The 72,089-nt window shown below is 41.0% G+C and overlaps 4 protein-coding genes across 20 annotated transcripts in view; 2 read left to right on the forward strand and 2 right to left on the reverse strand.

Moving 5' to 3' along the window:
• The window catches only part of slc22a6l (solute carrier family 22 member 6, like), a 14,033-nt gene extending 1,511 nt beyond the window's left edge, over positions 1-12,522 (reverse strand). The window contains exons 1-8 of the mRNA XM_042092737.1: positions 12,086-12,522; positions 8,892-9,359; positions 8,594-8,697; positions 8,193-8,347; positions 1,056-1,224; positions 801-924; positions 496-611; positions 67-281 (exon numbers count right to left, since the gene is read on the reverse strand). Coding sequence (XP_041948671.1) covers positions 67-281; positions 496-611; positions 801-924; positions 1,056-1,224; positions 8,193-8,347; positions 8,594-8,697; positions 8,892-9,293 — 1,285 coding nt within the window. The 5' untranslated portion in view covers positions 9,294-9,359; positions 12,086-12,522. The remainder of the gene's footprint in view (positions 1-66; positions 282-495; positions 612-800; positions 925-1,055; positions 1,225-8,192; positions 8,348-8,593; positions 8,698-8,891; positions 9,360-12,085) is intronic.
• A 4,030-nt stretch (positions 12,523-16,552) lies between these two features.
• On the reverse strand, positions 16,553-31,776 carry pygma (phosphorylase, glycogen, muscle A). The gene is made up of 20 exons (XM_042092736.1): positions 31,435-31,776; positions 28,890-28,991; positions 28,711-28,789; positions 28,463-28,566; positions 28,246-28,377; positions 28,006-28,117; positions 26,790-26,872; positions 26,504-26,647; positions 24,453-24,545; positions 24,124-24,270; positions 23,766-23,929; positions 23,449-23,563; positions 23,265-23,366; positions 23,004-23,151; positions 22,787-22,845; positions 21,207-21,348; positions 20,630-20,837; positions 18,203-18,337; positions 17,451-17,517; positions 16,553-17,329 (listed from the first exon to the last, which is right to left on the reverse strand). Exons 1-20 carry the CDS (start codon positions 31,675-31,677, stop codon positions 17,180-17,182), a joined length of 2,529 nt encoding a protein of 842 aa, XP_041948670.1. The 5' UTR covers positions 31,678-31,776; the 3' UTR covers positions 16,553-17,179.
• Positions 31,777-35,212: 3,436 nt separating this feature from the next.
• Positions 35,213-49,390, forward strand: rasgrp2 (RAS guanyl releasing protein 2 (calcium and DAG-regulated)). 8 transcript variants are annotated; one of them, XR_006031989.1, is made up of 17 exons: positions 35,213-35,434; positions 35,952-36,044; positions 36,171-36,273; positions 36,608-36,664; positions 36,840-36,971; positions 37,260-37,410; positions 37,732-37,905; positions 38,245-38,361; positions 38,631-38,912; positions 39,212-39,292; positions 39,794-39,904; positions 40,067-40,182; positions 40,370-40,511; positions 41,047-41,083; positions 41,196-41,354; positions 41,509-42,008; positions 49,370-49,390. XR_006031989.1 is itself a non-coding variant. In XM_042093053.1 (17 exons), the coding sequence occupies exons 2-16, from the start codon at positions 35,975-35,977 to the stop codon at positions 41,556-41,558; spliced, it is 1,782 nt and encodes a 593-aa protein (XP_041948987.1). In that variant the 5' UTR covers positions 35,213-35,434; positions 35,952-35,974; the 3' UTR covers positions 41,559-41,607; positions 41,753-42,078. The 8 variants fall into 8 exon arrangements, 7 of the variants coding, with proteins under 7 accessions (XP_041948987.1, XP_041948988.1, XP_041948989.1 ...); XM_042093053.1 differs by lacking the exon at positions 49,370-49,390 and having other exon boundaries at positions 41,509-41,607; positions 41,753-42,078; XM_042093054.1 differs by lacking the exon at positions 49,370-49,390 and having other exon boundaries at positions 41,509-41,607; positions 41,774-42,078.
• Positions 49,391-65,101: 15,711 nt separating this feature from the next.
• The window catches only part of nrxn2a (neurexin 2a), a 207,242-nt gene continuing 200,254 nt past the window's right edge, over positions 65,102-72,089 (forward strand). For all 10 annotated transcript variants that reach the window (XM_042092085.1, XM_042092094.1, XM_042092095.1 and 7 more), the window contains exon 1: positions 65,102-65,281. The gene's annotated coding sequence lies outside the window, so the exon portion shown is untranslated. The remainder of the gene's footprint in view (positions 65,282-72,089) is intronic.

A 72,089-nucleotide genomic window follows, 5' to 3' on the forward strand; every position in this document is an offset into this window, starting at 1 on the left:
CAGTACTAATTCCATCACCAAGCATTGTGTATTTATACTGGTCAATGTAAACAAGGGAAGTTGTACCATAGGGCACCAGCAGGTTGGCAAGAATGGCAATGCCAGCCAAGATAAGTGCTCCACACTGGGAGGGCCGGCGACCAACCACACTCATGGCCACCGTAACGATTACTTTTGCAGGGATGTCCACAGCTCCAAAGATGACCTGAATCAGGTAAATGTCCACTCCAAATTTCTGCAGGTCCATGGAAAGTCCATAGTAGCCAAAGCTTGTGGAGAACCTTTGAAGATGGGGGTCATTTTTGTCATTGCAGTCCTGAGCAGTTAGGCTATAAAGTCCTAGGAGCTGTATTTTGTTAAATAATGAATTAAATATATATTTTGACAAAGACAACATATGACCAAGTGTATTATTATAAGGGGTTTAAAGACTTTGTTTAAAGATACATTTTAACCATGTGCTCTAAGCATTGTAAGCAGTGACTATGCACAAACCAGACTGCACTGAGGCAGATAGTAATGGTTCTCATCACAGGGGTGCGGACCAAGTCCAGAGCCGAATATGATCCTCCAACACATGAGATCTCTTTCTTCATGGACTCTTGGAGGACCTGGTGACACATGCATAACCTTTAGTAGGGCTCTCTTCATGACTGCAGTATTTCTGTTGGATATAAATGTATGAGTGGCTTAAAAACATGGATTCAAGTCTGCATCAGGCCTATAGAACAATTTGCAATAAATACACAAATGCACTGTAGCATCAAAGACCTGTGGCAGTGGCGCTGACGTATAAGTACCTCGAGAGTAATTTTCTCTCCCTCTGCACGGCGGCCATTGATTCGACCAACAGCTTGGAGGTTTTTGACTGCTTGTTCGGACTTCCCATTTAAAACCAGCCACCTGGCAGATTCCAAAAACCACCTACCGAAAAGAAAAAACAAATCTTCCTCATTCTTCAGACCATTTGTTTTTTGGCCTATGCAAACTTTGCACAGACATTCCAAACGTCTCAGATATCAGAAAAAATGGGTATGGATTTGACCCTGTCATACCAGGAGTAAATGAAGAAGAAGTAAAACGGTATCGACACAGCCAAAGTGAGCCAGCGCCAGTCACGGATATAATATGCCAGTAGTGCCAGCACCAGCTGCCCGATGGTGTAACTGTAACCGGTCCCTGTGCCTACGACTGTCCGCACTCGTGTGGGGATCCACTCCACAACTTGATGGAAATTGACAGATGACAGACAGAGAAAAACAGTTGGGTTTAAACATGAGTGATTTTAATATGGTGCTTAAGTTCTGCCCTTTTGCTCTCGGTTCATGGGACCTTACTTCGGAAAAAATATGACCAGCTGTCAATAGACAAATTCAAATAATGTTTTGGTCCCGTTTGAACTGCATATGATGATATGCACAATTTAGCCCAAGAGCATTAGCATTTAATTTTTCAGGATATGTTCAGAATACCCTTAGGAATAACATACTAAAAGTCCCCGTGAATCCCCCTTGTGCTTTCTGAGATATTCAAGATGGCGTCCAAAATTGCCGCTATTTGGAGATTTTTCCATATCTCAGGCTTGAAACATAATACAAATGCAATAAAAATGTTTAAATATAAGTTTACTCATACAAGGAATCCAAATTCACCATCGACACACTGCTAAAATTAAAGTTAACCAATATTACATTCATTAATGTGACACGAAATTCACATAGTGTAGCCATTAAGCCCAAGCACCATTTAAGCCCATTTGTAACTTTGAAGTCATTTTTTAGAAAAAAAGGGGCCTGTCTGATGCTATTCATTATTTTGTGTAATCGGACAATGTCTTTATTATATGTTAGTTTTTATTTGGCACCAATCACATTTGTCAATATTGAATAAGGCTCGCTTACATCTGTGCAGTCTCAAGGAGGCTCAGATAAAGTCGCTTCAAAACTTTGGTGTTTTCGAACCCCTCAGATAGAGCCTCTTTTCAATTATTTTCATCCACTGACTTAGTATGTAGATTCATATTATGTGAATTTGGAGATTATTGTTTATTGTTTTGTGTGTACAAACAGGTAGTTCATTGTCATTTTTTACCATTTGGCTTTATGTAGAAAGATGAGTTATGCTAGTTAACGCAGTGAGCAAACCATCGTCAATAGTCGATATGTAACGGGAGTATTTTGCTCTCCATAAATATCCTCTGCGTTGTGTTTTTAAAAGAAAAGTTGAAATAATGCACACAGGCTATTACTTTCAGGTGCTCCTGTTGCGTGAAATCTGACAAGCCCGCCTGGGGTAGTGGGACACTTAGTTAAAAGTTAATTTTCGGGGAGCATAGCCCCACGTCACACCTACACCACACCCCCTTACCCTTAGATTCCCGTGGGAAAATAAAGAAAATACAAAAACTACAAAAAAGAAAATACAAAAAACTCGTGGGGAAATTCATGGAAACAACATTAACCCTGCTACAGATACACTGCTTAAGGATTAAAAATGTTGAGTATACAAACTATATGTTTTTTTATTCATTTTACAAAAAAAAAATAAGGATTCGGTTGGGTGAAATATGTTCAAAAAATGCCTTTTTCCAAGGTGGGCTAAAATGGTACAGTGACCCAAAAAAACAGTTAACGTAAGCTAACTTAAAATAAGAATTCCTTGTTAATTCAGAGAGTTTGGCAAAAGAGGAATAACTATGATAGCAAGTTTTAAAGCATATTTAGGCTACAGGCATTTCTGTATACATTTGATCATGTTTATAAACCATTTTAGTGTCTATGAAAAATATGTGAACTTAGAAGGTTCAAACCTCTCATGTCGTGAGCGACTTGCGCGACAAAAACGACAGATTTATTATTTAGCAGTTGCATTTTACCAGTGACAAAAGTGATTTTGCAACTTTGGTAGCTCTTGGTCTGAACGCATAGTACAATCAGACAGCAATTTTCCCTCTATAACCTTTATCATGTAATAGCACATAATATTATATATAATGCTGACTTCATATAATGCAGCACCAATGCCAGCTTTACTAGGTGATGAGGGAGAAACTGAAGAATCAACACCAATTTCTGATGATGAGGATGATGACTGAAGTGATTTATTGTTATGAAATGTCTCCATTCAAGAAACTAATGATGAACTTGACTTACTTAACCTAAAAAACATATATTTTGACCTTTTAATTACATTTGTATTAGGTTTTAAGCCTGAGATACGGAAAAATCTCCAAATGGCGGCCATTTTGGACGCCATCTTAAATATCTCAGAGAGCACAAGGGGGATTCACAGGACTTTTAGTATGTCATTCCTAAAGGTATTCTGAACATATCCTGAAAAATTCAGCTTGTTACTAATTTGTTCCGGGTATAACCCTATTACTAGTGGACTAATTACTAGCCTCGTTGACACCATACCCTTCTTAATAGAGTGGGTCTGGAAAAGGTTCATTGACTTAGACTTCCAGCAGGGGCGTAACTAGCAGTGAAATTAAACTTAAATTGGTGCATTAAACTCATACCAAATTGTGTAGTAAAAACCAAGGTTTTAAATGCAGTTGTTTACTCAATTCCAAAGAAATGCACGTTCATGCCAGCTTAGTGATATATTTGCGTGGCCGTGTTTTAAGGCATTGGAACTGGGCTTCAATGGACCTGCAGAGCAAATCCTAAATGTGCCGAAAGTTCATATGGTTACTCCCAGTCATTTACGAGAGCCAGGCAAATTTCCAAAATTAAAACAAGAAACAAATTAAGTGGACATCGGAGGAGCTTCCTGAGATGGCGACGTCTTCATCAAACGAAGAATATCAAGTCTGACACAGAGCTGCCCATATTTCTCCACAACATAGCCTAGGCTAAACTTCATCTGCATCGCTAACTTCAGCTAAATATGTTACGTTGGTTAGAGAGGTATTTTTTGTTTTCACTGTTTCCGTAATGTGTAGCTGGGTCATGGTTGGAGAATCGTTAAAGCAGGTGCAGGTCAACTAACGTTAGCTAAGTCTTCATTACATCTGGCAACCCAGAAGAGGCTCGCGCCTGGTAGTCTTGAGAACGTTCACCAGTGTTTTGATTTTGGCCTACAGAACGTTCGGTAACAATCCTACAAATCGCTCCCGTTGTAAAAGCAATAGTGTCCAACCTCTATCTGTCCCTACAGTATGCTGCTACAATGTTTGTTTGTAAAATACTGCATATTACATTGCTACAAACTGGTATTGCTTCATCTTGTAACAGTTGCTAACAACAAATGATTGCTACTGTAACAATCTAGTGCTTGCGACTTGTTTCAAGTGAAATGCAGTCAACTGCAGTGAACTGGATGTGACATAATGGGGTGATCAAGTTGACTCGTCCGAGTTGGAAAGTGTGAAATTTCCCAGTTGTCTCACCAGTGTTTTGATTTTGGCCTACAGAACGTTCGGTAACAATCCTACAAATCGCTCCTTTAAAACAGTCGTAAAAGCTATAGTGTCCAACCTCTATCTGTCCCTACAGTATGCTGCTACAATGTTTGTTTGTAAAATACTGCATATTACATTGCTACAAACTGGTATTGCTACATCTTGTAACAGTTGCTAACAACAAATGATTGCTACTGTAACAATCTAGTGCTTGCGACTTGTTTCAAGTGAAATGCAGTCAACTGCAGTGAACTGGATGTGACATAATGGGGTGATCAAGTTGACTCGTCCGAGTTGGAAAGTGTGAAATTTCCCAGTTGTCTCGCGTCATTTCACCGAGACGCCCCCCTTTAGGTCGGAATATCAGCTGTCCGACTCGAGGCTCTTGATAGTGCACCGAGCTGAACGTGCGAGTTGAAAACAAATAATTGCTGAAGTTGAGATGTATTTTCTTTGTATTTGTACTACGTTGGTCGATTTAAAGGAAAATTCCGGTATTTAGCACTTTGAGTCCCTTTTCTGGTTTGTTTTGGATGAACTATGGTGGTGGACACCGAAATTTTGACGATTGGTCCTGTCTCGACTTTTCTGACTCGTTTTGAATCGCCTTTACTGCTTCAGAATGGCTGCCTACAGGCATGCACAAACATGTCCTTAAAACAACCCTTAATATAACGTTCATTTTCAAAACTGTGCAACTCACCGAGTGGTTAGTGGTGTTTAAATGCTCTTACACACTTGATTACAATAGTGCTTTAATCCGGTCACCAATTGCTCAGTATTGCTGTGCGTGCAATACAATATAAAGTTTTTTTGTTTTCGAGCTAGTTTGCTAAAGAGGCTAATGTAGCTAACAATAACAATAGCTACTGCCCCCCTCGTGGCTCGAGAAAAACACACCGCATTTTTTTAAATTAAAATTGTAAGTGTGATGAAGCTGGAATATGAATGCAAGTGTAAATCATCCCGTAGCTTGTTTAGATGAGCCACAAGCTTGCTCTCGTGTTCTAGGCAAGCGCCCAGCACTACTGAGACACAGCTGCTGGCCTGTTGGCGTCCATGTTCTTTCCCACAAAGACAAACTCGAACGCTAAAGTGCTACAAGCCAGGCAATTACGTCACGTTCGTGTGTACAACTTGGGCAGTCCGAGCAAAATGGATAGCAGCATAATGGGTCTATCCATTTGTCTTGTAAGTCCCCCGCCGAGTTGGAAAGTGTAAATTACCCAGTTTTCTTGCGGCATTTCACGGAGGCACGCCCCCTTTAACTCGGAGCTCTAGGGTACCCTGAGGTGGCCGTACGACCTTAGGTCACCAATTAATGCATTGCACGTAGGGTTGCAAAATTCCGGGAATTTTCAAAGTTGGAATTTTTCTATGGGAATGGACGGGAATATAGTGGAATAAACGGGAATTAATGGGAATAAACTGGGAATTTTTAATATGGCAAGTTAGTCTATAACAGGGAACTTAAATGTAGTGGACAAAACCCCATCTTGCAGCATAATATGTGACCCTGCAAGGTGAAACCAGTTCTTTTGCTCATAGTGCTATTTTGAGAAAATCCACGATAAACAAACGTACGGGTTAAAATGTCGAATTTCACGTTTTCGCATAATTTGACAGTATACAGTCTACTACATTATACGTTTTGACTGTTAAACCCTGACTTTATTTAGGCGAAGATTACACATTCCATTTGTCCACACTGCTATACGGTAGAGCTCAAATTTACTCATTAGGCTACTTGTTACTTAATGTGTCAGCTCTCTATCGTTCTTGGCAGATGTAACCGAATATGAATGTGAAAGACTTGCCTTTCAGGGCACAAACGGTCAAAAGCACAAACTTTTAGAAATATCCTGGCGTCATTTTACGGACCAGGAGAAGTTTTCCATTGACGTAGCGCATTTTAAAAGTAGGCCTATACATGGGCCTATAGCCTACACAATCTGTGTACACAGAACTAGTGATGGGCAAATGAAGCTTTGGTCAAGCACTGAACCACTTTGAACAATTGATTAAAAAATGGGTTCATTACTCGAAGCTTCAGTAACAGCGACCTCTCCTGGTGAAAAGCCAAGACTGCATCTAAAGTATCCGGGCTAGATAGTGGACAGGAAGCTTTACTAGTGAAATAAATCTAGTGCACGCACCTAACCACCCCACCCCCACACATACGTAGTGCACATGAATAAGAATGGGATATCATTATTTATACAAATAAAGATTGATCAGGAGCCATCAGAATAAAGTTTTCCCACGTATCTCTTACATTGTAATAAAAATAAATCGATATGAACAACTATGCTTGTCACAGTAGAGGCTATGAACCAAACGCAATGTTTTGCATTAGCCTAAAGTGTTTATGCTTTGAGCGCGCTACAATTCAGAATAGAAACAAGGCCGTGCCAGTTGCAGTGGCAGCACGATTGGTTCACGAGGCGGTGGCGCTGCGAACAACTCAGGTGATTCTTTCAGAGAATGAAGCAGTTTCTGCTTCGGACGTCATATGTCACGTGATTTTTTTGTAGCAAAGCAACCTTCGGAGCAGTGGTTCAAATGGAATTGTAGTTACTGGTTTGAAGCACGTATCGAAGCTTCAGTGTCAGACTGCCATCACTACACAGAACTTCTTCTCCCCTTACTTCCCCCAAAATACATCAATTATGACCGTCCCAGGTTTGACACCTTATGACCGTCCCAGGTATTAACTAGGGGGCAGAAAAAGACACTCACTCGGTTGATGAAACTGGACATAGTCAGTCATCCGCTTCAAAGTCACGCTACCGTAAGGCTAATAATAGCTGTGTCCTCACACTATCACACGTGACAATTTACTTAAAAAGGTGATTTTCTCCTCTTCTGGCATATCGTGACCGGAAAACCATGCCAACTTTGGATGCGGTTATCTTAGCAATATTTTTTGCAATACCCTCGATATACATATTGTTGGAAAGCTTAGTTAATGGTCGTTCATGTGAGCACAATAACTTAATTTTGTAAATTTTACCAAAGCGACTGGTTTCGCCTTGCAGGGTCACATATTCGTTAAAACAACCTGATTTAATGCAATTTCAGTTAAATTTCTACCATGCACATACGTCAATCACATGCACACAGCAATGAGCATAGGTTAATACTGCCCTACAAAGGCAAAAGGCAGTAACTACATTTTTGGTCAAAAATGAGTTATTGTCATTTTTGGGATATTAAAGACTTCCTTTATCATGTGGATAAATATCTATACTCAATGTGACTGTTTTTTAGAAAAAATAGAGGGTTGTGTTTACAGTAACTCCCAAAACCATACTGCTCTACAAAGGCAAAAGGCAGTAACTGACCAGAGTGTCAAACTGAGAAAAATGACTTCAAAGTTTTTTGTTATGTCTACACAAATGTATTATAGGTAGAGCAATGAAAATCTGGTGACTTGTTGCCCTGATGAAGAAATGTGTGTATATAAAATATCTTGTGCTTAAAGTTGACCTTTTAAAGTTGCACTATCAAGAGCACCGAGTCGGAAAGCTGATATTCCGACCAAAAGGGGGCGTGTCTCAGTGAAATGACGCGAGACAACTAGGAAATTTCACACTTTCCAACTCAGACGAGTCAAATGGATCACCCCATTAGGCACTTTATGGAGCTCAGCAGTTTTTTGCAAAATATGTGGCTAGGTTTTGAAGGTTGCACCCCAATGGCTGTATCCGGTCATCATTTCAATACCAGAGTTTATCAACCTCTGTCTATTATCCCATTGCTCAAACCTGACACACTCCAAACTTACTCAGAGAAAGGGTGTTGAGCACCAGTCCAGAGAGGGCCATTCCGCAGCCAAAACGGAAGAGACAGAAGAGGGAGAAGGAGGTAGCAAAGGCAGCACATGTTCCTGACACTGCCATCATGAGATAGGAGAATAGCAGCAAGTAACGCCTTCCAAATCTGTGGTCCAAAATTAAAATTTAGAAGAAGCATAAACAATATCCTATGCTTTGTACTGTCATGGGGAGAATAAAATTAGTTTCGTGTTAAATTATTTAGGCTATCAGATATAACCTGATGCACTTTTGCACAGTTCATTTTATAAATAATTAAAATGATTATTTAAAATCATTTAAATGATGCCATGTTTTTTCAAACAATTATTATCTGAAAATGCAATGAAATTTTGATGATAAATTGTTATACTTGTCTGAGAGTCCCCCAAATATAAGAGCACCGATGAGCACCCCTCCCATGTAAATGGTCTGCCCCATCTGTTTTAATGAGCGCAGGTCACAAACCAGATTCCACTGCAGACAAAGACAAGCCAAGTTTACAAGCCACATCAAGGTTAGTAAGCAAGTAACTTAAGTTCTTCCGTGCTCAAAAATTAAGATCTAAAGCAATACTCAGAATTACTGCATGGAAAAAGCTGAAAGTGTTAAACAAACTTTTATTAAACTTAAACACGTTAATAAATATATCACTGTGACCATAATGTTACCTCTGAAATAATTGTAGAGCTTCTCTCTGTAAAGTCATATTCCCATCCATCCTGGCATCCCTGCACCTCCGCGTCAGGAGTGTCTGCATAGGCGTCTTCCTCCTCAGCCTCCTCATCCGTCGCGTTCAAGAGGTCCCACTGCGGGGTGGCAAAGCGCTGGCATCGTGCTGGCTTGCCCTTATCATCCAGGGGTACGGTGACACGCAGCACCTCTTCCCTGGTGAGCGTGCGAAGCGACAGGTTGGCCTGCGCGGTGCAGTGGTGTAACGGCACGGAGGCCACAAAGTTCTGCAGCAGGTTGTGGCTGGCCATCATCAGCACGGGCATGCAGAGGAGGCTAACGTGCATCACCTGGAAGCGGCCGGTGCTGCCCACCTGCTCTAGGAGTTCTCCGAACGCCATGCTTGGGCGGAGTGTCTGGCCTCAGTCACTTCTTTAGTCCGACAGCACACAGCAAAGCAGCAAGAACTGAGAAAACATAAACACAATGTTTCTTCCTGTACTTCTTCTCTGTCAGGATAATTTCTTTAGTCCGACAGCACACAGCAAAGCAGCAAGAACTGAGAAAACATAAACACAATGTTTGTCCTTCGTCACATGTTTCTTCCTATGCTTCTTCTCTGTCCGGATAATTTGTCCCTTTCAAGCTCATGCAGTTCTAATGAACTGTGCGGTATGTACGTCCCTGCTACATATTACAAATAATGTATAAGGACATCAAAGGAAATAAAAATGAAGTTGAGCTGGTGAATGGTCAATGAAATTGAGTTGAAATTGAGCTGGCCAATGAAGTTAAGTTTTTCCTCAGTCGCTTTGGTGCATTAAGGTCATTATTAAGCACAACAGTAAGTGCATTTCTATAAACAATTTGAGGAAACTACACCACACAGTTTTTATGACCAAGATCATCAAAGTGCCTATAACCATGTTGAAAATAACATTCTCAACAATGCTGTTGTTACTGTTTGGAATATATCAATTTCAACACTAAAAAAGTTACACAATGTGGGAGATTGTAAGACATTAGACAGAATTCAAATTTACTGTATACTTTTAAAGTACTGTTTATATGCAGTTTGTTGTCAGACCATGTCACTCATCCATATGCATGTTATACAGTATAGCAGATCTGTCCAAAGAAGTGTAAAAGAAAAGGAAGAATTATGCTTGACAGATTGTAAAGACAACTGGTTCAATACTTTTGAACATATTTGCACATTTACATTTATTTAGCAGACTTTTGTATCCGAAGTGATTTACAGAAATAAAAAATATAATTTAAACTACAGTGTAGAGCAGACCTTCTGTATGAATTACTAGTGTTATATACTGTATCAGAGCTATTAGTCCAGTAGATAACTGGTCCGGGAAGTAGGGTACAAATGCAATTTTTGCCGAAAATGACGCTGCGACTTATTATTTTGTTATCTATTTTGGTCTTTGGTTGTTTGTCTCATCACCCAGTCAATGGCAATACTGAAGAGCAGTGCTGGTATTACACATCCTTGTCTTACACCTGTTTTAACTTAGAATTCCAACACTACATGTGAAGTTTTTGTAGAAACTTTGATCATGCCACAGGTGCGCAGGGACCAGATAACGAACCCCCCACCCCCCAAATCACGTGCGTTGTCTTATCTCTCTCTTGCGCAAACAAAATGTGTGCATTCCAAATAGCCTCATGCGTAATTCTGCTTCATAAAGTTGAACAAATGCATGTGGTTATTTTACAGAAAAATATAAATAGTCATGCATTTTGGATTCCCAAGAGTCAAAGCTTTAAAATGGTGTATAACATTACTATGCTACATAGCAATATGGTGTACAATTGCTTTATTTTAGAATGTTGGGGGGAGGGGGGTAACCGTCCGATTATGTGGTAGACTAGCTAGCTAGACATTTTCTGTTTGCAATTAAAAGTGATATATGAGCCTGATAGCCACCTATCTGAGTGGAATGTGTTTCAATCGGCATATAGGCCTACTGTGTTTCATGTAAAATTCTTAGTTTAAGGGAAACGAATTATTGAAGACTTCAAGACTCACCTGTCCCATTACACAAAGGCAAAGACAACATTATATGTTTATCCATTTTCCAAATCACAGTGAGTACAGCCAAAATGTCAAAATGCCCTGGCTCTCACAGTTTATAACGGGCCAGTAGGTTAAAGGGAACAGGATAACTGCGCAATCTCCTCCAGCCTCGTCTTTATTGTCTTTATTGATTTCCTTTTAAAAGTTTCTTATATTAAAATATATCAATTATCAGCCATTACAAGCCAGTCAAAACCGTTCACTATCCCTCTCAGACGCACTCCTAATTAAATTGAGCAACTTTCAAGTCAGATCTGCCGAGAGTAAAGTATTATCCTTATGTAGCCTAACATTCTGCTTTAACATTGACATTGTAACATTCTCTAGGAAGAGTGAAAAGCAGTTTACAGTAAAGCTAACCAAAGCGTCGTCTATCGCAGGAAAAAAAATGCGAGCAGCCTAACCTAAGCTCGGCGGGCCAGTTTAAAGTGCGTGGCGGGCCGGATTCGGTCTGTGGGCCGTATAGTTTGCCTTCCTCTGGGCTAGAGGGAACCGGATAACTCCGCAATCTTCTCCAGCCTCGTCTTTGTTACCTTCATGATTTATTTTCTTATATTAAAAAGTAGCTATCAATTATCAAAAATGACAAGCCAGCCAGAACATGCCATGATGCGACTCTGTCATGTGTGCTCAGACTCGTTCCCAATTAATGGAGTAGCACTTTCAAGTTAGATCTTAATAGAGATTGAGAGAGAACCCGAAAAGTATAATTGTTATGTAACATGCTGTTGGTGCATATTGTCATTGTAAACATTCTCTAAGAAGATTTAAAAATCAGTCTACAGTAGGCTAAAGGTATTTATTGGCTACATTTTGGTGCCCCCTCTGTCTCTTGGTGCCGTACGCACAGTGCCTGATGCGCGTGGTGGTAGTGGCGGTACTGCCTCTGGAAATAGCCTACTTGAACTCTCAAACTTTTACGTACAATAACACACAAAGGCTATATTAATCAGATTATTTTAACGCATGACATGCCTGATATTAGGCTACTTGGGATCCCCCTCACAATGTCAGAGAGCGTGGCAAAAATTGGACAAATTGCAATCAAAACCAGAGAACTGGACTGTCCGGGTAAAATATTATTTATAAGACAAATCTTACCTTTGGAGATTTCTTTAAACAAATGTTGCTGGGATGTACTTCAACAGAAGTTCCATATCAAGAACAGGTCACGTAAATATCAAATACATATCTCAGACGTGAACTTGTCTCTCTCATGCACATAGATTGCCCCTAGCCTCTGTAGCCTGGTTGCTTGACGCCAGAAATGCGAAGAGAACGTGATAATACAAAATGTGATGTCAAAACTATTGTAAAAACGTGAGGTAGCCTACTGAGAGCTTATGCAGTGTTTGGTAATCAGCTTTTACATTCCGCTGGCTTTGCTGGGAATGCAGTTCTTCTGAAGGATGGATTTAATTGAGTTCAGCGCAGCAACCCCTCTGATTGAAGAGAAGACTTTTAACTGTAAAGAAAGTCAAATCATAACCATGCTTCTGTCCATCACACACAACATGGACTCTGAGACTATAGTTTCTTGGTCTACAGTAGGCAAATGATTCAGTGATTTGTATCACTCTTGTGGGAGGTAATGTAGGCGGGTGAAAAGAGTGGGTTTATTTAGAATGAGGGAGTTGAAATCGTAAATTTGTTTATTTTATTACTTAACACTGTTGCTTTGTCATGGCCTACTTTATTTTTGCGAGATCAAGGCAAACAATGACAAAATATCATAAAACTCGGTAGAATAGTAACCACAAGTATAGCATTGCAAGAGCCCTCTATCTTTGCCTCATACTGTAGTGTTTCAAAGTGCAAACCTGAGTTCTGCAGGAAAATTCACATAAACTAAACTTAACAGGCCTCCTATAACATTTAGAGACTTATTGATAGAAAAATTCCATCTTGATTAGCAGGTTAACATGACTGCACCAGGCAGAATCAATCCCAACAACCACCTTTGGAGTTCAAATGAGCTGTTTTAGACATATTTCTCTACAAGACATCCCCACGTGGTTCCTTCTTTCATTTGTTTCAGATGTCAGTCGTGATGACCTTTCTCTCTCTCTCAACAGCTCTCTCTCTCAACAGCTGTGTATATACACCAGCCTCAGTAAGCATCAAGCTCACTCTGGATTCCTGAGAAGAGTTGTGAAAATGATATCAAATCAGATGCAATGGTTTAGATCAGTAGTTACCAAAGTGCATTTATTTTTCTCATTGTCTCTTTTCTTAAGGGTAGAAGCCTGCCATGAAAAGCTTGAAAACTACACAGTGAATTGAAACTACTGGGACACAAGGCAGTAATCATAATATACTTTGAGGGGGACATATCATAGGGGGACCCCTCAATACCACTATATACAATATTGGATTGATTACCTTCATCATGAACATGGCCTAAAATAGCCTTGTTATCAAATAACGCACATACTTATCATTTAAATATTCAACAGCAAAGAAAGAAACATATAGTTTTATAATGCAAGAGGGAGACAACAGAGAGAAGGGACTTCACTAGAGGTCAAGAAAAGAAGAGAGTTTTGGGGTCTTCCCAAGTATATTTCCCAAGTCTTTATAAATACACTGCAGGTGACCCTTCACATTTAAAGATTATTTACTATAGGCTCTCCAACATTTTGTTGTAAATTAACTTCCTTTCTGTCAATGCTAACGTGTCATCATACAGATGCAATCTAAAAACAGAGCAAACATAGCCTAGTCTCTACTCTGTCAACAGGCAGTGCGTCTGTTTGTAGTCTGTCTTGTTTATGTGTTTATCTCATCATTTGTGGTATTTATTTGGTGCATGCCTTCTCATGGGCACAGATCAGTCACTCATCAGCCAATCACTGTAATCAATCACTGCCTGTGCAAGAATTGACAACCATAGCAACAGAGCCTCTATCTTATCTTGTGAGCTAGTCAGCAGATTTTTTTGAACAGCTTTTAAGAAAAAACTGTTAGTCCAAAAAATGAAAGTGTGACTTGGAGCACTCAGTAACATAAGAAGCTTTGTGAGTAAAGGCCAAGGTTGTAAAAATTGAGGTAAAACTAAAACTATTGAGGTAAGCTTTTGTTTTTTGCAGTGACTTGAATGAGATAAGACATTGAATGAGACATTGTTTCTTATGAACGCTCGTATGGGACATTATTCAGAACTAGCTTGCATATACATTATGTGTGTGTGAGAGGATGTTTTTCAATTGTGTATATAAGTGCATTTTACTAATGTGTGTGTGAGAGCATTTCAATAGTGTATGTAAAAGGTTTCACCAGTGTTTATGAGAGGTTTTCAGTTGTGTATGTAATCTTATAATTTCTCAGTTGTTTGTGTGAAAGCTTTTCATTGGTATGTGAGTGAGGTTTTCACTGTAGTGTGTGAATGAGTTTGGTTTTACATGTGTATATGCAAGCTAGTTCTGAATAATGTCCCAAATGGCCCCTCATAGTTTCTGTCTTAATACACACACACACACACACACACACACACAAACACATTTACAGGTCATCCCCATTATACATGTCCCTCCCATGCAGTAAATGTTTTCATGCAGTCAGTGCATGGTATATGGATGGGTTGGATATATTTGGTTCCCCTCAATGTTGACTCTATAGCTGCGGCCTTGCTGGGACATGACATGCAAAAGGACCCTAGTTAATATATAGAAATGGTTACACAATACACATCTACTGTATGTTAAGAGGCACAGTAAAAGCACAGGCATAATAAAGAGTGATTTAGCCAAGCAGGGTTATTTCCCCTCACAGTTGGCTCTGAGGAATTTGTTCTGTTTGACCAGGGGAACAGCATGAGATGCCAGTACAGAAGACTCAGTGGACTCACTCAGAAGAACCCAGAGAACTCTCTCTCTCTCATGCTCTCCACAAACCGGTTTAATTAGTCAAAGGTGATGGCCTGCAGCCAGGTGGCAAAGCATGGCACTCAGGCTGTCTGCGCCGTGCCCAACCCTGGAGACAGTCTCACAGCCTTGCAGACACTCGGGGGGGATTTTGCATTTGTCACGCACAAGGGGCAAGGATCCAGAACAGACAGACTGTGCTCTCTAACCAGCACAAGAGACAGGTTGACCCATTAAAAAGGCTATCCTGAATGTTTTACAACCATAGTACTGTAATGCAGATAGTGGGCTGAACGCTTATCTCACAGGGTCTGTTCAGGTTAATGTGTGTAGGATTGTGGTTCACATGTCAGGATATTTGAGTAGACGTGTTGTTCGTTGGATGGAAACAAATTAGCCTGGTTAATGTCAATTAAGATTGAGAGTCGTCTGGAAAGCCTTCATTCACCAGCAGTGAAAATTAAACTTAAATTGTTGCATTAAACTCTTACCAAATTGTTTCAAAGTGCAGAAATCAAATATTTCTTGTAAACAAAGGTTTTGAATACAGTTGCTTACTCAATTCCAAGGAAAATACACATTCATATCTGTTTAATGCTGTCGCCATCAGTCCATGCTGAATCTACCATTGTGATTGGTTTCTAGGTTTTTGGAAAACTGGAAAAGGGTGTCGATGGCCTCCTTGCCAGACTGACCTGTGGTGTGTTACCCGTGAAAACTACGGAGGTTAGCTTTTTACTAACATGGTATGATGCATCGTTCAGCTAACCAACATCAAAATTATGACTGTTTCTCCAAAACCGTCATACTAACAGTACTTTGTAAGTTTAAACCATGATCGTTTTCAGACTTCAGTAGTCAGGACCAAGGTAGTTAATGATGTATAGTAGCTCGTGGACCGGCACACCTGTAAATAACAGAGACTTTATGATGGACTACATTTAATACGTTTTATCTGTGAATTATCTGTTTTTTTTATTCCTGGTTTATAACGTTAACCCATTGGTTCACACAGGCTGACCTTGTAAATCAATCAGATGTACAGATGAAACAGTTGTATCCTCTATAGCTGGTAACCCTCTATTCACTCTTGTATGCCTCAGCTCTGTGGCGGTGTTGACGCTGATGGTACGGTGTGCAGCATATGACAGTTACTTGTCACTTTGTCCAAGAGGTTCGAATCCAGGTTGAAGTAGAGATTTTGACTACAAGATTTTCACCATTGTTTACCTATAATTTTATCTATTGTGCAGACCATATACAACCTCTGGCAAAAGCTAGATGTACCGCAAAACGGTACAAAACATGACCGCCGCTCAGTCCTGTACATTCTCTCCGCAAAAATAAATCACGCTTGTCAATTTGTTTCCATCCCCACTCTTGCAACTTTTGTGTATGGAAATGAGTGTGTGCATAGTGTGTTAAATTAGCCATGAGTGTGCATAGGGGGGTTAAATTAGCACTAAGACTGCCTTCTTTCACCTCCGCAACATTGCCCGCTTCTGACCCTTCCTCTGTTAGTGATGCACAGACCTTGGGTTTGAGAAAGGCGCTATATAAAATAAACGTATTATTGTTATTAGCCAATTGCTTTTTGCCTAGTTATTAAATAAGCTTTTAGTTATACTTTTCACTTTGCCTACCATTTAAATTAGGTTCATATGATTTTACATGGCTTTCAATAGCATTGCAATGGACATCAGAATACCTTTGTTTATTATTTTATTTGTTTACAGTAGTTTAATACAAGTTTCTTGAAAAATAAACAACACTTCAGTTGAGCATAAGTTTTTAGGTGTTTCTGACCCTGGTGAGAGTAATGCCTGTGTTCAAACAAGGTTCCCAAGCTTCCAAAAAAACAGATTACAATACATTCATACAAAAACATCTCGTTCATACGGGGTAAACTGATCAGAGTAAGACACACTCTTCAAAAGGGTACATACAAGACAGTGGTCTACCCACCTGACTATGTGACTTCATTAAGGATCGAATACCATGAGTAACACCAGACTGTCTTGCTTTTGTGATGTTATTTATTGTTCATCATAAACTGGAAAGATGGTGAAATGTATCCATTTTTCTTGGTGGCTCTGTTACTATTGGACATATAGCTTCTAGCATGTCTGGGCTGAGGGTGAGTCTAAAGCGTAAGTGTGTGGCTGTATACTTGACAATAGCAGAAGACACAGCAGTGTAGGCTTTCATTCAGAACTTAAGACACTTCCTCCAAAAACTTCATTAACACCGTTTTTCTCTCAGATGTTCAATGTAAATCTCCTCACAATTCCAACGTGCTGTGCTTGACAGGAGACTCTTGAGAGCAAGGCATTTACTTAGGGTCATCTGGAGCCGCGATCTTTTCCAACGTGGGCTCCATGCCCCAGATCTCACGGGCATACTGGGCAATGGTGCGGTCACTGGAGAACTTGCCACTGCCAGCGATGTTATAGATCGCCTTCTTGGTCCATTCCTTGGAGTTCTACAGAGAGTCATGGTAGGGACAGCAAAAAAACATGAGAAATTAAAATATACAGACAGAGAGAGAGAGACAGAGAGAAAGAGAGAGAGAGAGAGAGAGAGAAATACAATCTCACACTAACCTTGTAGAGAGCACTGACTTTTTCCTGACATTTGATGTAGTCTTCATAGTCAGCAAACACCTTAAATCTGTGCAGTAAATAAACATGGGACTGATCAGATACTGATAAGATAAGATAAGATAAGATAAGATAAGATAAGACTTTATTGATCCCACAGCTGGTAAATTTACTTGTCACAACAGCCCAGTAGTATTTAAATAGAGAGTAAGAAAGTTGTATACAGTATGCCCAGCATACAAGCACACCTAAAAAACAAAAAAACACACAGTGATTGCAACACGCCTTAGGGTTTCACCAATAGTGAACCAATATATATGGTGAATAAAAAAGCTTCACATCACATGTACAGTGGAAAATGCACATATTAAACTAAATTATACTGGGTAATCTAACTGGATACAATTGGCAAAGGGAATCATCTATTAAGGTAATCTTGTGTGTGTGTGCATGTGTGTGCACCCTTAAAATCAGATCCCAGGATTGTGAGTTGGGTTACAATGTGTAAAAATGTTTCTGTCTATCTACTGGATCATTGGATTAATTAATTTAACTGGATGCAAAATAAATCATCCATAAACGTAATCAGGTGTGTGTACAGGGCTAGGGCAGTGGGTTGAACATGTGTGCATTTGTATATGTGTGTGTGTGTGTGTGTGTGTGTGTGTGTGTGTGTATTTAAAAGTACTTGAAATCATACCCACAGATTCTGAGTACTGTAGGTTACAATGCGTCCAGTTTGTTTGGCTCAGTACCTGTCATTGTGCATCAGTAGGGTGACAATGTCCTTGAAGAGATCAGGCTGCTTAGGGCTGAAGAAACCACCGGCGATCTGGTCAATGGCTTGTTTCAGTTCTGGGAGGCGGTTGTAGTAGTCATAGGCATTGTAACTGTATGGAACAATAACGACACTTTAGCAGCTAATCAATTTCTTCATGAAAGCCCATCTACTGTACCTTCAGTGTTATTGCTGATTCAAGGCAATACGAAATGTGACCACCAGATGGCAGCACTACTGCTGTGGGAGCTGCAGGAACACTCATTTAAACCAGCAGCTAGTAATTCTGACCACCGCACAAACAAAGCAGCGGTCATATAGGTTTAGTGTTTCGTTTTTTTTTTCTTTCGGATTTTATTTATTTATTTAGTTATTTATTTTTTCTTCAGTCGTTTTGTGTCAATGATTCCCAGGACACTGAAAGACCGGGCTGCATGAAACTTGGTGGGCATGTAGCCCCACAAGGATGAAACAGAACCATTGATTTTCGTTTTGATCCGTCGCCCACCTACCGCACCAGGCCCCCCGACACAGTTTTCGACACAGCAGGCCGGACACAGTTTTCTGTGTATATCTTGAGAACCATGGGGCCTAGGATGACCAACTTTTTTTAGTTTGTTGGTCTCTCAAGGGGCCATGTCAACCCATCCCAAATCTACTCATTTGAGGTATAGCACCACCTAGTTAAAAATGAAAAGGAAAAAAACAAGGCGTTGTGAACCTGGCTGACAGGTTCAAAACTGTACAAAATGTTGAAATGTAAGATCATTATGACCCTCTGAATGCACGCCAAGTTTCGTGGAATTCCGTTCATGGGGGGCCATATCAGCTACACAATCGCACACACACACATACACACACAGGCCACACACGCGCGCATACACACACACACACACACACATACACTCACACATAAACACACACACACACACAGGCACGCACGCGCACACACAGAGACACACACACAAATGCAGGCAAGCAGGCACACACACAAATACAGATAAACACACACACACACACCATTACCCCCCCCCCCCCACACACACACACACACACACACTCACAAGCGATTACACACACACACAGAAGCACACATATACACAAAAACAAACACACACTATGCACACACGCATTTACATACACAAAAGTTGCAAGAGTAGGAGATGGACACAAATTGAAAAGCGTGATTTAATTTTTTATGGAGAGAATGTGCAGGACTGAGCGGTGGTCATATTTTGACCCACTTTGCGGTACATCAAGTTTTGAAATCTATAGGCTAATCTAACTACTGAAAAGGCACGACCACCAACAGCATAGAAGTCACTGATGAAAGGGTGCTAATTTGTGACTTTAGCTGAAATAGTTGGTGGTGATGTCAATCTGTAAACCTTTTTTTATATACATTTTTGTGGAGTTGTCTCACCCAGACCATGTCATGAAAATTGATTTAAAGAACATAGCGACGCTTATATATATACTAACAATAACTTAAAAAGTGGCAAGTTGTTGCATATGTAAGGGATAATGTATAGAACGCCGGTCATTATCGGGAAATAGGTCCCGACAGGGCGAACCGGACTCCGGCGTGCAGTGGAAGGGTCTTGTTCCGCCCTGAAGGGACCTATTTCCCGATAATGACCGGCGTTCTATACATTATCCCGCTTATAACAGGGCTACTTGGCAAAACTAAACAATAAACTCCCCACTATATGACTCTTTAGCCTACATAGACTATAGCCTATTTGTTACCATTTCATCGTGGCTTTTGCTGAGAAACAAATAGTTGCAACAACGCACACTGAACTTGAATCAAACGTTCTTTAGAACACAGCTGATCAACCGTCTGCTTTCACTTTTGAATGAAGTTCCAGTACTTGTGGAATGATATGAAAGACGTGAATTAGAAGCACAAAACCCATTTTCCTTGACAGCGGTCTGTTATACAGTACATAGCAACGGTCTGTTATAGAGAAATATCAGACCACTGAACATTGGGAAGGCCCATTCAAGTGAACGGAGCATTCTGCAGCACTATGAAGAGCCGTGTAAGTAAGGGATAATGGACAACACGGTGGTCTGTTCACAGAAGTTAATGCACGGAACATGTTACTTTGTTCTGAACATCTGCATTTTACAGCTCGGATGCAACGTGACAGTTCATTTAAACTTCATAACGAGTTCGGCGAATTAATATACAAGTGTGATACGTCCAACAAAATGGATCTACTTCATAGGTGTGCAAATAACATACGGTTAATGGTCATTCTAAATTACGTAGGACAATGGGAAATTCAACCAAGCAGTGGAATAATAATGTATATTTAACAGATGGAATGTTCTAGTGAATAACGCGCAGGTGTACTGCATTCTCTGTAGCATATGGGCTTCTGTATTTCCAACTCACCCCGTCTTGTCCATCGCTTCCACTTCGTCAACTCTCATGCCAAAGATGAAGATGTTGTCCATGCCAGCCTCCTCTGCCATCTCTACGTTGGCGCCATCCATAGTGCCAATGGTGAGGGCACCGTTCAGCATGAACTTCATGTTGCCGGTGCCAGATGCCTCTGTGCCCGCAGTGGAGATCTGCTCTGAGAGGTCGGCGGCAGGAACGGCTGGAGGGAAAGGAGAACAGTGAACAATTTTGCAGGTGCTCTTTCCCTCACAACGTTACTCATGCAGGTGCTCTGTGAGTCAGATCCGCTCCATAGAACTTCATGGGTTCTTTCTTGGCCCATGCTAACAAACAAACAAACAAACAAACAAACAAACAAACAGGCAATATTTGAAACTATTATTTTTAACTATGTAGTGTTCATATACTGTAAGTTGCTTTGGAGAAAAGCGGCAAATACCATGACCATAACACATAAGGGTGAAAACATAACCTTCTTGACAATAAATAACATAGTCATAGTCATAGTCAAGTTTATTTATATAGCACAATTTTAAAAAATAAATAAATAAATAACAGAGCCATGTACCTTTCTCAGCAAGAGTGACTCTGTAGTTCTCCAGGAAGATGACCTTCAGGCGGTCGCCCACAACAGGGTCATGATTGACTATCTCACCAATAGCAGTGATGAGACGGATGATCATCTTAGCGGTGTGGTAGCCAGGTGCAGCCTGACACAAGCAAAGAAAATAGAACTGGTTAGACACTATAGCAAGTGTTCAGGTGTAGTGGGACACCCTCCAGGTCTCCCAGGGCTCCCTTGAAAAAGAGATGTAAGATCTCAATGGGACTCACAAGGTATAATAAAGGATAAATAAAAAATAAAATATTTATTGGCACCCCTAGTAAAGTTGGCTAAAAAAGCTGGTATAAAATATAACCGTGTGGTATTTATCTTAATCTCACAATGAGAAGAAATTACCTCCATGCTCAGTGCAAATGTAACCTCTGTGCTAATAGATTATTTACAAGGCATGCCAGGAAAAAGCCTTTTCTGTCATTTAATTACACATGTAAATTATTGGAGTTATTGAATCTTGAATGCTACAGGGACATTGCCTGAATTGTGTTCTACTGTCAGATGAAATGAAAATGACTATATACAGCCTAATGAGATGGTGGAGGGTCTGTGATATTGTGGGGCTGTTATTCCAAAGGTCATTGGAACCTCAACTCCAAGATAAAGAAAAATATAAGTGGGTGAAACACATGTCCAAATCAACACAAACATGGTTTACAAAATGAAGTTTCTGCCATGGCCATTTCAGTCTCTCTGAACTCCATAGAAAAACAGTGGCAAAGAGAAAAATGCACAAGTGAGGACCTAGGAACGATCTGGAGAGATTTTGTACAGAGGAATGGCCTCAAACCCCCTGCTTTAGGTGGGGATCGCATTGGCCAGCGGCAAGTGGCAAGCGTATCGTAGCGCTCAGACTATATAATAAGTTCTATCTCGTTACTAAGTAACATAAACGGTTTACGTTAACTGACAATTGAATACACTCGCGATGGCATATGTCATACATACAGTATGTATGTATTTCTTTATTAGATATCTTTGTTTCTCACAACAAAGTTGCTTCCCTTCAAGGTTGGATTTTTCCTCATTGTTTTCATTGTAAGACCAAGGAAAATTGTCAACAGTTCATTCTTTTGCTAATTCTTTTCACTCAAGTTTACCAGGGGTGCCAATAAATGCGGAGTGTGTTGTATGTTTTGTTAAATGTAACTAATATAAAAAACGTATATCTCACTAATATGTCAAAATGTGCTTAACAAAAACAAGACAAAACAGGAGTTTTTCTATCTAAACTATTGAGAGACTCTCCATCTATTTTTTTGTTCAATTATGGTGGCAGTTGTTTTCATCACACAATATTTTTTATACTTTTTTATACAACTGAAGTTCAAGAAAATAAATCTAGCAAAAGGCTGGTAAATTACTAGAATTCAACTGCAATGTCACATAAAATTACAATATGCTGAGAGCTAAAGGCAAAGTGTCTTTTCAAAATTATTTTTCACGTGAATGTTTCAATTCATTCCATTTCACGACTATCTATTTTGTCAGTCTACTCATGTGAAACAAGCAAAAGTTAGGTAGAGCACCTTTCCGCCGATCATGATAGTTCTGGGTGTCCATTGCTTATTGGGCTCTTTCTTGATACCTTTGGAGGATATCAGTAATAATCAATCAATAATCAAGGCTGTTCATTAATCATTAGAGATCAGTAATAATCAATCAATAATCAAGGCTGTTCATTAATCATTAGCATCAGACTAAACACTCAATGCTTGGTTAGATGAAGATGAATGGATTGCTCACGGTTGTAGAAGGTAATGATGTGCAGGCAGTTCAACAGCTGTCTCTTGTACTCGTGGATTCTCTTGACTTGAATGTCAAACATGGAGTTAGGATTGATCTTCACCTTGTAGTGCTCCTCGAGGTGTGCGGCAAACTTCATCTTGTTCTCCTACGAGGGTGACAAAGAGGTGTGGTGCTTTATTAATCTATTTACTAGAACTTACTGACTGGTAATTACATCCAAACTCACCCGAGAACATGAGAATTCCTGAGGACCTTTACCTGTTTGACTTTGGCAATGTCACGGATGAATGCCTCATCATTGATAAATTTCTCAAGTTTTCTCAACTGGTCAAGATCACGGATGTATTCCTCTCCAATTCTCTGACATTCACAAACCAAACAAATATTACTATACAGCATTTCCTCCAACAAATAAACATTATTTTAAAAATGAGACCCTCACCTCTGCAATGACTTCCGCAAGAGAAGGGTTACACATGACCAGCCAGCGGCGGGGAGTGATGCCATTGGTCTTGTTCTGGAACTTTTTGGGATCCATCTCATAGAAGTCCTTAAACCTGAGCAGATGGCACCAACATTACCAACATTAAAGACTTTTCTCCACCGTCATCAGTGTCCTCGTGACTAGGGTTGGGTGCTGAACTTGGTACTTTTAATGGTGTGTGTGCGTGTAATGATATAATGGGTGTAATGGTGTGTGTGTGTGTTTATTTGTGTGTGTGTGTGTGTCTGTGTGTGTGTGTGTGTGTTTGCACATACACAGATGCTTTGATGATGTCAGAGTGAATGCGGGCCACTCCATTGACTGCATGGGACCCGACGATACACAAGTGAGCCATATTTACTCTCTTCTGACCTCCTTCCTCAATCAGAGACATACGCCTCAGGCGCTCAACGTCACCAGGGAACTTGGCTGCAACGCGCTGAAGAGTACAATGGAAATGTTGGAATCATTTCAAGTGCTGTTGACTGCTCTTAAAGCTCTAGAAATATGGGCCTATTTCACATTCTGGACTTATAGGCCATATATAAGAAACTACTGTAAATTATATGTGAAGTCTTACACTACACCATGTTCTCCTCTTTGTTTTGGCTGTGTGCAGTAACACAGACTCACCTCCATATGGCGCCTGTTGATCTCATAGACGATCTCAAGGTGGCGAGGCAGCAGGTGTTGGAACAGATCAATGGGCCAGCGCTCCAGGGCCTCGGGCAGGACTGTATGATTAGTGTAGGCACATGTTTTCACACAGATCTCCCAGGCCTGACCAAATAAACATACACACACACACACACACACAAACACACAGAACCAAATTTAACATCAAGGATTGAATCGAAACCGCTTTCTGCATGGCAAAATAATACTACAGCTGGAGGTACCTCCAAAAGTTCTCATCATAAATCAGGTCTAACACTGTGCTACAAGTCTTAAGCAGTTCTCACCTTCTCCCAGGGCAACTTCTCCTCATCCACCAACACCCTTATCAGCTCGGGGATGGCGAGGGCTGGGTGAGTATCGTTCAGCTGGATGGCCACCTGCACATGGAGAGGCACAGGAGAGCATGAGAGAGTGCAGCACAGACTCAGAGCAGAGTTTGGTGCTCAGTCGACTTCAACAAATATGCACAGCTCGCTACTGTCTCTTAGGCTGATGAGTGGGAGCCAACTAATGAAGCTCATTGGTCAGCCATCCATCCACATAATACATTGTGGTAACACTTTATAATAACTACACACAATTCATCATTTATTAAGCCTTTGTTACTTATTAGTTAATGGTTTGTTCATCATTAGTAATTTCTCGTTCATACATAATTTATCATCAGTAAAGCATTTGTTCACACAATTATAAATGGTTTGTTCATAGTAAATAAGCCTATCCAAAAAATATGTTTGTAAGTACATGATTTATACTTAATAAGTAATGAAACAACCACTTATAATGAAATCATTTTCTTATTATAAACTAGTTGCAAACTATTACAAAATGCTTTGTTCATCATTTGTAAAGCATTGTTCCTATGGTAATTCTCATACATAAAGTATTTGTACACACAGTTATAAATGGTTTGTTCATAGTAAATAAGCCTATATCTAAAATATGTTTATGAATTATTGTTAATAATAAATTATGCAATATACACATGCCTTGCAACACATTTTCAAATGAGTTGTAAAGATTACATTCACATTCATTCATTTAGCAGACAAGCGACGTACACATGTCAATTAAATTGAAGGCCATTGACATAACAGTGAAAGCCGGGAATCAAACCCCCAACTTTTCAGGCTACTGCATGCTAGTCCAGCTCCTTATCCACTACACTACCTTGGCCCAGATAGAAACCACTACTAACGACTTTCTGTTCTTCTACTACACACTGTTATTAAACATCTGTAAACTATTATTAAATGCTGTATTCTTCATTTGTAAAGAATTATTCCTACATTAATTCTCATCTGTAAATCATGTTTACACACAGTTAAAAATGGTTTGTTCATAGTAAACACACATATCTATATTATATTTTTGAATTGACTGTTGTAATACCACTGGGCAGAGGTAATGTAGTGGATAGGGAGCTGGGTTAACATGCAGCAACCCATAAAGTTGGGGGTTCAAACCCCGGCGTCCACCAATGTGGCCTTGCCCTTTAATTTCATTGACATGTGTAAGTCGCTTTGGGTGAAAGTGTCGGCTAAATGAATAAATGCAAGTGTAAACTTTATAACTCATTTGTAAATGTGTTGCAAGGCATAAAACGTCCTCACTTTAGATGAGCTCACAAAATATCATTAACTAACCACTTGTAACTCCTGAGTTAATTATAATTATAGTATTAGGAAGTGGTTTATAAAATATGTATCCTCACCCTAACTAATCATTAGTGCATGTGTATGTAACAACTGTTAAATAATGGAAATATTACTTAATCAAAAACATATTGCATCATTTATTAAGTATTAACAATAATGTATAAACATATTTAAGATATAGGCTTATTTACTATGAACAAACTATTTATAACTGTGTGAACAAATGTTTTACTGATGATAAATTAGAAATTACTAATGATGAACAAACCATTAACTAATAAGTAACAAAGGCTTAATAAATGATGAATTGTTTTTAGTTATTATAAAGTGTTACCTAAATGGTTTATTATGTAACTTTGTTTACATGAATGACAGAACACATGACAGAACAATGGCTCTACATGGTAACAAAGGACATTTAAATGCATGTATGCACAAATACATATATTACACACACACACAGACACACATAACAATAGCTGTGATTGTCATCTATTTCAAAAACACCAGGGCAGAGAAAGTTGCTACTACTACGGTCAGTGAGTAATCTTGTGAAAAAAAAAAAAAATATATATAATGTCCGGAACACTGCTTTAGACTCCCATATTTAATGAACAAAGGCAACGTTTCGACCCTGCTGGGTCTTCTTCAGGCAAATGGTGAGTGAGTAATCTTACCTTTTTAGGCAGCTCAGCGAAGTCAGTGCGCACAATATCCCTAGAGCCAAACTTGGAGGCCTTGAAACGGCGAATAATGTCCTGCAGGGTGGCAGACACCACAAAATACTCCTGCTTCAGACGCAGCTCCTTCCCTTCAAAGAACTGGAACAGGACAGACATGTGTGACGTTATTTAAAATGCTACAACGACATCTTGTCTGTGTATAGAGAGAGAGAAAGAGAGAGAGAGAGAGAGAGAGAGAGAGAGAGAGAGAGAGTGTGTGTGCAAGCATGACAAGTCTTACGTTGTCATTTGGGTACAGGACACGGGAGATATTCTCTGCCACATTTCTGTCCAACACAGCCTGAATGTAACCACCAACATTGACTATTCAATACAAAAGCAAACAATATCACATGTCAGTTTACAGCACAATAGACCATAAATATACAGTATATATACTGTATGGATTATCTGCAAGCCCCCTTTTCATGCACTAAACATTTCAGAAATACACTGGACAGGCTATGACAGAATTATTGAGCTATATGTAAGGGATTTCCCACAGTGGATGATCAACAACCAAGCCGGGTCGGGTGTTGTGTGGCCTATCCGTTTGCATAATGTGTGATTCATGGACCCTGAAATATGCAATTGAAGATGCCATGCAGTAATCTCACTAAAAAGCAGTGAAATTAACTATATGCAGAGTCCAGTCCAGTCCAATAATAATAATAATAATAATAATAATAATAATAATAATTTAACAACACTAATTTTAATAATGCATTACATTGTTATCCATAACCATACCAGTCATGTTCACTTTAAATAATAATAATAATCTGATTAACCTAGGTCTAGCCTCATCAGGACACAACTGCTGCTCTAAGAGTGCCGACAGAAAGTGTCATGACTCTCTCATCCTCCCCTTCATAAACATTACAAACTGCCTTTCTGGGGAGCTCTTTATTCTTCACCAAACAGCCAAAACTCCTTCAATTACATATTTCAGAATGTTCAGAGGTATATCAACAACTCTGAAGTCAATTCTAGTTTGTAAGCCGCCCATTTAGCAATTTGATTAGTTTCCAACCTGTGAGAGTCAGACAGGCAGCTCTATTCTGACTGGCCGTTTGAGAGGTTTTCCTACTGAGATGAATATTGCAAGGTACCTTATTGTCCTCTCAACATGCGCTGAAGCAGAACAACACAGCACACTCCACACTTTCAGCCGGCTTACACATGCAGCCAACCGCATGCCCCACAAAGCTGGGTTATGCTGGGCTCAGAAATGAATATGGATCAGCATCCTTAGGATCAGCTATGGGACAGCATAGCACAAATATTAAGAAAATGAAGTTAGTTTAAATTCAAAATTAATAAGAGACATTCACATGTGTGCGCACACACACACACACACACATTGATCTGACACAGAAAATACATGCCAGTCACAGAAATCTGGGATTAACACATGTGTTTGTTTAAATAACATGTCTGCATAGATATTAACTCACAGTCTTTCAGGTTGAAATCACAGGGAGCCTTGGCAGACCAGAGACGCATGGTGTTCACAATATTGTTCCTGTATCCTGGTACAGGGGTGTCGTATGGCAAGGCCAACACCACCTGTCAGTAGGGCAGAAGAGAACGGGTCTTAATCCTCTTATTACTACACTCCCACATGCCCTTCAACAGTCATTCTGTAAATGTGCATTTATAATGAGGATGCCATGTTCATGCTTTCGTGACTTCACCTGGGTGTCGACCCATTTCACACCATCAGGGGTGTGCTCTGTCCTGCCAAAGAAGTGCACAGGCCTCATGTATTCTGGACGAGCTTTCTCCCAAGGGTTGCCATAACGAAGCCAGTCATCAGCCTCCTCAACCTATCAGTTATGGGATGGATGAGCCAATCATGGTTCAAACCAGCAGTACAAAACGGCACGTTGTAGAAAGTCGGTCACAACTTACCTGCCAGCCATTATGAATTTTCTGGTTGAAAATTCCAAACTCATAACGGATACCATAGCCATAAGCAGCCAAACCCAGGGACGCCATGGAGTCAAGGAAGCAAGCTGAAAATAGACGAGGCAGTAAAAACCACATCAGTGGAAGCACTCACACTCTTGTGTGTAAAATAGGGTAACCAAAATGAACTAAACAGCAATTATCAGTTTACACTTCTCACCCCTTTGCTTTGCATAAAGAACTCAACTTACCTGCCAGTCTACCCAAGCCACCGTTTCCAAGACCAGCATCCTCCTCCAATTCCTGCAGCTCCTCCATCTCCAAACCAAGCTGTAAAACAATTTCAGAGTTCTCATGAAAGCCCTCTACCCCCTGGCCAGTGGCCACTGTTACATCATTTGACGACAGGAGACATATTGGGGATGCTCACCTGGTACATGGCCTCATCACAAGCATTCTCCAGTGCAAGGTTCACCATGGTGTTCTGCAGTGTGCGGCCCATGTAGAACTCCAGGGAGATGTAGTAGACACGCTAATGGGGATGAAAGAGGAGAAAGAATTTCATGAGGCCTCACACACCATCACTACCACACAACATCAGCAGTCCACCCCCCCACCCCCCCCGTGTGCACTGTGCAACATGCAAAAGTAACTGTCAGGCATTGAGTTTCCTAATTAGGTAATTCAACTGAACCATGTGGACATTTTAGCTTATTTCATATCCTCAGATATGAATTACATTTAGTGATAACTAACTCTGTTTACGACATAAATTCAAAAGTATGTATTGTATTAGCGTAAATAGGTTTGCACGTGCCTGTCTTGGTCCAGTTCTTTTTAGTGATAACTACAAAGCAGCTAACTTTAGAATAAAAACAATTACCTATTGAGGATATTTCTACATTAGTTTCCTGAAAAACATGATAAATTGCATATAGGATGTATCTATTTATATTATATACCAATGGTGCACAGTATCTGTGTACTGCAAACATATCTGAGCATGTTTCTTATTGTGAAAGGAAAAAGAGAAAGTCCCTCAGGGACACAAGAAATTGACTGTGAGGAGTTTGTTTGTATGCCATGGGATAGCAACCCTGTAATATCCTGCCAGCTCACACTTCCTGCTCCTACATCTGATTTATTACTTTATTAGAGACAAAAACACCCCCCTGTGACAGACAGAAGGCCACAATCATTTTCAATGATATCGCTCCCCGTCTCAAACACAAGGCCATCTCTGTGTCTGTCTACTTGCTACATTATCAGCCTCAAGGGAATTCATCCCGAGGGCTCGGGTGAGTGCACCAGCTCTCGGGAGGGAGGACCACGCTCCTGAACTCCCAGTCTACAGCCACATGCAATGACTGTCAAGGGAATATCTAGGCTTAGCAATGGTGTCTATTATAAGTCTCTTCAGACAGAGGGAGACGTGAATCTTTGACATTTCGAGTTTTCTCGACGTCGGTGTTTGAGACTGCAGGAACAGAGAGAGAGAGGGGGAGAGGAAGGTCAGAAGTATTACATAACAGTGGCATTTTGACTGGAGTAAAAATAACCCCACTGGGGGTCACTCAGAAAGGTTACATAGACGATGATTAGAACTCTGCAGTGACTATGAAATGATGCACATGATAAATTATGATATATGAGATATGAAATCTAAAATGTTCAAGACCAATTTTTTGCCAAAAAGTACATTTTCCATGAGAGATTTCATGGTTTTATGACTTACGGCGATTGTGCTAATTATCATTTATGACATTGTAGAACAGCTTACTCATGCAAGGAAATAAAAAATCTCTGTGTGCAGCACATATATTATATAAATATCATATATGGCAGCACACTGTGACAAGCATTCAATAACTATTTATCTGTCATCTTGTGCATGTCATCTGCAAGGCCTTACCAAATGCTGTTTGAAACTTTGCTATGTAGCATATTAGTGAACCAGCTGAGTAAACTAACACAGCTGGTAAACTATACTATGTTGGTAACTGTATCACATTGAAATCAACAAAGCTATTTAGTACAAGCCATGCTTGGATTTTCAATGTCCAAGAGGATGAAAAGCTCAGAGGGATTCTGATGTACATCTACAGGATCTACAGGAAATATTTGCTATTTGAGGAAGTAAATATTAAGTTGATATGCTAAAAAAATAGCCTTGGCTTAACCACAGATTTTGATCATTCGTGGTGTATGTGATCTTTGGGTGAAATGCTAAAAACATACAGGCAGGTTCCTTGTTCCAAATGGCTGAATACAGCTGACATTGCAGTTAAGTCTGATGACCTGACATCTGTTTCATGGTAAATGACTGCTCAACCTTGATACGAGTATAGTTTTCAACCATGACCTTTTTTTGAGGGTCATAACCTGTGACCTTTCTTCCTAGAGGGTCTTTGGCATAGTTCCAGGCCCCTCGATTACAGTTGCACACTGACTCAAAATGCTATTCCCACAAATAAAGTCGACACATGACTTCTGAATGGTTGAGGCTAAACCCTAAGATACAGTGGTTGTATAGGCCTACTGCATTGGATTGGATCATAGGAAATTTGGGAAAATGGTCATGGGACCAACATCTTGAGATTGTTTAAAAGTAGTTGCTTTGTTCTCAAGAACTATATCTAGGGAGTGTTCACTTTAAGCAATGCATTTATAAATAAGTCATGCTTCACAAGTCTGGAGGGATATATGAAAAGGGCATGGGTCATAGGCAGGCTTGTGGCATTTCAGAGGCCAGCTTTCATCTGCAGTTAGCCTACCAGACATCAATTTCTGGATTTCTAAAGCTAGAATATATGTATACAAATTGATGTTATGAACATTTCACTTTACTACATGGAGCACTGTGAAGTCTACAATAATGGGGGTAATGGATTGTCCACCACTACAATTCTTAGTCAAACTGTTCTTTTCTGACATGATTTCAGGAATTAAATACTCTTTCTTAATTGATGACTTACTTTGGGGTCTTTCTCGTAATAGTGCTGCTGGGTTCTGATCCATCTGCCAACCAGATGATCGCGCACGGTGTTGGCGAGAGCAAAATAATAGTCCCGCTTTGTGGCAACAATTCTGTCTTTGACCAGCGTGAAGTGAAGGTGGCGGTTGAAGTTGGTTTTGAGGTCTGTGACGTTCTCAACTCCAGCGAGGCCACGCACCGAAATCTGCTTTTTCCGGTCGTGATCTGACAGCGGTTTCGACATCTTGGAAGGCTAATGTAAACACGGACCACAGGCAAACACAGAGATCAGGACACCTCAACTGTAGCCTACTGAAGCTAGTTGGTACCCAACCGACACTGTCAAGACAGTTGACTTTATTAGTCTACCGACTTCATTAATATTGAGAAGAAGGCGGGGTAGGAAAAAGGCAGCCAATCGTAGTTGTAATATTGCAACAATAAACATGTGGACTAAAGTGCTATAATTAAATAACCTACATTTTCTCTCTCTCTAACATAGGCTACAAATGAAACCGACACAATAAAAATCAAAAAACATTTTTAGAAAAATGTTGATTTAACAATATTTCTGCTCTTTAAGAATGATCAATGATAGACAGGATAACATGTTTGATAGATTTTTTGACAGGTGGTTTTAAAAATGTGAATTTGCTCACTTTTATTCATGTTAGATTTTTCATTTGAATTAAGCCTATATACCTCCGTCGTCAATGGTTCCGGTTTGTCTGATTGTAGCCTATGTAGGATTACGCAAAAGTACCGGCCCGATGTTCATGAAAGTTGGAAACGTGGAAAGGTGTAGCATGGGCCAACAAAGAACCCTTTTGGAGTGGATCACGGGTCTTATACACGAATTCAGTTTTGCTTCCCCTCCTCCGTTGGAATATGGCACAGGTGGAAGTAAGTGCTCTAGCCTACCCTTACAGTTAAAATCAATAAAATCATAAAATATATGTATCAATGAATATGTGAAAAATCATGTTACAGGAAGTGTACAGTCAATGAGATTTTAGCTCTCAGAATCCATATGATAGGCCAGCCAGGGTCATATGTCCAACACATCTATGGAAGCTGGACCTTTTACACTTGACCCATCTGAAAGGCCATGATATTTTAGAGGCATGCTCTGTGAATGTCAGTGAGGGGCAATCAACCCTAGCCGCACAGCACAGCACATCAGTCACAAGTAAAGAAATGAACATGGACACTCAAACAACATATTTTCAACCAAATATGTAGACCTGGATAGCTGACATGGATATAGGAACAATATATAACTCGTAGGCTATTGTTATTTTGGGGGAAAGATAGATAGGCCTACAGGAAGAAATACAGAAATAATAAAGGGTGTAGCCTACATCTTCAGATTGGGTTTCAGAAGACAGTCAGTTTTACATGTTGATTTGTTTTTGTTTTTTCAGCATTGTATCTTAAGAAAAGGGTGACACTAAATCTAATTTGTTGTATAGGTTAAAACTAACCTGATGTTTTCTGATTCGTCAGTTTATGTGATGTTGATAATCAAGTCAACAACGGCAGGACTGGAATTTTAAGATCAATAAATGACTAAATGTATGATTGAATGGCTCATTCACTGCCTAGTGCCTGCATACTGTATTCAGAGCTGCAATACCATGCCAGACCAGTAGATGGCAATAGCAAAACTGTTATAAGATTATATGTTATGTATTTTACATCTATATACTGCATCTTATCTATATATCTAGATAGATAGTTTGATAGATAGATGCAGGGGCGCTGCTAGAAAATGTGGACCCTATGACAGACAATAATTCTGGACCCCCAGGTAATATATAGTATTATAGTATATATTGTCTCTTGGGGGCCCCCTGTCAGTGCTGGGCCCTTAGACCCCCCCAGCGGCGTCACCATTGGTGAGAAACCCTTAGCCAGATCATCATCAAGAGTGGTTATGGCTACAGACTGCGAAATGGAGCTACCAGTGGCTCAACAAAGCAAGAAAACACAAGCACTGATCATGGCAGCACAAGAACCTAAATTTAAGCTTAGTAGAGGTCAGGGTCTACCACACCAGGCAAGACCCAAGGGGCAGGCTGTGTAAAGGTGCCCCTGAAACAGTCCAGCACAGAAAAGTGGGGTGCAGGATGCTAGCAGGCAGAGCATGCACCATAACCCAGTGTCTGGGATAGTGTACAGGAACATCTGTGCCGAGTATGGCCTGGAAGTCCCAAAGTCAAAATGGGATACATCTCTGAAAGTGGTTGAGAATGACCAAGCCAAGATCCTGTGGGACTTCAAGATACAGACTGAAAAATTGGTAATGGCTAACCAGCTGGAAATAGTAGTGCTAGATAGACAAGAGAAAGCTATGCTGATAGATGTCGCAATACCTAGTGACAGCAACATCAGACAGAACTCAAGGCGCTGACAGGCTAGAGGCTCCCAGGGTAGAGGACCCGAGCTTGGAGGAAGAACCACCAGAGGGGAGAGTGGGGACTTTTTATCAATGTATGTATATATAAATAAATCACTAACTTTGAAAATAGATGAAGTGTCCTTTTATGTGGTGATTTATTAATAACGATTACTGATCATGTTTGATATTTTGAAGTATGGCAATGCTTTCAGAAAGATTTGACCACTAGATGGAGGCAAAGCACATTACTACAGCTGTTCCAGCTACACTAAGTACACTAAGGCTCCACCTTACAATAGCACACTGTCATTGTGTGCACTGTTAAAGTGAGCATATGCATTTTACAGACTTTTTCCATATGGGGCAACACCATATTTGTAATGCAGTAAATTACCCTATATAATTATGCCACATTTCATATACATGTAGTAATCATTTCAGTTATTTACAGACCATTTCTGCTATTTCAGAATTAAATGGAGGCAAACTCTCTTTACAGCATATTTGTTCATGCAAGTGTTAGACATGGTAAGTGTGATTCCTTTTTAAAAAACCTTTAAAAGTGTCCAAAAATCTGCCTTATTTCTGAAGGCCATTTACTTTGTGCAGTTTCACTACAGGCAATATGCAGAACTTTAATTTGACTTCCAGTATAGCTCTACAATCATGACTGTCAACATGAGGTGACTATCATACCATCACATGTTGGAGGCAGCAGAGCTGTTGCAGTTCTTTTTTCCTTTTTCATACTTTACTACTACATAAGAAATGCTCTTCATGTGAAATACAGCATCGGCTATACTACAGCAATCATCATGGTGGACAGAGACTTTCTGTGAGGGAGCTAGATATTATTCTGTCTTGGTTCACAAATCATGATCACATGTGTTTGATGATTTGTACAACCTGTACTCAACAATCATTAAGGTTGCACTGAGGTTGAACTTTTAGCCTTCCCTGGATCAACAGAAAATGCTACTGGGAAAAACAAAAAAGCCACAAGCACTCTGTTCACACCCTTCCTTATGCGTGTGTGTGTGTGTGTGTGTGTGTGTTTGGGTGTGTGTGTGTGTGTGTGTGTGTTTGGGTGTGTGTACTGTATGTGTGTGTATGTGTTTGGGTGTGTGTGTGTGTGTACAGAATATAGATAGATAGATAGATAGATAGATAGATAGATAGATAGATAGATAGATAGATAGGTAAATAGATAGATAGATATATACTTTATTGATCCCCAAGGGGAAATTCAAGATATGTAGGTGGTGGGTGTTTATGAGAGGGAAAGAGAGTAGGAGAGATGTGATGATCTCACTGCACCCCACCACATTGTTTGGCACGTTAGAAACAGGAAGTCTGAGTAGTCGAAATTACTTAGAAGAGGAAATCATGTGAGACAGATGTGCTCACGAGGCGCTGCCAGGGCATTCTGGTGAAACAAAGTGGTTTGACAGGATTATACATACACAGCTCATACTGATCGTCTGTTGAATATCTTCTTTAAGGACGGAAAAGTTTTCATCAGGACGCACCACCTTGTGATGCTGAACCTCTTGTAAAGTGGCCTTGTAAAGTGTTCCAGATGTTGACTTATTCATAGGAGGTAAGATGCTTTGGATTTTGAAACACATGCATATACTCTTATTAGACATTATACTAAATATGACATTATAATGTAATATTATAATTTCATATTATATTATTTACACTTCACACATTTACAATTCTCTTTTCATTGAATCCTAATTGGTAAATACAGTTTGGTGAACAGAAAATCCTTTAACAAGATTGATTTTAAAGTACCCACACGTTCTGACTGTGAATGATGTTAGATTAGCATATCCCAAATCTTTCCAGAATAGTCTGTAATGGCAGAAGTATTCCTATCAGTGTCTTTCCCACACATGTCCTGCTCTAACTCTTGTTCTAAATGTTTCATACTCCATCCTGTGAAAACGCATACAGACAAGCACTGCAGAGCAAATGTAACGAAAACCTAATGTCCCACAGGCAAGAGTCTATGCCTCCATTCCCACCTCTGGAAAGTGATGAATTTTGCATGATCTGCTTCAGCGTGGCTGACTACTCAGACTCTTCACTCTTCCACGTGTTGTCTGCAGTGTGAAACATTCAGCCGCAGAGGATGGAGAGTGGGACGCTGGATCAGTCTGCAACCGTGGACGAGCTGGTGGAGGCCTCCATCAAAGTTTTCGGTCAGTTCGGACAGCTCTTGTAACTAGATGGTAGGCCAATAACTAGACTTAGTCCAAACTGTGTTGTAATAGCTTCTTATCTAATGTCTCTGTCCACCTCCCCTCCCACGCTTACATCTCCCACAGAAGCTGATGGACCATCAGGTGACGTTTCTCTCACCAGAATGTTCCTCATGATGCATTCCTGGTACCTGTCCTCCGCAGACCTGGCTAAAACCCTTTTAGTCAAGTATCCTTTGAAATTAAACCTTAAAGGTGTACTGTCACACTGGTGTGACAGGAATGTTGGAAAATTAACGTTCTAAAGAATATCCGGATTCATTGAATTCAACATAGAATTTTAGAACCTTGAATTGTTGCGGAACGGAATCTTATGTTAAAATGTTCAAAAACCCACACCTTTAGCTGCAGGCCCTCCTGTACGCTTCCCACTGCTTAATAGGCCTCTTTATATCACTGATGTAGGGTGTACATTCACAATACCTAATGATTGTACCAAGCATAGATATATATATACCTATGGTACCAAACCTGTCTAAAGTAAAGACTTAACAGCCTAACAGGTCACAGGAAGCAGATTGCTCCCCCAGTCGGCAGTTGCAGATCTGCCATCTCATCAAGTAAGCAAGGATAATGTAATGCATTAGGAAATTATGTTACATTAGCATTCATCTCATCTGTCATCTCAGTCCAAATTAGGGAAACAAAAAAGTAATGTAATACAGTCATGTAAGACATTACAATGTGTGCTGGATCTTATTCTTTATTAAGTTTAAGGTTTTTTTTGTCTTTCAGATATTGGATATCTGAATTTCCAGCAGAGTTTGATTTGAACCCAGAGTTGGCCAATCAGATCAGAGAATTCAGAGACCTTCTCACAGCAAATGAAAATGACCACCTCAGTCAACTGATTGACATTGAGAGCGTGTGAGTCTTGTTTGACATCTGATATGCATCTTCCCATTTAAATGTCTGCTGCTCCGACCTTTATTCTCCTCATGAGATTTTTATGTTTGATTTTGCGTCATCAAAGACTCGCTAAATATATTCATTTGTGGGTAGATTTGTCTTTGTTGATTCATCTTTCAGCGTGTGACAGTTGGTGCACTATCTGTCCTTGACTTCTAATGAAGTGAGTGATTCACGCTGCTATTTCAGCGCAGGACAAACAAATGACGTGGCACATGGATGAATGATGAGACATCTGTTTTCCAGACCTTCGTACTCATGGAGGAGGCAGCTTAGTGACCAAAGCCAGACCCTCTCCAAGAAAAGTAAAACGTCCCTTCTGTTCGATCACTTGGAAGCCTCCGAGCTCGCAGAGCACTTCACTTATTTGGAGTACAAATCCTTCTGTAAGATCCTGGTGAGATGAGTTTTCACAATGTTGATGCCACAAGCATGTGTATATAGGACTGTTTGTTTGTGTGTGTGTGTGTGTGGGTGTGTGTGTGAAGCAACTGTTATCCATCTTATCCCTGGTGTGTGTGTGTGTGTGTGTGTGTGTTTGTGTGGGTGGTTGAAAGAGGAAGAAAGAGTGAAGAGAGAGAGAGAGAGAGAGAGAGAGAGAGAGAGAGGGCCATTTAAACAATACCCGACCTGTGCACACAACGATTGTATGTAACCATGCAATGCAATTCTTGATGCCATCAAATGGCCTGCATAACCTCTGTGCATTGTGTGTCAGTTCCAGGACTACCACAGCTTTGTGATGCACGGCTGCACAGTGGATAACCCCATCTTGGAGCGCTTCATCACCCTCTTTAACAGCGTGTCCCAGTGGATCCAGCTGATGGTGTTAAGCAAGCCAACAGCCCCGCAGAGAGCAGCGGTTATTTCTCATTTCATCAAAGTGGCCAAGGTCAGCCGAGTGGAACTGAGCAGGCCATTAGACAGGACCTTTTCTTCTCTCCAGGCCGGAGAGCCACGTCACACAAGCTGCACTTGTAGTTAAACCGTGTGTTTAAGCATGGGCCGGTTATGACCTTGTATCATTCAATTTGTGCATTTCTATTAAGCTTTTCTAAGTTGTGTGTGTGTGTGTGTGTGTGTGTGTGTGTGTGTGTGTGTGTGTGTGTGTGTGTGTGTGTGTGTGTGTATGCGCATGTGTGGGTGCACATGTGTGTGTGTGGGTGCACATGCGCGTTCATGCATATGTGTGTGGGTGTGCGTCTGTGTCTCTGTGTGTGTGTGTGCACAGGAGCTGCTGTATCTGCAGAACTTTAACACATTAATGGCGGTGGTGGGCGGACTGAGCCATAGCTCCATCTCTCGTCTCAAAGACACCCAGGCTCTCATTAGCAGTGAGGACCGCAAGGTACAGTCACACACCAGCCCACACAAGCCCTGCAGGACACAACGCTCCACACACACACACAAGGAACAAGTTTCTTACTTGGAGGAAAAAGACAAGGCAATTAGTACAGTCCATTTGAGCCATTTTCACACTTTGCCAAGGGTAGATTGGGGAAATCAATCACTGTGAGGATTGGTGTTATGAGTGTACTTCATATCTGTATCTGTGTTTATATTTATGTAGCCTGCGTGTTTTTCATGTTTTAGCCTAACTTTGTGTATTTGTTGCAGGTTTTTAACAGTCTAGTGGATGTGGTGACATCCAGTGGGAACTACAGCCATTACCGCCAACGCTTCTCCGAGTGCGAGGGCTTCCGTTTCCCCATCCTAGGTGTCCACCTGAAGGACCTGATCGCCGTGCACGTGGCCCTGCCGGACTGGGTCGACCGCGCAAAGAGCCGGGTCAACCTGGTCAAGACCCAGCAGCTCTACAGCATCCTCCAGGAGCTGGCTCTGATCCAGACCACCCCGCCGAGCATCACGGAGAGGAAGGACCTCCTCAACCTGCTCATGGTGCGGCACACACACGGGGCAGTTTACACAGAGCTCCAGACATCAGCCACCCTCATCCAAAAGCTGCTTAGCAGCACAAGGAATGAACTGCAGTTTATCAGTTAATGTGCTTCCTGCTGGGAGACTCCATGAGCGGGCCCAAGCCCTTAGCTCCAGTAGCGCTCCGTAAATGTCGAGACGTGCTTTCAGTTCATCTGACATCGATGGGTGGCTGATCCAGGAGCAATTGTGGTGAATAATGAGAATAAATGTGCTTGTTTGGGCTTATGTTTGGGTTTTCTATTTTTGTTTGGCTCTAGGTGTCACTAACTCAATATCACACAGAGGAGGACATCTATCAGCTTTCGCTGCAGAGAGAGCCTCGTAAAGCTGGACGATCAGTAAGTACCAACACTCCGACTGTATAGCAGGGCATTATCCGTTAATTATAACCGACTGGGTAAATGGAGTGGTGCACTAACAAGATGACCATCGTATGGTTATTTGCTTGAATGGACTGACTCGGTGCAAACAGAATCATTTTTGAATCATCCAAGTGTTTGGACTGGAGAGCTTTTTTTTATGGAAAATGCAAATAGAAGTACAAATAGCAGGATGGGGGGCTAGAGCTTGGTGGATGAGTGCTGGCTGTGTAAGATATGTTAGTTACCAGTGGTAGAATGGTCTCTATAATCACAGGATAAAATTGTGACATATTTTAGCTAACATTTAGCAAGGTCATCATTTGTCTCTTTCCTCTATCTCTCTCTCTCTCTCTCTTTGTTTATCTTGGGCCAGAGTCAAGTGAAAACAGCACTTGTTGGATGTTTTTGCACCGTGTTTGTGTGCTCTGAAAGTGATGGGATGATGACTGTCTTTGTTGCTGTCATTTAATTGCATAGATGTCCGTCTCTAGTGCGCCGACCCAGACCCCTGTCATTGAGGAATGGTCCACTGTTAAATCAAAAGCTGATCCTGCCCTAACAGGCAAACATATAGAGAAGATGGTGGAGGTATGTTCAGATACAGATACACATCTATAAACTCAAAGTCTAGTTACAGTAACATCTATTGACTAGTTAGAATGAAAAAGCCTGTTAAATGTACAGTAATCACTGCAAAAGCCATTTTAGTGTATAAAGAAGATGAATCGAAACTGTGTCTTTGTTTTGCAGTCAGTGTTCAAGAACTTTGACACAGATGGAGATGGACATATTTCTCAGCAGGAATTTGAGAGCATCAAACACAACTTTCCCTTCCTCAACAAGTTTGATGATGTGGACAAAAACGAGTGAGAGCTGAGCACACACGTTTCCTATTTCATTCTGTTGATCGCTCTATTGTTCTGTCACTTCCTGTCTCCCTATTCTACACTCACTCTTCCTTTTCTTTACACACTCTCTGCCTTGCCTCCCTCCCCATGGATGTTTTACATATTTCTCTTGCATGTATTTGACATCTGTCATCTCCTTTACCAGAGACGGGATGATTAGCCCAGAGGAGATGATTGAGTACTTTAACAAAGCCATTTCCCAGCTGAGTGGCAAGATGGGCTTCGTCCACACATTTGTGGAGGTTCACAGCATCAAGCCCACTCGCTGCGACCACTGTTCAGGCGTGGTGAGTCTAAACACATTTAAACACATGAGTTTAAACACCTTTAATCACCTTTTTTAATTCACCCCCTTACAAAAAGAGGGCCCTTAACGTTAATGTACAACTGCTCAGCCAAACCATTTAATCAACCATTCAACCATTGAGCAAGTGCCATAGATTTTAACCACTGAATACACAAACAACCATGAAGTAGATGCAGACAGGCCGAGACTGGCAAGAGGGGCTGACATAGTGACATACTGACAAGTAGTTGTTGTCTCTGTTTAGTGCTGTGGGTTGTGTTAGATGTGGCAGCACTAGCTGTACTGGCTAGGAGAGTACAGGGTGTGAGAGTCCCACAACTTCCTCTTTACGCATTCGTGTCAGACCCCTCCCAGGTAGAAAACCTCAGTTTCCCTTTTTGAAGTGTTCTTTCCAGAGACTGCCGGTAAACAAGTTTACGTTTATGGTGATGAAACACCATGGCATGTAAATGTAATGTGTCCACATGCATTGCATTACAAATACAGTGATAACGCTCCATTGCTTTCTTTTTCAGATCTGGGGACCTTACAAACAAAGATACAAATGTAAAGGTTTGTGTGCCTAACGTTCTTGTAAACTGTTCTCTGATCTCTTTGGGTGGGTCTGTGTTTGTACTGAGATGGGTGTACTCTCTTCCCTCTCTCTCTCTCTCTCATGTTCTAGTTTGTGGTGTGAACTGTCACAAGGCCTGCCAAAACAGCCTGGCTGTTGAATGTCGTAAGCGGACGATGTCTGTAAGCTTTGAGGAGTTTGCTTGTCCACGAACACGTTCCTTAAGTTTTCCTCCCCCTCTTGCGTCTCAGCAACCTGGGCGTGGTTCAGGTAAACACCCACTCTCCCTCTCTATCTCTTTCTCCCTCCCTCTCTCCCTCTCTATCTCTCTCTCTCTCTCTCTAACACACACACACAAAATGCAATAGCATATTTACAGAATAGATTAAATCTAAATGGGTGCCCTGCCTCTCTGCCTTTGTAGTAATTCTAGAGCAATCTCGGGGGGAAGACGTGTTTGACACCCACCTTTGATGAGCCACCACACGAGAGAAGATCACATCACTGGAGGTTATTAATGAGTGTAATTATCAAGACTCCTATTTAAAAATGTATTAATTGTGCAGCCAAGAGAGAAAAGTCAGTTTGTATCTTTTTTTTTATTGTTGTTGTTATTGTTGTTGTTATTGTAGGTTAGGCAATATTGTTTGTATTATTCAACTCTTCAGGGCTTGTTGTCTGGCTTCCAGAAGCAGTTAAGGGGAAGCTCAGCAAAATGTCTCTGCTGGTGTGCAAAGGAAATGACAGACAACATGGAGAGGCTTGGAATATTTTCAATATTTTTTGAACCCCTGTTGGTTTTCTTATCACAAACCCTGGCTCACTGAGTTTTGCTAAACCTGTTTGCAATGATAAATGTGAGTGAATTCCTGCCAGTATCAGAACTTGGATGTGGCATTTGTGTGTGTGTGTGTGTGTGTGTGTGTTTTGTTTTATCACCATGGCATTGAAAAGGTCATTTATTAATAAAAAATGTGCCTCATTCCTGAAAAAAGCGTCCCGTTTTGCCTCCTGTTTCCCACAGTATTACAGAAAAGTCAAGATGATGTGCCACATAAACAGAATAAACAATGTAGAAATTGCAGATTCGGTGAGACTTCATTGTTGAATGAGATCTGCTACATATAGGGGCAGCCGTGGCCCACTGGTTAGCACTAGGGGCAGCCGTGGCCCACTGGTTAGCACTCTGGACTTGTAACCGGAGGGTGCCCTTGAGCAAGGCACCTAACCCCTCACTGCTCCCCAAGCGCCGCTGTTGTAGCAGGCGGCTCACTGCGCCGGGATTAGTGTGTGCTTCACCTCACTGTGTGTTCACTGTGTGCTGTGTGTGTTTCACTAATTCACGGATTGGGTTAAATGCAGAGACCAAATTTCCCTCACGGGATCAAAAGAGTATATATACTTATATACTTATATACTTATGTTATTGTGGCCCTCATAACACTAGAGGGCAGTGTTTCACCTGATTAATGTACTTAGAAGGTATTTCATAAGCACTAACACTATTAGCTTGTCATTTTAGGTTATGAGATGGTAACCAAACAACTATGACCGTGCGAATAGTTCTTTACTGAGAGTCTAGGGAGTTCTATGTATACTATACTGAGTATGATGAGGTCCATCTAACTTTAATCTCAAGTATGTAATGCACTGGGCTAAATTCACAAGAAAGTCAAGATTGTAATATCAAATGATAATTTTGTCATTTTAATAAGAGACAATCATGTACAAGAGCAGTCATGCACAAGGACCACTGAGAGCACATTCTCTTACATAGTGTGAGTGTGGGCAATGTTTTTACCATATTTAACAACACAGAGAATGATGACTGCACTGTGTTATACAATAAGAGTGATATGACTTACAATAACACTGATTAAACCGTTTTTGAACAACTAACAATATTTTTTAACAGGCAAACATTAGAATGAAAAACTACCTTTTAATCCGGATGTCTCTAAGAGGATCAATTGAACAATTCTCTAAGAATATGAAGGTTATTGATATTGACTCTCATTTTTAAGCATGCAGTAGGCTACACCTATATTTGACAGCTGTAACATTCTGTGTGTGTGGACATTAGCATGCTGGAGGGGACCAACTACTCGCGAACTGGAATAATCAGCCTGTTAATTGCAGCCTGTTAAGCCATTTGTGCAAAAAAAGAATAAAGAAAAAAAGAAACACATATTGGACCATTTTGATAATGTGCTGAATGGAGATTGTTTTGCATGGAGAGTAGATGACCAATGGCATGGAGGGCCCCAAGAGGGACCATAACACACACACACACACACACACACACACACACACACACACAGGGTACATTTTGTAGTGAGTAACCGATAGAAACACTGAAATCCTGACACGGGTGTTTTCAGACGGCCAGCTAATGTTATGATACTGAGAGCAGCCTGGTAATGCATGTAGGCTGCTCGACGACATTGGGGGTTTAGAGAAATAAATTCAAGATATTCAATCAGCCTGGCTGAGCCTCAGTCAGGGTTGGCATATGATCAATATGCCCACCATGCCGCGGTGCCTCCAGCATATCTAATGCCATTCTGTGGGGCGACCAGCGGCCAGCGGCAGGGCAGCAAGCCCCTTTGTGCTGGGGGAGACCAAGCAGCACTGAACACCACACACTGCACTCTGCTGGGCAAGTTTGGTTTTAAATTACTTTCAAATATCATGATCCTCTTGTCCCCTTAATACGGCTCATTCTGTCTCTCCGCTGGTATTTATTTATTAATTTATTCTCTTGATTAGATATGAAAATGTCATTTCTGCAGAGGTAGGATTGAACTATTTATATCCGTTTCTTCCTGGAACCTCTAAAGCATACAAATGTAAGGAAATGTAAGAGGAGGGCATTACATTTTGAATTACGCTTGAGCACACACCAGGAACAGTCTAGTTAATGCCTCTCCTTCCTGCTTGCTTATTTCTTTAATATTATTAGCTTGTGGTAACAATGGCCAGCCACAAAACTGAGAACATGACTACTCCTCTTACAGTGAGTAATTATAGTCATGCAATCGTCACAATCCCAGGGAGGGATTCTCACACACCATTTTTAATGTCACCCTGACAATACTCCAACAGAAAATTGTAAACCAGCATGCATACAGCATGTGGCGTCTATAAAAAAGATCCTGTCTTTGCCTATTGATTTTATTTGTCAGTTCACACTGAAAATGGATAACTGAAATCTGCAATCAGTATGAAAAGAAACCCCTGAACTTTTGAGGTCCAGATTACTGTAAGTAATATGACACATTACTCACAAATGAAACAGAGGTGCCTCTTATGTGAAAATGAAAGGTGAATAAAAATAGTTTGATAATTATAGCTATCACACATTCTCTGCCCTTACCCTATAGACCACTGCAAGATGGAAATGGGAAGGTGAAGCAAAGCTCCTGCTGTTGTGAAGAGGAAATCATCTAATTGGCTGCTTTGTCAAACCTCAATTTCCTTTGGATTGGCCCATGTAGTTCTACTTCCTGAAGATCCTCAATATTTCAGTCAGGCTTGAAACTACAAAGATGGTCAGAAAAACCATCCTGCAAACTGAAATGAGCATACACTTAGTTCCATTGTTGATATGCAAAATATCTCCCGCCTACCATAGTCAAGAGTACGACTTATTGTTGAAAATATTGCCATGCCATGCTTGGTAGATCTTACTTTGTATTTGTTGGTAGCTCTTACTTTGTATTTATATCATGTTTTGCTATTTAAGTGGCTTAATGCACTAGATTAAATCGCATCTGTCATTTGGAAATTTTACGTTTTATTTGTTGATCAGAAGCTACAGTAGCATGGATAAGAATTTTTTAAGTAGGGTGGAACTTCCATCAAATGTTTCCACAGAGCCATCAATGGATGTTGATTTGGTACATATCAAAAGGTTGCACCAGGAGACCCCACAAACATCCATCATCGAGTTGACAACTTGAAAATTTGGATCATGTGGCAAAAATAGCAGTCAGAATGAGAAGCTTCTCTATTCTGCCTAATCAAATTCAGTTTTATTTCACTTAGCTTAAATTAAATTAATTCCGGTAGACAATCTAAAACATTAAATTTACTTCATTTGTTTATCAGGAGACCCATTTTCTGAGTGTCTCACTCCATCTTATTGACCCTTTCAAGAGAGTTCCATTATCAGCATCATAGTTGGCCCCACAAGGCTTCCGTTTTAACATTCCATATGTTATCTTAATGCAGAGGAAGTAGGAACCAAATAGAACGTTCAAGCATTGTTTTTGTTTTTATTGTTGAAAGGGTCTATATGCCAGATCCATTATGATGACATGGCAACTCTGCATCTGGTACCAGCCCTATCAGTGATGAGCAAAATACAGCACAGAGGTTGACTTCTCCATGACCCAACAAACATAGCTCCCAATGTTTACATGACCTTCGCTGACAGCGTTCTAGCTGAAAGACTCAGCAAGCATGAATAATTTGTAAGATTTAATCCACAAAGGGATGATAGCAAGTCGTCAGAGGGAATGAAACTAATTCAGTGTAAAGCAGCAGGCTCCGAGTCCAGGCTGAAGTGTGTAATCATCCTCGCAGATCCTGCTGGATTGAGATGACAGGGGCAGAGGCCATTCTCTGGACAACAGGACAGGGACTAAACTGGTGGGGTTGGTGTTTGGGGGTTTGGTCCAGTCATCTCCAGACTGCGGTCTACAAGGCCTAGCTTCTAACGTTAACGTTATCTCTAGACTGCCAGTGAATTCACCGGGTTGGTCAGTTGCTAAAGAACTTTGTTGGCATTGCATCGGTTGTGAAGACACAGCTCTGTGCGCAGTTTTCACGGATCATCATTGCCCTTGGACATTTTCAGCTGGTTTGGAAATTGGACTAATTTTAACATCACTTTTCCCCCTTTTTAAATATATTTTCTTTTTTTTATTTGTTTATTTGTTTTGTTGTCTGTCTTGGTGTCACGGGTACGCTGGCGACTATGCCGCTCCGTCCGGCATTTTTTGTATTTGTTATTTTTTAAATGTATTTGTCATGTCTTGATGTCATGGGTACGCTGGCGACTACGCCGCTCCATCCGGCATCGTTTGTCTTGTTGTTATGTGTCTTGTTTGTGGAGCGCTTTGGGTTGCACTATGTGCATGTTAAATGCGCTTTAAAAATAAATCTGAATTGACTTGACTTGGTAGTATTTTGATGGTGATTCCAAGTTTCTATTTACAGTAACTACAGGAGAGATAAATGAGCATATAGACAGTTAGCTAGCTAGTTTGTAAGTGAGTTAGCCAGTTAATTAGTTAGTTAGAAAGTCAGGTAGGTAGTTAGTTCATTTATTTTTCCACTGCATTATACATAACAGATCAATTCAACGTCATATTTACATTCAGCATACAGGACAGCGCAGCCTATTCAACAAGCCAACAGCCATAACCATCACAGCCAAATGCTCTCAACAACAGCAGACAACGCAGTCCTCTAAATCTTTCCACCAAGATTCCATTTAAGCAGTGGAAGAGGGGGTCAGCTGTCGAGATCACTGATGCAAATACAAGGTAAACTGTCCTTAAAGGTAGAGCCCTTGGTTCTGAAATAAGGTTGTTGAGATTTGAGCTTAGCAGCCATTTTAAATCACCTTAGAACTTAAAAGTCATCATCTCTCTTGTATGTAAAATCATCAGCCATTATCTATACGGAGAAGAGGTAGCTTTCATCTTGCTGCTGCACACCGCGGTCCCATATATGAGTAGATCAGTGATATGTTAATCCTCCACTCTCCAGCTAGGACCCGTTGCTCCTCCATTTTGGGTCCTTTGCTTGTTCTAGAATGTATCCTAGCAGCTAGGGGTGACTGATCTCTTGCAGTGAGAGCCCCTAAGCTCTGAAACAGACCTTCTCACATTACTAGATCTGTTCCATCAGTGCCAGCGTATAAATCTGGCCCCGAAACAGATTTTTACCAAATCAACTTACATAATGAGTGAGCAGTTCCATCTGTTTTATGTTAATTTACTCATTTTATTTAATCAATATATTTAATTTGTTTAAATACTCTCTTATTTTTATATTTTCATACTTTGTGCTTTTGATGTTACTCCTTTACTGCTTATTACTTCTCTTTTTTATTTTGTTAAAGACTTAATTTTCTCATCTTACTACATCTGTTATGTAATAACAGCAATTTTCTATTACTCCCTCTAGAAAGCAATTTGTGCTCACTGCATGAAAAGTGTACCTATCAAATCAATTCACACATAAAATGCATCTAAATGGTCCACAATAACATAGATGAACAAAACTGAATAACCCAGATGAAAGACATTCATAATGTTCATCCACACCATGCCATCCATAAAACACAAATGTATTTCACATGTCTCAAATGTATTCAGATGAATTACAACTTGAACAGTATAAACATCATATGCTGATAAAAGGTCATTTGTGCTGTCACTGCCCTAACTAAAGATTGCATGATCCCATACCCCACTTTAAGAGAGTGTTCAGTGTTTCATTTCTGTCTTGCCATCGACTAAGTCATTTGAATGGAATTGTACTTCCTTTTGTGTGGTGAAGTGGTGCAGTAGACGCCAAGGATGCTGCCAAATGGTCTAAATAAGTAGCACTGCCAAAGTAATGAGCTTCTTACAGAACAGAGATGTGGCTGTGATTGCTTCAGCACAGAGGTTTGGCAAGTAATCTCTAGACTATTCCAATGTGTTTGTGCATGTGTGTGACTGTGTGTGTGTGTGTGCGTGTGTGTGCGTGCGTGTGTGTGTGCGTATGTGTGTGTGTGTGTGTGTGTTGGGTGGGCTGTAGGTTCAGTAATGCATTTGTTTTGAATGCTGTGTCTTTTGAATGTCTTTTTTCAGGGCATCTATAAGATAAGAACGTTGGAAGAGGGAGCATAACAATGCTACTGTGTGCATTACACAATTGAACAAATGTATAAGCTAAAGATGTCTCATGAGGCTGAAGGGATCTTAGGAAAGTCATTTTACAGGGCCATTAGCAATGGTATGTGTATTGGACCTGCATCACTGTGAAATATGTAGTTTCCTGCAATGCATGTCATTCGAAGTTATACATCGGTCTAAGGTATGTTTAGATCCAATTGAATACTCACTCTCACTTTAGACTCTAGTTTTATCTGACTCACAAATATAAAAAAATATCCACACACACTAAATCAAACACACACACACACAAACACACACAAACACAAACATGCACACATACAGTATGCACAGACACATAAAAACACGGGTATTGTCTTGGCTTTAAAATTACAGACCACTTTTTTAATGCAATCTTTGCAAGGCCATCTTTTGTTTCCCTGAGAGAACATTCTGTCTCTTTCAATTCTGGGACAAAATACCATGCTCTGATTGCTGTCTGGGAGAACAGTGCAGCACGGCTCACTCGCGCAAATGCCACAACCACTTCCCAGCTGCAGCATCTGGATCTGCCGCCTTCTGATGACTCGCTGCCCGGGCCCCTTGACTGACAGCTGAGAGCACAAAGAGAGGTGATGCTATATTTAAACATACACACACACAGACCCACACACACAAAAATGTGCATACAAGGGTGCTACCTATAATGTATTCTAAGATGAAGCCTTGAAATAAAAGAAAGATGGCCTCCATGAGCCCTAACAGCTGAGATCATTTGTAGACCACCCGGCCTGTTTGAAAGGGAGGGGAAAACAAACAAAAACAATCTGACTCGTTTTAGTTGTAAAGAACGAGTTGTTTTGTCGAGCATGAGATTAAACCGTTCCTAATCAAGATGACAGTAGATGGAATGCCCTCACCAACCTGTGTGCCCGCGTCTGAGTGAGTTTTACATGAGGTTAAACCATTCCTAATCAAGATGACAATAGATGGAATGCCCTCACCAACCTGTGTGCCCGCGTCTGAGTGACTTTTACATCTTTTTTCCCATGCCCACCACGTCCTAGGCACACTGCTCAGCCACACAGTGATCAGCTGGAGTTGTGTCTCTATAGGGCAGCTCATTAATAGTGGTAATTATGTAGAGACGATAAGACCCATAAAAGCGGCCTATGCGCACTTCAAAAAAAACACTTCAGATTTATCTGAATTATTACTTGGTGTGGGAGCCTCTGGCTTCGTGAAAAGACATTATCAGACCAAGCCCTGCTGACATCTGGGCCTGGGTGGGAAGCTGGAGAGTCAAGGGAGTGGAGTGAGTGAGCGAGCGATTGAGTGAGCGAGCGAATGAGTGAGTGAGTGAGTGAGTGAGTGAGCAAGTGAGCAAATGAGTGTGTGTGTGTGTGTGTGTGTGTGTGTGTGTGTGTGTGCAGTTTATCTGTGAGATGCAGAGAGGAGTGGAGAGTAGAGAGACATAGGCCACTGGCGCTGGAAGGCATAAGCCACTGATGCAGTCAGTCGCACATGGCAAAAAAAGCAGGTGAGTATAGGGATGAGTAGAGATCAGAGGAGAAAGAAAGAGAGAGAGAAAGAGAGAAAGAGAGACTGAGGGATGAGAAAGGTTTGGATGGGGGGTGAGATGAGATCCAGGGTGCAGGTCCTGTGTCTCTCTCTCTCTCTCTCCGTGTTGGGGGGAAGCATGTTTGTCAGTGTGGGGAACACCACACACTGCGGCTGCCACTGGTCCAGCCCCCTGAGGTTAATGTGTGCCGACTGCAACCACTGAACCCAACAGCCTGCCACACAAAAGTGCTCTCTTTGACCTTGTGATGTGACAGTAATGTAATATTGAGGAAAGAGAGAGCAATGCAGAAAGAGAGAGGGAGAGAGAGGGGGGGGAGTGAGATGTGAAGGTGTAACATAATATGAAAGGTACATATAATAGGCCTAATGAATATGAAATATATTTACATATGTCATGTCAAGATAACATTACTAAGGTATTTTACAGAAATCTAAGCTGAACTAGCCCTGTAATTTAGCCAAATGAAGCATAGAAAGGCTCTCTCTCTCACTCGCTTGCTACCTCAATATCAACTCAGTTAAGAGGTGCTGTCTTGACCTTCAATGGTATCTGCATGGCATATTGATCTGTTTAACAGCTAATTTACAGCTTAAGACCTTGAATGACACTTTAATGCTCATCATTAACTTCCACTTCTTGCTTAGCTGAAACAGTATACCTGGGTTTACAGTTGGGTTCATTGATTTTGCTTGGCCAGTGATTTGTGATTTTTATCAGCGGGTCAGCAGCTTATTTGCAAAGCAATCAGAGCCCTCCTCTCAGTCATGCATGTCATTGTGTTTAACACTCCTGTGGTCACTGAGGTATAAATATAGGTAATGCCATAGAAATAATAAAACCCTTAGCAGCCGGGGTTACAATGTATAGCTCAGGCCAGGGGGTACGAAATGCAAATTGATTCTCTTCCTTTGGAAACAGAATTGTAGTTTACTGTAAGTAACACATACAATGAATTTGATACCAGTCATTGGTAACAATACAGAGAATGTATGGATAATGCACTTATTATTGACAGAAAAGACACAATATACAATCTATACATTACTTACACAGTACACAATACACTGTATAAGAAATATACAGATTTCATGGGAAGATAAATAATAAAGTGCACATAAAGTGCAGAGTGCAAACAAGTATAATCATGTGCATCATGTAGGAGATGATGATGGCAATTTTTTATAAGGGCGATGGCAATAGGAATGAATGCTTCTGTCTGGTTATCTGATTGATTCGGAGCACAAGGTCCTGTAGCACCAGCCGGAGGGGAGGGTCTGGTAAAGGTCGTGTCCAGGGTGTGAGGAATCTTTAATGACGCTCCCTGACTGCTTCCTGGCTCTGAAGGAGCGCAAGGCTCACGGCTCAGCGCAAGGACATATTCACAGATAACACAAGGGTCACAAGGGAGGTGGGAGAGACACATACGGAATGGTTAACAGCAAGCTGTTGGAAGCCAGAGAACCAGACTCTCGAGAAACTGCACATGAGAAACAAAGAAATGTATTAAGGCTATACAACCCCCCTCCCCCCCTAGTAACCAGAGAGAGCACTGAAAGGAGTAGCTGCTAAATGTCCCCTGAGACGCTTGTACATTTATCCGCTCGAGCCGAGTTTTTTTCTGAGCTGAGTTCCAAAGTTCAAAGCCAGAGCAAGAGCCTACTATTCTCCTCAATGCTTTGTTTTTTTTTTTTTTTAAATTGAAAGATAACCATGAGAGCCTTGCCCTTGCAATGACATCTATGATAGTTCCTCCACTTACGTCAATTTTTCAAAAAGACTTTGATTTTAACAGGAACACATTTGCATTAATACCGCTTATGTCTGATGTCTGGGTATATATAGGAAGCCAGAGAAGCAATATCTTATTCCGACCATAACCATAATATTTCAGTTTCATATCTTGTTAGGAATTTATAACTTTCTTTCTCTGGGTCTTCTCAAAGTAGAATCTGAAAATTCTTTGTTTGTTTATGTTGCTTCTGTTGTAACAACACCAGTGGCACTACCTACAGTCCTGCTCTCAGTGAGTAGTGGCGTCTCGTCCGGCAGTAGCATGAGGCTGCGAGAGACAGAGGACCACGATCGTGATTGGAAGTGACAAGGGATATGGATTCCAAAATGGGTCAGGCCGCTTGCCGTCGCCTCCCCTTTGAATAATGGATGAGTCTGGCTTGGGTCTCCACCATGTCCATGTCAGTGAGGGGATGCCTCACTTCCTGTTTGTCTTCACCCTAAAAAACCTGCCACAACAGCAGCCCTCTTTACTCGAGATTCCTCCGTCTACAAGGCTCGGTGCTCCTTCAGTGTACAGTATGTATGGAGCATGTTGAAACCAGTGGCTACGATACCCCTTGGGAAGTAGCATTTTACATGTTGCCATAGCATGCAATAAGTGATACCGATACAGAATTTTAAAGTAAGCAGACAAATAAGAGAAAAATTACATCCTACAAGCCTTGAACTTCAGACAGTATATACCTCTTTCTCTCTGACTTATTACACAACAGAATTAATAAAATCCTCAAGCAGGGTCCAGCTCTTTTGACAATTCAGAGTTGGAAGGAAACTGGAAAGTCTCACACCTTGTGCTAATACTGCCTAGTCTCCATAGGGGGAGGGTCAGAGACTGGTACTCACGCACTAGGGTGTGTTCCCAAAACCATAGTTGCTAACCTTGCATAGAAACTGCATTGCAACCAACAAAGTTGCTAACTTAGTTAGCAACTATGGTTTTGGGAAACACACTGGTCAATACCACCATCGCCTTATCTGATATTTCTGACAGTGATCATTAACAGAGGGTCCTCTTGAAACTTGTCAGTAACCAAATGGGGGGCGTCTGTTGAAACATTTTTAGAACACTAAAGGCTGGCACAAGACCAAATGTAATGTTATTGAATCTTCAAAATGGAAATGTATTCATTTTCAAGACAGATTATAAAAAGAAATGTCTAGAGAATGTGGGTAACTGTCTGATTGTAGATGCATAAATGAAAAAATACAGTAAACTAAATGGGATTTTAGAGTGATTGAAATGTGATGCATGTAGTAGAGGATGTGTGAGAGTGACTAAAGGTGTGTGAGTGAGAGTAATCTCTAGGGCTACATAGCACCAACTCCTACTCCAGGTGCAGGCAATTGCAAACAACAACACCTCCCTAGAGGGTTGTCACATTTTCATGTTGAAGCATTTGCATAGAATTTAGAATGTACTATTTTTCTGTCTTATGTTATACTGTAATATGAAGAAACTGGTCACGAAACACGACACGAAAATACATTTTTTACATCTCCCAGTACTATACTTGTAAACAAACAAAGGACTAGTTTACATGTATAATAGGCTTGGTCAGAAAAAAGATAGAAAAACTGAGAATTGCTTGCTCAACAACTAGGATAGAGGTCATCCTCTATGATACAAATGCCCCTGTTGGGTCATTGGACAGTTTCAATGTTCAGGTTGTCCTGCTGATAAGTAAGTACTTTTTTGATCCCGTGAAGGAAATTTGGTCTCTGCATTATCCCAATAAATTAGTGAAACACACTCAGCACACAGTGAACACAAGTGAAGCACACACTAATCCCGACGCAGTGAGCTGCCTACTACAACAGCGGTGCTCGGGGAGCAGTGAGGGGTTAGATGCCTTGCTCAAGGGCACTTCAGCCGCTTTCTACTGGTCGGGGTTTCAACCGGCAACCCTCCGGTTACAAGTCCGAAGTGCTAACCAGTAGGCCACAGCTTCCCCACAAACCATGCTCATATGTTTAGTGTTAACCACTGTTATTATTTAGCTCTTCACAATGCTAGTAGAACCCTCCATTGACTTGAATGGCATTTTTCTCAACGTTCTACCGGTCAATTATATTCATGTAATTACCATTGAAAACATATAATAACCGCTGTCAATGGCAACGGGTTTTTTGCTTCTGAGTCACATCTTTCAAATCACTCCGCAAGTAGTCTGGTCACTTCTTGCAATGGAGCTTCATTCAAAAGTGAAAGCACATGGTTGATCAGTTGTGTTGTAAAGAATGTTTGATTCAAGTTCAGCAACTATTTGTTTCTCAGCAAAAGCCACAACAAAACAGTAACAAATAAATGTAAAGAGACATATCATATGAAGTTTATTTTTCTTGTGTTGGCAAGAAGCTGGATAATAAGCAGGATAATGTATAGAATGCTGGCCATTATCGGGAAAATAAATCCCTTCAGGGTGAAGCAAGACGCCTACGCGTCTGGTTCGCCCTGTCAGGACTTATTTTCCTGATAATGATCTTCCCTTATTATACGGCTCTTCACAATGCAAGTAGAACACTCCATTGATTTGAATAGGATTTCCCAAAGTTCTACCGGTCATTATTTTCGTCTAAGGACCTCCAAATAATGACCGCTGTCAATGGCAACAGATTTTCATTCAAAAGTGAAGGCAGACGGTTGATCAACTGTGTTCTAAAGAACGTTTGATTCAAGTTCAGCGTGTGTTGCTAACTATTTGTTTCTCAGCAAAAGCCACACCGAAACGGTAACAAATAAATGTAAAAGAGGCATATCGTGGAGTTTATTTTTTCGTTTTGGCAAGTAGCCGTATAATAAGTGGGATAATGTACAAAACGCCGGTCATTATTGGGAAAATAAGTCTCTTCAGGCATGGACGGATTATGAACTTTCGGGCCCCTGGGCCCAGATGTATTAAGGGCCCCCGGCTAATTCTCGCATATGTATGTGTGTGTGTGGGGGGGGGGTCCTCCCCCAGACAATTTTTAATTTGTTTGATGTGATTTCCTGTATTTTGGTGCATTTTGGGGATGGCCAATACTTTAATTTCATTTAGATTCATAGCCTACATCCTGATGTGTTGATATTGAGGCAATGATTCCATGCAATGGCTTGGGCTTCAGGGCCCCCTGACCCCTTGGGCCCCTGGGCCTGGGCCCGGTAGGCCTGTGCAGTAATCCATCCCTGTCTTCAAGGTGAAGCAAGACCCCTCCGCTGGCGCATCGGGGTCCGGTTCCCAATAATCACCGGCGTCCGGTTCCCAATAATCACCGGCGTTCTGTACATTATCCCTTACATAGCAGCACTGAACGGTCAGTGACTATTGCACACAGAGTCATATAGAGAGTTTGGCTAACTCGGTTTCAACTGTTCAGGCGCTATCACAAGAGTAATGGGTGCCATGTTGTAACCTAACCTAGGCCTACATCCAGGTTCAATCTCCTGTAGCATGAAGATGCTAGCTGCCTCTGGTTTATTTCTCCTCATTTAAAAACAAAGCTGTGCTGATTTGCATTTCTCTGTTAGGGGTAAAGGTACACATATTCATACCGAACCGTTTAGGTACAGGACCTTAAGTTCGAGAATGTACCATGCAGTCTTCAACAGTAGACTTTTTTGCTTGCAGCCCATGTTTCAAATTCGAGTTCCCACACAAACATATTAAGTAGCGAAAAACATTTGACACCTTTTAAAAATACTATTCCCATTACGCATAAAAAAATGAAATAAATTTTAGGTTAGCAGTACCTACAGGCTTACTGTACTGAAAATTAACCAAACCGTGACTTCAACACCAAGGTACACACCGAACCGTGATTTTTGTGTACCGTTACTGCCCTAATCTCTGTCAATCAGTAATACCTCTCACATACATGTGGGAATCATACTGAAGCACTGTTTTATCTTATTTTACAAAAAGTAGTTGAAAATGTCTGGTATTGCCATAACAATTATGTTAGTTAACCCTAACTAACAGGCTGGTTTTACTAATGACTGCAATAAATACACAGACTAACTAAAAAGTCTTGGTACACGTCAATTTTTACTCTACAAATGAATATCGGTGAAACAATTGAACTGTTTTGTCATTTATTGGTAGCTTGCTGTGTCGATTGTAAGTTCTTCTACCACTACCCTCTCAATTTGTATGGGAAGGACACATCACAGAACTGAAAAAGAGAAGGTACAACACGGTACGACACAGTACGAACAGTCATTTTATGCCAATTCTTCAGTTATTGGTAAACAGACACATTACTGTATGTAGGAACCCTTTACATGTTGTCAGAAACCACATTCATGAACCTGTGAAAAGTAATCTTTAGTCTGATGTTGCATGTTTGTCCCGTAGGTACTGTATGGTTGTCTGACTTCAGGTCACAAGATGGCGCGTATTGTTGAGTTGTCCGAACTCTTTCTACGCCTCTGATTAAACAGACTGTGGAACTCCCTCTAGTGGCAGTCTCCAGCCATTAGTGTAAAGTGATGTAGGGTCTGACGACTGGAAGGTACTAGTAACTAGTCCCTGGAACTCCACCTTGTGGGTCCAACCAGTGCTAACTACAAGCTGCTAGTGCTTACATGATCAGTTTGAGTTACAGTTTTTCTCGATTGCTTTGACCTGCTTAAGGAAACTGGGATCCACTTGGTTTTTTTTGCATGTTCTTTGCGAGTTTCTTTGCATTTTGTTGTCCAGTGTGTAATGATTGATTAAAATCACACAATGATTTGACAACAGAATGTGTTGTTTAAAGGCAAGATTTGCTTTTGCTGCATGTTTACTGTACATGTAAGTGTGTCATTTTGCCCAGAGTGCTTTTGTTCAGACACGGGTGTTAACTGTTTTGAGAATGTGATGTCAACTCTCTCCTGACAATCTTCAATTCAGGAAACTTTCAGGGAGACAGGCATCACTGCCTGCCAATTACTTAACATGTCTCCAGCACATGCTAGTGAACATCAAAAAGGCTATATCTTCCACAACCAGAAATGGAAGGAGTTTCTAAATTGCCTGTTGTAGTAGTGCTGTTAGTTTAGTAAGATAGTATGAAATCTGTCACATTGGTTCTCTGACTAAAGTCAAAGCATGAAATGGCCACGACTTTGTTTGTGCTATTCATCTTTGCTCTATAAAAAACAACAAAAAACATTCAGTGTTGATGCTAATGCTCTGAAGTAAGACGATGAAGAAAAAAAACAGCAATAGCTTTTTAAGCTGAGAATTAAATTCACTGTGGCTTTTGATACACAGCATGATTTCTTTATTACTTTTATCATTAGTCTTTTTTATCTTATGGGAAAAGCACAGTTAAGATTTTTGAAACGACAAATTTGAAAGTCCAGAGTCAGTTTTCTTATGCGACTGACTGACTAACACATTGTTGGCCGAATATCTGAAGCACAGAGATAAGTCCAGTCAGCTACCTGGGAGGAAATAATATTTAAATATATAAATACTTGAGGTAATGTTGCACTGATGATAATATTTCAATCCCTTCAGGTGCTTTTAGGGCGTTTTGAATTCATAATCACTCAGCCTTTTCCCCTTAAAAATATATAGCAAATTAAAGAATGAATCAGACCAAACCACATTACACTCAGAGCAATAAGTGTATGTATGTGTGTGTGTGTGTGTGTGTGTGTGTGTGTGTGTGTGTGACAGAGAGAGAGAGAGAAAGATAGAGAGGATGTGTGAGAGAGAGAGAGAGATAGAGGGAGGCTGTGTGTGTATGTGTGTGACAGAGAGAGAGAGAGAGAGAAAGATAGAGAGGATGTGTGAGTGTGTGTGTGTGTGTGTGAGAAAGAGAGAGAGAGAGATAGAGGGAGGCTGTGTGTGTGTATGTGTGTGTGTGTGTGTGTGTGTGTGTGTGTGTGTGTGTGTGTGTGTATGTATGTGTGTTTAAAGAGTGGACACAGAGTTGTTATCTGCGACGGAGCAGAGTGCTGCTGAATTCCTGCGTGTGCTCCCTTGGTGCCAGCAGGCAGTAGAGTGACAGGCTGTGAGTGTGGTCCTCTTCAGACGTGTGCAGGAAGAAGATCCAATAGAGGCTGTTTAAATGTTTTGTCTTTGTTTTATTGATTTCTCTCACTCTCACCAGTCTCTACTTTTTTATCTCCCTCTCTCACTTGTTCAATTCAGTCAAGGACAGGTCCTTGGATGGAGTCAATCGGCACACTGTGTAATGTTGACAGCATCTGTTGTAAAACAATGATTTATAATTGACTGAACTTATTTTGGGAGAGAGCTTAAAGATCAGGCAATGAAAAAATGTTGTTTCAATAACTTGGCAATGGATATAAGATAAGCCGCAAACCCTGGGACACTTCAGCTGACTGAACCCAGGGAAAGACCAGGGCTCACAAATAGTTTTTTTTTTTTTCAGACTTTAAGGGTGCAAAAGTACGGAGCCCTAGAGGGGTCATCGCAAAATGTTTTGCATGTTGAGAGAATGTGCGCTCGTTTGACTACATTGTGCGCTCGTTTTACTAAATTGTGCTCTTGTTTAACTAAATTGTGCCCTCGTTTAACTATATTGTGCACTCGTTTTACTAAATCGTACGCTCGTTTTACTAAATTGTGCGCTCGGTTTACTAAATCGTGTGCACAATTTACTATATTGTGCTCTCGTTTTACTATAGTGTGAGCTCATTTTACTAAATTGAGCTCTCATTTTAAGCATAGTAAAACGAGGGCACAATTTATTAAACGACTGCACTATTTACTAAAACGAGGGCACGATTTATTAAAAAGAGAGCACAATTTGTGAACATGGTTATAGAACATTGTGTGCACGATCTACTTAAACGTGGCCACAATTTGTAAAACGTGCACTCAATATTGTCTTGACACAAGTAAAAATGAGCACGTTATAGTATATTCGAGATCTCGATCTACTAAAACGCACCCACGAATAATTAAAACGTGGGCTCGAAGAAATTAAATTGTATGCACAAAAACATAGTGTGGTGTCAAGGGGTATCCCCGGGAATGACGTCGGGAGGTGTGTCGCTTGTAGTGACGTAGAGCTTGTCGCTGTGATGTGCTTCGATTGACTTCTAGACCTCACAGTTAAGTCAACAATCCAGGAGATAGTGGAAACCGGTCATTAGGCTACAACAGAGCCCGCGAGTAGCCTTTGTAGCCTAGTAGAATTTCCCCATTATGGGTCTCCATAGCTGGCGGTTGACACCACAGTGCCCCTGCTACAAAGAGTAGAAGTCCGCTATAAAACATGACCACCTAAAGTCTTTAATTAGCTGCTTACGGTTATCATCACATTACCAATATGAACTGTTACAGCAGCTGTAGGCCTAGTCCATGTCAAGGTAACACGAAGTTGCCACCACAGCACAGCGAGCGGTGAGAAAATGTCGGGAATTAGGCTACTAAATGTGAGCACAAAATACATATTTCGAGAGCTCAATTTAGGCCTACAACGGGGTCACGTTGTATTAATTCGAGGGCTCAATTAAAGGAAAACGTGCTCACGTTTTATTAATTCGAGGGCTTAATTACAGGAAAACGTGCTCACAAATTATCACGACCAGAAAAAATATCACTTAAAGTGAGCTCTCCCGGGCTCCGTACAAAAGACATTTCAATGCACAGTGTCTTCCTCAGAGTCAACCATTATATTAGTTAAAGGAACCATATGTAAGATTGTGGCCAAAACTGATACTGCAATCACTTTCAAATTACTGTAGAGCGCTACTGTAGACCCCTGACTCGAGGTTGCCAACCCGGAATGCTGAAACACTACTGACTTCGTGATTAGTAGATAGGTGGAGGGTGGCGCATCAGGCCAAAACACAACATGACATGACAAAACACAACATCAACATCAGTTGAGGGCTGCAACTTCACTTTTTAAATGATAATATCCTGGCAGGACTACTGCTATCAGTGATATACATATCAGGGCCATTTTATGATTAATTTAAATACATTTCTTACATACGGTTCCTTTAACCTTGGATTCCCTTTGTATTGTATATTTATGCAAAATGTATTTATTTAGGCAAAATATGAAGTATGCATTATTGTGAAACAAGTATTGTTTGATATGTTTGACTGTATGATATTGATATTTCATATTCAGCAGTCCTTTCTGGAGCCACAGCAATAGTTAAATGTTGCAGCTTTTACACAGTGATGTTACATTAATATGGTTAAAATCTCTGATGCACTGTGTGTGGAAACAGCATTTAGAAACTGCTACCTAATTAATGAGATACTTGTGTTGTCATTTTTCACACTGATCTATTTGTCCATATCAAGCATCTCTATTTACACAGTAATTGCATCAGGAAAACTAATCCAAACTAAGCCAATGAATAACGAATCCATGAAGAAGAGTCCTCTAAGCACTTCTCATCTTGCACAGAGAGATAAAACCCTCGTAATGACGACCCAAAATCAAGAGCTACTACAAGTGCATGTTTAGATGGGTGCTAGACTCCACTAAGCCTAGAAGTAGCTAAAACCATGTTGTTATGTGTTTTTAATCTCAGATATTGTGTTGAATTAATGCAGAGATAGCCCAAGGGAATTGGCTCTGATGGCACAATGACAGCTGGCAGCCTGTCAAAATGTTTGGGCATCGTGGTGGCTTGCGTGCGTGTTTGGGAATGTGTGTGTCTCTGTGTGTGTGTGTCAGAAAGACAAGGTGACAGTGAGAGACAGAGAGGGGGGTAGAGGGAGGGAAGGAGGGACAGAGGGAGGGAGGGAGAGAAAGAGAAGGAGAAAGAGGGAGAGAGAGGGAGGGAGTGAGTGTGTGTGTGTCTGTGGTGGATGCTGTCTGTTATGCCTAACATGACCGGCTGCCCTGTGAAGCAAACACTATCATCAGGCAGTCCATCTTATCTCATCTCTCTGGCCATTCAGTTGCTTTTCGATCCGGCAATCAGGTGATCACAATCCAAGGCCACGGTCAGATTGCTAGTGCCTCTGCTCCTCAGTCCACACATTTAGGCATGGAAAGGGGAATGGAAAGGCCTAAAAGCAGGGTCAAATAAATCCAGAGATGGAGGGGGAAATTACATAAATATAGATAGATAGATAAATAGATAGATAGATAGATAGATAGACAGATAATGTGTGTGTGTGTGTGTGTGTTTGTGTGTGTGTGTGTGTGTGTGTGTGTGTGTGTGTGGTGAGAGAAAGAGAGAGAGAGAGAGAGAATCAGGGGACAGAACAAAAGGGAGACAGAGAGAAAGGGCACAAAAGGGGAGGTCTCTAGAGTACACAGACAGGTTCCACTAGCCAATCAGTGCAGCCGATAAGAGTACACAGACAGGTTCCACTGGGCCAATCAGTGCAGCCTATAAGAGTACACAGACAGGTTCCACTAGGCCAATCAGTGCAGCCGATAAGAGTACACAGACAGGTTCCACTAGGCCAATCAGTGCAGCCGAGTTGAATTTGAGAATATGACACTCATGTCACTACACAGATGCCATTATGGGATTTAACAGTTCTACCAGAAAGACTCAGTAGACAGAATAGAATCAGTTAACAATTTAATTAGTAAAGGAACGGCTTGGATGCAAGCATGATAGAGTCCTGAATAGGTAACAGTCTTTGGCGTAGGCCCCGTCTCGGATCCGTCCAGCGATGAGCGGATCTCGTCTCCTGCCGATGGATGAAGGCAGGGGCGGGGAGCCTACCCCCCACGACGAGACAGGGACCAACTGGTGGCGGTGGCTGAAGGAAGATGTGGTAGGCAGACCGTGCCCGATGGACGTGGACTGCTGGCAGAGGTGGCTGGAGGGGAGGTGGAGGGGACGTCAAAGTCAGCGTACTGAGAAGCAGAAGCAGTGTTAGGTGGAACATATTTAAGGAGCCCACTGAATTCCTATAGGCTAGCGCTGATTGAATGAGTGAATGATCAGATTGCGGGGCTTTCCCGAAAGTAGGCAATTAAGATTGGCTCCGTGTAAGCATGGGAGGAGTAAGGCTACACTACGAGTCTTCCTAGTAGAACTTTCGCTGAAGCTATCATTTCTCCTCAGTCGCTTTGGTGCATTTCTAGAACTATCTAGACATGTTTCCACAACAATAAGTGCGTTTCTCAAAGCAATTAGTACAAACCCCATTACAACTTACCTGCAAAAGCGCATAACTTGCTCAAAAGTTTGTTGATGTCTCAAAAGCAAATATTTATGCCGATCCACATGTCAGTGCCATCAGAATAACAAGTCCTTGCACCATTGCTGATGAACAAGATTCAAAAGGCAGAGTCATCTTTTCAATATAACAGTTTACTCTGCAAGTATTTTTTTACACAAACTATGGGTAAGGTTTTTATGACAGTGATTGAAAATGCACTGTCGTGCTCTTTTTCTGTGTGAAATATATCAAATGTACAATGTGGGAGATTGTAGGATATTGGCCAGGATTCATACAGTATACTTTTACAATACTGTTTGTATTGTAGTTTGTTATTAGGTTATGTCATTCAAAGTCATATAATAAAGGAAGACCTACAGGACTGTCAAACAGAACAAAATACTATTTTACTAGACTGTTTTATAGTACTGCAACACTTTACAGTAGGGGAGAAATACACAAAATTAGAAATTCAAATATAGGAAACACTCCTTTGGCAGAACTGTACATGTGCAGTGCTCCTCTATAGGGGCAGCCGTGGTCTACTGGTTAGCGCCTCGGACTTGTAACCCGAGGGTTGCCGGTTCGAGCCCCGACCAGTAGGAATGGCTGAAGTGCCCTTGAGCAAGGCACCTAACCCCTCACTGCTCCCCGAGTGCCGCTGTAGCAGGCAGCTCACTGCGCCGGGATTAGTGTGTGCTTCACCTCACTGTGTGTTCACTGTGTGCTGAGTAATTCACGGATTGGGATAAATGCAGAGACCAAATTTCCCTCATGGGATCAAAACAGTATATATACTATACTATACTTCTATGTAGCCTACTTGACAATTGAACATGATGTGCACTTCTGAGCTAAGAGAACTGGTTGATCTAACTTCCAACCTTGGTGAACCATGTGAGTAATTCATGAATCCTGCAGACATTTTACCAAAAATTTGTAATAAATGGCAACATTATACTTGACTGATTACATATGACAACTGGTTCACACATTCACACAACACATTTGCATGCAATGGCTCAAGCAGTGAACTAATGGCAATATATGTTTTGGGGGTAGGGCTATTCAGCAGAGAGCCAATATAATTCATTTTGACCAAGATAAGCTATTGATAATGTAAAGAAATTGTACACAATAATTGCATGCATGCACGAAAGCATTTGTTGTTTGAGAATAAGAAATGAGAAATGATGAAATTGCTTTTATGATGTGCACAAGAGACTACATGATGTGCAGGATAACTCTTAGTTTTGAGAATTTCAATTCTGATCAGAAAAAAATGCACCACAGAGACTGAATAAAAAAACTGTAAACCACAAAGCCTAACCAGCTGCAAAACCTCCTCTCAGCTTTTTTTTTTTATTTCAAACCAGGCTTTTATCCAGAACACAGGGCCAAGTTGGTGTTCCCTTAAAATACACACTCAAAAGGGACAATGCGAAACTGAGCCAGAGCAGTCCATAATTAAGCAGTATGACAGTGGTACAGTATAATACTGAGAGTTGATCTTTGCGGGAGAGGGAGAGGGAGCGGGAGCTTCCAAAACATGCTATTCACTAATTTTGTGGGCGAAGGAAGAAGAAAGTTGACCTCTTCCCTTTGTATGTTCCTTGTACAGACCTTCAGTGTAGCCGACACTCTCCTAGAATGATCTTCTACCAAGCTGATGGGTCAATATATTATAGTATAAGTATATATACTTTTTTGATCCCGTGAGGGAAATTTGGTCTCTGCATTTAACCCAATCGGTGAATTAGTGAAACACAAACAGCACACAGTGTACACACAGTGAGGTGAAGCACACACTAATCCCGGCGAAGTGAGCTGCCTGCTACAACGGCGGCGCTCGGGGAGCAGTGAGGGGTTAGGTGCCTTGCTCAAGGGCACTTCAGCCGCAGCCCACTGGTCGGGTTATAAACAGTTATTACTGTTATATACAGTCATATCACAGTCATATACAGACAATATGCTACTGTAACAAAAAATACTGGGGAGAAAAACATCCACTGACTTATCTGAAGTGGTAGTGTTGGGAGAGGGGCATAATAGATTATTACTGTGGATTCAAGATGAGAAGATTTCACAGGTGCACCAGCTATGAGTTAATTAACAGCACCTTTGCTCTTACTAACAGAATGATAGACACATCTGGGCGACTCGTGACAGATGTTAAAACACTTCTATCTCCCTCAACACGCCAAGTGTGAGATGTGTAGAAGAATTATAAATTAGAATTGTCTTGACATTTGAACATAAACCCTGAACACCAGCACATGTTACTGCCTCCTTCAGCCCAAATTCAGTCCGTTTATACAGCACACTCTCAAAGACACTAATTGTAGGAAAAACAAAATAAGAGAGAACCCAAAAGTTGCTAAGCAATACAAACGCTTGGTCAGGAAGCAGAGTGAGCTCCTACATGTCTTAAAGCTTCTCAGGAGATCTTTTTAACTGACATATTTTGATAGCTAAGGATTATATATAGGTCCTGAAACAACTGTGTTGGAACCTGGGTCTTGAGTGTGAGCAGGAGTGATTGGACAGGTAACTGAGTTTGAAATGTCTAGCCGACGGACGGGGCGACAGGAGGGCTGTGCTGCTCCTGTCAAGATTATTCTCGTGCAGTGGGGCAGCCGTGTCAGGAATCCATTTTGTCGCCTTCCACAAACTAAATTTCTAAATTTCTAGTTGTCTCGAGGTGTGTATGCTTATATCAAAACTGATGAAGCCACATCTTGCCTTGCTGAATCGTATAACAGCTCTCTCTCTCTCTCTCTCTCTCTCTCTCTCTCTGTTGCCAGTGTATCATGGTTTCAGTAACAGCATTTGCTATAAAATGCCTTTGCCCATATTTGAATATTTGTTAAAGGAATGCTCCATTTGCCATCTGGTGTGCTCAACAGGGCTTGTCCGCACCTTATAGGTTGAGACAGGTCTAACCAGAGCCAACTGGCAGGACATTTGAAGTACAGTAGTCTACATCACCACTGTCAAAGAACATCTCCAAAAATATCATTCATTTCCAACATCTCCAAAACCAACACTGGGATTTCCATAAATGAAAATGTAAATTGTGAGTGAACAGGTTCAAGTATATTTAGCCATTAAGCAATCTTAAAAAGTTTAGGTAGCCTACATTTAGCTCTAAATTGGCTAAATTACGCATGATTGCATTACAACAAACAGACAGTAAGATATATAAATGGATAGATAGATAGATAGACAGACAGACAGACAGACAGATAGATACATAACAAATCATATAGGCTAGTTTATGCTTACTATTATGAAACTTGTGGCACAAACACTATCGCATGCCATAACATGAATGCAATACATTGGTGTAGGCCGTGGTAATGGGCTAAGCAAGCTAAAAACCAAAATTACAAATCACATCACTACGGCACATTCTCTATTTGCCTATAATTGCCAATACATGTAATATTAACAAAAAAAAAGTTATGATGATGTACACTACCTGCCGCAGTCCATGTCTCCTATCTGGGTTCAGGATGCTGTGTGTTGCAGGGTGATTGGTGAGGTGGTCTACTGACCGCGCCCTCAGTTCGGTCCAAATCGCTGTCAGTTAAACGGGGGAGTGGCAAGGAAACTGGCTCCCGCTGCACAGCCCAGACTCGCTGTATCTTTTCATGCAACGAAGCAGGTGGAACGGGCTTGACTTACCGCTGCCGCCTCGGTGGAAGGGCAGAGGACAAGCGCGGCATTTCATTTCCCTGGACTACAGAGAAATAATTAAATACACCGTTTCTGACCCAGCTTCGGATTACAGTAAACAACTCTCGGGAGCAGAAGTCAGGATCACAGAACGTGGTAAGCCTTAGCTCCTGTGACGATTTGTGACACTAAACTAAAACGATTTTGTTTCAGTAGGGTTACTGCAAGAAATGGTAGGCTAGACCAAAACTGTGGATCAGTCTCTGTTGTGTTTTTAACCAGAAGGCAAAACACTTGGCTCTGCATCGCTTTCATTTTTTAGATAGGCTGTCCTCCTGGAGATGCCCGTGTTCCATAAAGACGGTTTCTTTTCATTTAAAACAGCCACGTTAAGTACTGTCTCATTCGCGCATTTCAAACGCCTCGTATATTGCCTATTTAACAAGCTGCATGGCTAATCTATCTGCTTGCCATGTTGGTTTACTTGCTGCTAGTGCTGAATCTAGATCAAGTTCAACAGATTTACATTGCATAGAAAGTGGCCACGAAGGGCAGATGTGCGGAAGTCGGGGGTGCTGTAGGCTATTGTTGTTTACTAACATATTGCCCTAAGTTTACAAATACCCAGCTGCTTTGAGGGTCCAGTGCACACACCCTCATGGTCAATCAAAGATTTTGGTGAAAATATATTAGAACCTTAATTTTGTAGAGGCTTAAGGCTATATTCACAGGTGAGTCATATTTGAAAGCCTTAACCTGTAAAATGAGTCAACAATAAATCCCAGCATATTGTCACTGGAGACTAAATAAAGGCCTGGACCTGTTAATTGTAAAATGTCTCTAAGTTAAAACCCTTTGCATGTCTTCTTGTTAGATGAAAGAAAACAAATTTGTTTTAAGATGTAGTGTAGCCTACTGTAACTGCATATTGTACATTGTAACTCAGGCTAAGGCTGACAGCTATTGGACACTGTTAGCTATGCTTAAATACTTTCATTCTGGGCATTTCAAGATATCTCTTTCTCAACCCCCCCTCCCTCCAATTCTCAGTCCCATCTTCAGTTGCTTTATTGTCTGCTTTGCAGTGGCTTGTATTGAACCCGTAATTACTGTAACTGCGTTATGCTTTGAAACATGGCAGCTGATTGTCAAGTGTGGTTGACAGTATGACTATACTGAATCGATGTGCACTTCTGGCTGAGATGACAAATGATAGTTCACACACTGAAGAGAAAGCTTGGATATTGTTGTAATGATTGTAATGAGGGGGAGTTTATGAAATATTACATGAGTGTGTCTGGGCTATGTGGTTATCTCTACTGAGCCCTGGAGTTCATTAATGCACTAGTTCCACATAACACACATAACATGACAGTGTCTGTGAGCTTACCGTTTGCATTCATGTTTGGCTTCTTGGACACCCCCTTGTTTTTGTAAATCCTCTTTTAATGACCGTTATGTCCTTTGTGTTTACATCAATATGTAGTTATCGTCAAGTCATCTTCTGAAGTTCTTATTGTTTATACAGCAATATGGCCCTTGTGAGAGATTAGCATTTTTGAGTGTGTTCAAAGAGGGAATATCACAATTGTGGATCCTGGAGAATAATAATGTTTTGTAAACAACAGTGTTTGCCTTTATTGATGTGCAGAGAACCAATTTGAAGGCATTTTCTTGTGTTGTGCTATTATATTGTTTTTGCTGTTTTACAATTTTTAAAGCAGGATAGGACCATATAAGGAGAATCACCCATATCTACTGTATAATGCCATAGGATTGCAGCATCTGTATGGCCAATAGATACTGAGTCTGATACATTGTCATGCAACATCGAAATGCTTCACTAGTCGGTGACATACTATGTGATGTGTTCATGCTATAGGATATAGTGGTGAGCTGTACAGGTTATGTATCATTAGACAATTATATCCTGCCTGTTCTTTCAATCTTTCAATTTCTTTCCATCCTTATAGCCTACTCTGTGAAATCTCTACTTCCGTTTTCTTGTAACCGACACTACATGTCAGAGTACCACACATTTACATCCTAGTATGTGATATCTGAGTCACAGTATCAGGCATTGAGAGATATGTACGTTAAAGAAATGTTCGGTGTATTCTTTTGATCAATGGAAAAGTACCTTAGCAGAAAAAAATCCTCCCCATGCTGTGTTGTCTTACTCGACTGCACTAGTCAGACAGTTCATTGCCCACGAATAGCAGCTGCGTTTTAGAACTGAAAGGAAAAGGCTCTCTGGGTTAGATGATGTTGTAGTTCATGCAATGGAAATCAGCGTCACAAGGGCCAAATTCCTGGCTAGTTTTATATGAGGAAGCCACGTCTGAGAATGTCTGCTCTACCTGGAGAGACCTTTTCCTTTGGCACCCGAGTGGTCTGACTAAGGACGGAGCTTTATAGCCATCATCAATGTCTGTCTGGAAGGGCTGACTACTGTGGACTGTTCTGTACTGATTGTGAATGAATGGCTAGAGTAGTCATGAAAGATAATTGACTAGAGAAAGAGAGTGTGTGTGTGTGTGTCTGTGTCTGTCTCTGTGTGTGTGTGTGTGTGTGTGTGTGTGTGTGTGTGTGTGTGTGTCTGTCTCTGTGTGTGTGTCTGTGTGTGTGTGTGTGTGTGTGTGTGTGTGTGTGTGTGTGTGTGTGTATGCGTCATTTTTTATTTTGTATGTAGACCTGAAACTTTTATGAGCATTTTAAATGGAACTTTATATAAAAAAAAAGCTAAATGCCCTCTGCATGTTAGCACATAGATTATTTATTTCCCCTGACTACTCTCTGGTCCTCCAAGCATTCTAATCAACTGTGTTCATATGTCCTTGCAGCCAATAAAATGGACATTTACATTTTTTTTTTTCCTTTTATTCTGTAGTAATGAGCTTTCTATGGACTGCTCTCTTGCTACCACAGTAAGGCAGATATTTGAGGACGGGAATGATCTTTGTCATACTCCTCCCAAACTGTCACCCCAATACCATCCTTCAAAGTAAAAAGAGCCAATATATGCTGATCATCAGTCCCAGCAATACCATATATTGGGAGGAAGAAAAATCTGCTGAATTTTCCTTTCTTTTCTGATAGACACCTGGGTTTGTATTATTGTGTTCTACAGAAAAAGGCAAAGAGATAGAGAGAGAGAAAGAGAGAGAGAGAGAGAGAGAGAGAGAGAGAGAGGGTGGAAGATTTTTTAGATTTTAACCATACTTTATTCCAGTTTTACAAAACCAAAAACAGGTCAATCAATCACTCTTTGTCATCACAAATTAGAGATATAAAAAAAGATCATAAAACCATTTTTATAAAAGATGGCTAAAATGCAATTCATTTTCAATCACAGTGCAAAGTGCTTGTTTGGTACACCACACCTCCTCAAAGGTTTCCAGATTTTGCATTAACTTATAAAACCGGAAGTCAACCAAAACTCTGGCTTTAACCAGGGCAGAAAACAGAACAACAACATTAGTTCCTGGTAGGTTCTCTACCGTATTCCTCCTTGTGATATAAATAGCCATTTTGGCTTGCCCCAGGATAAAATTCAGAAGTTTGCATACATTTTGTCTTTTTTTGACATATTTAAAACCAAGGACAAACATCTCTGTGGAGAACTCTTCACTGAACGCACAAAATAAACTTTGTAGCAAGCAAAACAAAGGTTTTAACCTTAAACAAAAAGAAAAAGCATGAAAGACAGTTTCCCTTTGATAACAGAAAGGACATTCCTGACTAGCATTTGTGTTTATCACTGAAACAAAAGCATTGACAGCAACTGCTCCATGAAGAATTCTCCACTGTAAGTCACCCACTCTCTTAGCCAATGGTGGTTTGTACAGTGCTCTCCATTCAGGCCTCACCCCACTATTCAGTTTGAGAGCAGCGCTCCAAGGTGTGTCAGCCCTGCTCTCTAAACCTTTCCTATTAAACACCTTTACACAGGCATGGTACAGCTGTTTCCCCGTGACCATATCCAGCAACATAGTGTTTGGGCTCCTAGATGTTAAAAGTGGACCTGTACACCCATCCAAATTGGGTGCAATTACCAGCCTAGGAAAAGGGTCCAGTTGGTCAGGATGACACACCCCTGAACAATAGTCCACAAGTAGCTTAAAGTCATCCAAGGTGCAGGCAGCACGCCATTTTTCCAGAAGCTGCGACACAACCCGAAGTGATCTCAGTCCCATGGAATCAGCAAGCCCCCTCCTATTCCCAAAGTGTGGCCCTGTCCGGTCAACTACATCTTTCAAAGTGACAATCTTGGCACCACACAGCATCTTCTGAAGCGAAGGGAAATTGGTTGAGGAGATATCCAGACGTGCACCTCCAACCACAGGCTCTCTCAGGAGCCAATATAAGGAGACTGCAGAACCAAACCTTTTGACATTAAACAAGGCCCAAACTTTCAAGCAACTACGATAAAATGGTGGCAGATTTGAAAACACCATTGCATCTGGTCTCATCAAAAACAAGGATTTGTCCAACCCCAAATTCCCACCCATTTTCAGTATTGCACAGCTCAAACACTTCCATGCAACATTTGTAGGCCCTGTCAAGAGCCTTTTTACAAACTGCAGTCTAAAAGCTGCAGTCCTACTATGCAAGTGTATGAGGCCCTGCCCCCCCTCATCCTTAGGCAAAAATAGAACAGATTGAGGTACCCAATGCAGCCCATCCCAAAAAAAATTCCCCAAAACAGACTGAATTTTTTGCAACAGGTCAGGTGGAGGGTCTACGCAGGATAGTCTATGCCAGAAGGACGATGCTACCAGATTGTTAATGATAAGTACCCGCCCCCTGTATGACATTTTTGACAATAGCCACTTCCATCTTTCAAGCCTTCCATTAACCCGCTCAACTGCCCCCTCCCAATTCTTCTCCATAATTTTATCATTCCCCAGAAAAACACCCAAATACTTGAAACCATCTTTCCTCCAGTTCAAATGATCTGGGAGACTGGGCACTCCCTCCACCCATTGACCCAGCAATAGAGCCTCACTTTTTGACCAATTAACTTTGGCCGATGAGAGTAACTCAAACTCCTTAAGAATGTCAACAACCATCTCTATATCCCTTCCCCCACTAATAAGAAGAACTATGTCATCAGCATAGGCTGACAACCGAAGAGGTACATTACATCCAGGCACAGACACACCCTTCAACGTTAGTCTTATTTGCTGCAAAAGAGGCTCTATTGCTAAAGAGTATAGCATACCAGACAAAGGGCAGCCTTGCCTTACCCCTCTGCCAACTTTAAAAGGAGCACCTAAACCACCATTGACTTTGAGAACACTCTCCACACCATTGTACAGAACCCTGACCTTCTGAATAAAGCCTTCACTGAATCCAAAGGCATATAACGCGTCCCAAAGATAGCTGTGCTCCACCCTATCAAAAGCTTTCTCTTGGTCTAAAGAGACCAAACCCACATCAAGCCCCAAAATTTTAGCCATGTCTATGACATCACGGACTAAAGAAACATTATCAAAAATGGATCTACTGGGAATACAGTATGTTTGGTCCGGATGGATGACCTGATCTATCACCCTGCATAATCTGTTAGCCAGTGCTTTGGACAACAATTTATAGTCACTACACAGGAGCGACACGGGTCTCCAGCACTTTATATCAGTGAGATCACCCTTTTTAGGTAGAAGCGTGAGGACTGCCCTACGACAGCTCACGGGCAGAAGTCCTTTAGCAAGACTGTCGTTAAGCACTGCAAGCAAATCCTCCCCCACCTCAGACCAAAAAGACTTATAAAAGTCTATGGGGATTCCATCCAGGCCAGGGGCCTTGCCACACTCCATACCTTGAAGGGCCCTCTCCAGTTCCTCCAACGTCAGAGCGGAATCAAGTTCAGCCAAGGATTCCTCTGAAACCTGAGGCAATCCCCTCAAGAACACACTGTCAGCCTGTACACCGCTTAGTTCGCTCCCGTATAGATCTTTATAGAACTGTGCAGCTCTATTTCGAATATCATGCACACTGGTCAAAAGTGTTCCAGACTCAGATTGCAAAGAATGAATGCATTTCCTCTGGCCATTTTTCTTCTCCAAGCTAAAGAAAAACTTTAAAGGCACATCCATCTGATCCACACACTGAAAACGTGAACGGACCAACGCTCCTTGTGCATTAACACCTAGCAGCTCAGCTAAGGCGCCCTTCTTGGTTGCCAAATTGTCAATGTCATCATGATCCCCAGTAGAGTAAGCCAAATTCTGAATTTCTACTAACTCTGCTTCCAACATTTCAATTGACCGGGTTCTGTCACTTGTGATATTTCGAGTGTACTGTTTGCACAGTTGTTGGATTTGTAATTTGCCAAAATCCCACCACTGTTGTAAGGAGATAAAAGATGTCTTGCATTCACAAAAACCATCCCAGAAAGCTTTAAAAACATCTCTAAATTCCTTATCATGGGTTAAAGTGGTATTAAAATGCCAATAAGCACTCTTTGGCTTCACTGAGCTCAGGAACCCACTGCACACAACCAAACTGTGATCTGAAAAGCTTACAGGAGTAATAGCACAGTTCTTAAAAATATTAAGATGATGTTTAAAGCAGTAAAACCTGTCAAGCCTTGCTAAGGAAATCATATTACTATGGACATGAGTCCAAGTATATTGTCTTTGATCCATGTGAAAATTCCTCCACACATCACTTAGGTCATGTGTCTGCATACATTGACTAAGCTTTCTGCGTGAAAGCATATGCGGCTCAACATGATTCCTGTCCATGTCCTGCTCTGTGCAGTTAAAATCCCCCCCAATAAACAAATATTCATCACTATTGCATCCAGCTATAACAGTAGACAATGTTTCTAAAAATGCCACTCTTTCTGCTGCTGTAGTTGGTGCATACACACAAACAAAAACAAAAACATGATCCTCAAAGACAGCTCTAACTTTTAGCAATCTTCCCTCTATAACTTCCACCACTTCATACGAAATGG

This window comes from Alosa sapidissima, chromosome 5, assembly GCF_018492685.1.
Source record: "Alosa sapidissima isolate fAloSap1 chromosome 5, fAloSap1.pri, whole genome shotgun sequence".
NCBI classification, from domain to species: domain Eukaryota; kingdom Metazoa; phylum Chordata; class Actinopteri; order Clupeiformes; family Clupeidae; genus Alosa; species Alosa sapidissima.

Excerpts from the sequence above, each read along its gene's own strand:
- pygma (XM_042092736.1), bottom strand. The coding sequence starts at position 31,677 with ATGTCGAAACCGCTGTCAGATCACGACCGGAAAAAGCAGATTTCGGTG. Across the intron at positions 28,378-28,462 it reads AAATTCATAATGGCTGGCAG|GTTGAGGAGGCTGATGACTG; the intron begins GTAAGTTGTGAC and ends CATAACTGATAG. Across the intron at positions 17,330-17,450 it reads AAGTCAGTGCTCTCTACAAG|AACTCCAAGGAATGGACCAA; the intron begins GTTAGTGTGAGA and ends GACTCTCTGTAG.
- rasgrp2 (XM_042093052.1), top strand. The coding sequence starts at position 35,975 with ATGGAGAGTGGGACGCTGGATCAGTCTGCAACCGTGGACGAGCTGGTG. Across the intron at positions 37,906-38,244 it reads ATTTCATCAAAGTGGCCAAG|GAGCTGCTGTATCTGCAGAA; the intron begins GTCAGCCGAGTG and ends GTGTGTGCACAG. Across the intron at positions 39,293-39,793 it reads CTCGTAAAGCTGGACGATCA|ATGTCCGTCTCTAGTGCGCC; the intron begins GTAAGTACCAAC and ends TTAATTGCATAG.